The sequence below is a fragment of the Boleophthalmus pectinirostris genome, unplaced genomic scaffold (assembly GCF_026225935.1).
Source record: "Boleophthalmus pectinirostris isolate CB_2022bp ecotype Guang Dong unplaced genomic scaffold, ASM2622593v1 HiC_scaffold_9, whole genome shotgun sequence".
Classification (NCBI taxonomy): domain Eukaryota; kingdom Metazoa; phylum Chordata; class Actinopteri; order Gobiiformes; family Gobiidae; genus Boleophthalmus; species Boleophthalmus pectinirostris.
This window is the reverse complement of record NW_026571541.1, coordinates 16,209,556-16,270,503: the sequence shown is the minus strand read 5'-3', so window position 1 is coordinate 16,270,503 and position 60,948 is coordinate 16,209,556. Positions and strand designations below refer to the sequence as shown.

Sequence of the window (60,948 nt, the reverse complement as noted above, 5' to 3'; positions counted from 1 at the left end):
GAAAATGGGCATATCAGTGATATAAATGTTTTTGTTATTGTACCATTGGCAAATAACAGAAAACAGATTAGGAGCTGTAAGAAACATAAACCTTCAAATTATTGAAAATATAATAAAGCCCTTTTCCATCACAGCAAGACTATATCTTAATGAATATAACACCAAGTTGCATTGAACTTTTAGGGCTTCACAGGTTATACATGTATAACGAGCAGAACTCCTTAAACCTGCTCCTCTTGAAATTGTCAGTTATTTGTTTTAGTTAATTGCTTCCAATATGAAAACACAAAGATGAATCAGATGGAATGAACAGTGAATAATCAGATCGCTGTTGGAATAAGTTGACCAAAGAAAAACATACAGACCACTTGTTGAGGCACAAAAGCTTCATCCCAAATCCTGTACCCTGACACTGTACATGAGCCATAAAGAAAGAGGCCGAGGACTGATGGGTGTGAGAGCCACTGCCTAGAATGAAAGATCCATAAGCTCATCAAGGAAAAGACTCCAACAGAATGTCTAAGACAATGGAGAACAGAGGCTGAAGGTACCATCATGGGAGGATAAGCCCTTATGGAATGTACCATATCAGAAAATTCAATTGCTAGAAAGTGTGCTGAGGCACTCTTCATGGTTGCATAGGAGAAGCACCAGAAGCTCTAATCTGATATACTACACCAGACAAGACCCTAGGTGTAGGTGCACAGGTACATGTGAATAGTATATGGACTAGAAACCTGAAAGTTCAAGTGGGAAACACCTCCAAAGGTGGCAGAAAATAACTGAGTCAATATCATGTGGGACTTCCAGATGCAGAATGGTAACGACAGTGGACAAACAGATGACTGTGGTTGACCTGCACTACAAAGTGATAGCATCAGGAAAAAGGAACTTAAGAGACTAGAGAAATACCAGGGGCTCAGAGAAGAGCCCTTGGTAGGTCCCCATGATCATCAAATCCCAGGAAAAACATCAGACATCTCAATGCAGTACTAGCAAAGATACTGCACAGAACAACAAGCTCACAGGCCTCTGGTAGAGTAGTTACTTGTGCTTGGATTGATGAGACCACCCATAGAGGGTGAGTATATATTTTTGGAAGCATTGATAATGTATATAATTTTATATTAATTTTACACTTTATTTATCAAATAATAGAGCAGAGAGCTAGTTTACACTCAGTAATGACTTCATCATTACTTTTTGAAACATCCGGCTTTGAGACATCTGGCATAAAGTATATAAATAAGATTAAACTACAACTCACTAAAATCATTACACACTTTTTGATAATAGGGAATGAAAACTGTTGACAAACAAAGATATTTAAAAACAATATTTATCATGGCTGTTAAGTTGTGATCAGTTCAAAAGTACTAAATAATGTAGAACAATCTTTTCCAAAGTCTGTTGTGCACTCTTCCCCCTATCGATGCAAAGATCACAAAGGGCCTCTATATCGTTAATCATCATATAAATCTAACATATACATCTAAGGAGATTTATATGTTAAAACTATACAGTCCTATGGGTGTAATATTAATAAAACATTGTATGTTAAATTTCTATTTTCTTTCTTGCTTGTTTTGTAGCTAACCTTTGAGGGCCTTCCTGCAATGCTTCGGAGGCCCCCCAGGGGTCTCCGGACCCCACTTTGAGAACCACTGCTGTAGAAGTATAAAAGGTTGCTAATCTAAATGCAGCTACCTTGTCTCATCACTAGGGGATGATAAACAACATCTTTTATCGTGATAAAAAGGGGACACAATTGAATTTTCACTTTCACTCGGGATTAATAAAGTATCTGTCTGTCTGTCGTTCGTGGGACATTATAGGCCTAGTCGTGATAAAAAAAAAAAAAAAAATCGGTATTATATCACTAGAATATGCAGAAAAAAGCTGTAGCTGATGATGTTTTCTTCTAGATCATTCATATTTTTACTTATAACAAAGTACATAACAGTTGTTTGATATTAAAATGATAAGAATTCATATCTAAAACATTTTTTCATTGTCGGCAACTTTAATAATTATAAAATCGTCCCACGTCTATCTGTCACCCAAAAACTTGAGGTAGATTATGAAAATATAAATTGCCTTCAGAGAGCGGGGTATATTTTCTAGTGAAAACATCCGTGTATAAATGTCAGTTCTGTGGTAAGCTTTCATTATTGACTAGTTTACCTGTATCATGTCATGACGCTGAGCTTCAGTCATCAGTTTTTGTTCAGAAGAGTAAACTTGAGTGAAATGACTGTCAATAGTTTATTAGAACGTTTCACTGGAGATGTCATATTGAACCATAGCCACAAGATGGCAGTACAGGTTCACATTGATAAATTCAGTAGTGTTGCTGTTATTTTTGCGACACAAAACTGAATATTTGGAATAATTATCATAATAAAAATAATAAGAATAATACATAAAGAAAAATCTTTGTACATTAACTTAAAAAAACAACACTCTTGGGCAAAGCACATATCCTTAAAAGTGCTCTGTCTATTAAATAATTGAACATGACATTTCAAAATGTACACTTTTATTTTAAACAAAAGTACAAAAACAAACAGATATTTACAATACTTGCATGGCAATGTTCACTTTCTTTGGTCATATTTCCAATTATGATGGGGTTTTTTTTTTACACAAAATGGTCAACAAACAGCAGCTTGAGAGTCCAAAATTATCACATGCAGAATCTGCTCAATTATGCTGAAAGATTTACTGGCCAATCATAACTTTGGCAACCCTGCCTGTAGCTATTATGTTTCTAGATATGATTTAATGACAGTGGTGTTTGCCTACAAGCAAAAACAATCATGTACAATATAAATAGCTAAGAAAAGCAAATCACATTTTCACAATACATCCTGGTGTGATATATTTTCTAACTGCACTTGTTAACAACCAAATAATGAGTTTTACTGCTCAATGTATCTCATTGTGATTCTACACAAAGTGGACATGAAAGCATGAATCCTAGTGCACATACTCACAACAGGAAACTACTACAGGAAGATTTATTAACAGAGCTTTTCAGCAGTCCCTGGGACTTCAATTGAAAAAAGAAAAAAAAATTGTGTAAACTATGTATGTATATTGAAATCAAGGCATGTGTATGTTTTCTGTTTTCTCTATAGACTAAATGTTTGTAAACATAATGAAATGAAAAGCACATTCATAAAATGACAACAAATGCAACATAAGCATGGCAAATCCTCTACTTCTACCAGCTTCTCATTGTGTAAATCTGAAATCCACCTTTTCTCTTATGAGATTAAAAAGTATAAAGTTCTATCTTTTCTTAACTAACCAAGTTGAGTATAAGAATATACCCATAGCCCTTTCAAGAGTCTTCTTGTTAAGCTTAATGTAATGGTGCCTTAAAAGAAACAAATCTTCAAGTAAACATGTTTAGACAGCAGTTGGAGGCAGAGGAACATTTGACAAATGAATGCTGATGGAACCCCTACGCACTTGCTATGTGTAAAGAGTCCAACATAGGCCCAACATTCTTACAGCAAAGGCCCCTGTTTAACTATAATATCACTTGAATCGACTAAGGAAACCAAAACAGAACTGCATTTTCTCATTTTCCAAAAAAGTTCATTCTAACATAAATCCTAATAGTCAACAGCTTACACATTGATCAGTAGTGCAGACAAGTTAATGTATATCACATATCCACTCATTTTTTTAAGAATGGTTGGGTGGGGCTGTGGTACAAGAGTCAAGGGGAGTTTGGATATGTTTTAGTCAATGATCCCTGAAACCAAATCCAAACTGTCTTCATCCCAATGTACATTTTTTTTCTTCCAAAAAGAGGTGAAGAGAAATGTGCAAAGATCCACTGTAAAGAGAAAATACATCAAATGTTGATACAAACTGTGCATGCTTTTATAGTGTTGGAGTGTACAGTAGTTAGAAAAAAAGAAAGTGGCAAATCTATTCATTTTCTAATAATTAAACTAATAACACATCTATTCATATGCCAAATAAAATAGAGAATTTACGGCATGACTGTACAGAGAATATAGTGAAAGTGCACATTCATTACGTTATTAGAGAAGAGGATTCACACTCAGTGCCAACACTGGAAATAACCAGGTATTTTGCAGAAAAAAACATTTAAGGGTAATAACCTTTCACATCTCCACAGGTTGGATGCATTCTTTACACTTCAGCTTTTTGACTGTTCTCCTCTACTTTCTCCTCAAGTTTCTTCTCCTCCTCAGAAGAACCACTTTCCTTTTCACCGGTTTTCCAGCTGCCCTGCCTGTTGAGACATCAAACAATGCTTAGTTCATTTCCAATTTTAAAAGTCTGCATTTTAATTTATTCACATCAAAATGAACATACTTGGATTTTCTCATATAAACCCAATAAGCCAGTCCTATAACAAGAGCAGCAACTAGAAGACCCACAACGACACCAACCACCAGTTTGGTTTGATCACCGTCTTCTGATTGATCTGTCAAAAAACAAATAAAATTATTAGATGTCAAGTAATTTAAAGATCTTTTAAGTATACACATTGATGAATGGGCACATACATGCTGCATGTTATGAACTGCCATGTTATACACAATGTTAATATGACACAATTTAAGAATTCATGAACAATGCTGGCACTGTTAGGATGCTGGTAGCTCCATGCCTCCTGCACCTTTATTTAGTATGTTGTTGTTTCTGTCCAAATTGAAGTATCCAAAGCTTCAAAGAGGAGTTTTTAGTACTCTTGATCACACCATTGTCCTTGCTTAACCCTCCCACACTGTTCTAACAAATAAGAAGACCACTACAACTTACCTCGTTTATCCATTCTCACCTCCTCAAATACTGAAATCAGATATAAAATAAAAATTAACGTCCAACCAAAATAAAAATAAATAAATAAATAAAAGCAGCACAACAGAAAAACAGGCTAAGATCTGTTAAAAACTGCTACACTACAGCATGCACTTTAAAGAGGAGAGAACAGGTCACACCCAGCATCCCAACATATAAAGACACAACAAAGGCAAAGAAAGCTGAAGTGCAACTCCACATACTCGGGAATGGAAAAGCAGTGAGTGCTAAGTTCAATCCATGCACAAAATGAAAGCATAAAATTGTAATAAACAATATGTAGTGATGTAAAGTGAAGCTTTACATAGAATCATGTTGACTTGTAATTGTGATTTCCAGACTTTTTATTGTTTTGTGCACATTTTTTACCATCTTGACTATAATCCAGAGATATCATGCTCATGATGAAACATTTAAATACCAGAAACCAGTTAGTGACAAAGTTAACATCTACAAAGGCGGGAAAAAGTACTGTTTGGAAGATTTAAAAAAAAAAAAAAAAAAAAAGGCTTTAATTACTTACGGGATGATACATTGATAACTCTGGTGTCCATGCCATAGTCGTTAGAGACTGTACATGAGACAGTCAGATTGGCTGTAGGCACTACGGTGATCTTATGAGTGATTTTTCCATTGATGAAAGGACCTTCATTAGACTGAGTAACAGAAGAATTGTATTGTCAAAAGATATTCATATTTTACACTGACAACTTCTGAACACAAGGGGGCAATGTTAGATCAGTATGTGAGACTAGGACAATACTAAGTCTTTGGGGCATACAGTAGATGCTGGAGTCTCCGAGGGAAATCCCCAGACACAAAGACTAACTGCCAACACCTTTATATAAACATGGATATGCAGCACATTCATAAATATCTGTTACCCCCTCCATATCCAGTGTCGCACAGAGTCCAAAATGTACCGTACTTTGATATGTTTGCTTTATTTTGTCAGTGTTTCAAAATATCAGTTAAATACCGAGGTGCCATTGATGCTCCAGGAAACAGCCGGCTTTGGGGAGCCCTCAGCCTCACAGATAAGCACTTTGTTCCGCCCATCCTCGCTGCGCTGTTTAAGCAGCTGTTTGATAACAGGAGCACCTACCAGAAAGAAGTCTTTAGATGTTGAAAAACTCAGGAGAACCTCTTTCACCTGATACTTTCAAAGCCTTACCTTGTACAATCAGCTCAAATGAGACTTTTTCAGTTAGTGCCCCCATTGTCACCTCACACTCGTACAGTCCAGTGTCACTGTATGTAAGCTTGGTAAATGTAGGCTCTTGGTCCAGTTTAACTTTATCCTAGAAAAGAAAAAACAAAACTATTGCAAACTTTCATCAAGTGAATTTGAGTAGATTTATTTGGTCAGACCATATTTTACCTTTGTCCACAAGACCTTATATTCGCCAGAAGCATCAACCTTCAGATTTACAGGCAGGGCATCACCTGCATTCTTCTCCACACTCCCCGTGGGGCTCAAATTGATGTCTAGGTCTAAAGGAGGAGTGTTGAGAAGTATAGTTCAGAGGCCTTGAAAAGTTAGAGACATTGATGGTAACTACACAGTGCTGCAGATGCAGCTTATTAGAGGCTCCAAGGTTGACACTAAGCCTCTCTATACAGAATAGAGTGAGACAAGACAGGCAGGCTCTCCAAAAGAACACTTTCCAATGAACAACTCTTTTCACTTTCAGTCTTAACTAGGGTGCAGCTTTCTGCAGAGATATGCAGTGTAGGAATGTGTCAGTCTCTTACAGTTGACTGTGATGTCCTTGGAGGCCTCCATTGTTGGGTTGTCAATAAGGGAACATTTGTATTCACCGGATGTGTCACGAGACACATTTATGATGGTGAAGGTGTTGTCATTCTCTACCATCACTGTCTCTTTTCCCTTTAAAGATCAGATCGGTACAATTAATATGGTACAAGTCAAGTCTTTAGAGTTATGACTGAATCAGTGAAAGTAGTATACCTTCAGATTGAAGTTAAAGCTGGTGGGAGCGGGGTTACCATCTGCTTCACACTTCAGAGTCACATTGCCACCTTCAATGAGAGGCTCAGGAGCAATGACCTGCAGCATGATGTTCTCTGTCGAGTCTGCTCACAAAATACAAGACAAGAACACACTCAGTGTGAGAGAGGCATGTGATCCTAACAGCTTTTTGTAAGCGCGCCACCAGAGGTGTTATGTTCAAGACACAAAACTATAACCTTAATGTTACACATGACAAATTCCTGTATCAAAACTTTAAAGTCATATTTAGACCATTGAATCTAAACACTGACAAACAGGTCTCAGGTATGATCGCCTCATAGTTTGTGATTGGTTCATGAGCACACCAAAACCACAACATACATTGTAAAAAAAAAAGTACAAAGACTTACAGGTGATGGTGAACCTCTCAGAAGAGGAGCTCAACTTTTGCCCCAGGCTGTTCTCAGTGCTGCAACTGAACTGGGCGTCGGTGTCCTCCTTCTGTGCAGAGTACATGAGCACAGAGGTGGAAGTCGAGAGGCCTGTCACAGGGTCAACCTGTACTGAGTTCTGGATGTTGATGCCTAACAAACAGGAAAAATAAAATAATTAAGAAAAACTGACCTGTTTTCCATGACAATCACTAATACAATATAAAAAAAAGTCATTTCATAGCATTAAAGACACTGAGAAATAATACTTTGTCCATCTTGTAGCAGTGGTTTATTGTTCTTGAGCCATGTGATATTTACTGCCGGGTTAGAATCTTCTGCAATACATTTCCCAAGCTGCAAAACAAGATAAACACAACCTTTAAAATGGTCAATACGGGCAATGAGGTTTAGAGATTTAAAATAGCAACATATTTATTCGTATCTTCTCAAAAATATACAGAGTCAGCCTTTATGAGCTGGCTAGACCTTGAATTGCCTATAGCATTTTCAGGTCTTTTGGTTCCGGTGGGTATTTTAATTACTCTCAGGGAGGGTCTGCTCTTTACTAATTCATGAGAATCACTTCAAAGAACTCATTACAGTAGTGACACAAGCTTTGTTGTGCCTCAAGATACCTCCGCCCAGGCAAACGTTTTCACTCTTACCGCTCCAAATAATATAGGCACAAACAGAGATGTTTATCTGCGAACGACTCACCTTAGTTTGCTTGCCAATTTCTAGTTCCTCTGCCTTTTCAGTGAACTCCAGGCCAAGGGGTGTCTCTGCAATACAAAACCTAATGTAAATGATGGCCTGATTAGCCCTAAATTAATTACCTTAAAAATACCATATCTCATGAAAAAAAGAAAGACAATTAAAAATAAGAAGTCACCAGCAATACTAAAGATCCCTAAAATTATTAATTTATCTTTTATTGAGTGAATAAATATATGTAGTGAAAAAATATATGTGAATATACACTACCAGTCAAAAGTCATGCCATCTCATTCAATACTGTTTTTCTTTATGTTTACTACATTACATTATATACAGAAGATATAAATATTGTGTATATGTTATATTCAAATTCCTCAAGTAGCCACCCTTTGCATTTTTAACACAGCAAACCCTTAGCCCTCTATCCTAAAACAGTTTTCACTTTACAGGGGTTCTGTGATAAAATCTAAAGGGTCTATAATGTAAATAATCAGGAAAATAAAGAAGAAACATAAATGTTCAGACTGGTAGTGTAATTTGTTGTATCTTTCAATCTAAACTGTGATCTGGAACCACACTACTGCTTTGGCTCTTTGGTGCATTACAGAACCTTTTTCTTTTTCCCAAACCAAACAAAAAGAAGGTTTTTCACAGTGCACAACAGAACTATAGTTGTGCTTGTTGTTTACTTACTGTAGATGACCACATTGACTGTGTCTTCAATGATGTCTCCCCCAGACACCACCATGCAGGTGAAGGCCCTTTGGTCGCTCAGCCTGGCCTCAGACAGCAGCAGACTGGAGTTAGAAGCCAGGCTAACTCTGCCCTTGTACTCATCTTCAGCACTCACAGACACATTCTCGTTTTCCTTTTTGACCAACAGATTTCCGGAAAGCCCATCGCCTTTGTCCTGTGCAGCAAAGCAAAGTAGTATTGTTACAGTTATCGAAACCATTGGCTTTCCATTCAAATAAAAGCTGATGGGGATGTCATAAGGGTAGGGACAGATGCATGCTCTAATGCACAGTGCACTCAGACTGGGCGTGGCTCCTACATAATGAGTGGGTGTCAGACGCACTTCAACCATGAATCTATTGACCTCTGCGGCGACTTACATATTTCCATTTAGTTATGAGGATGTCTTCCTTTGTGGCTCCTTTACATGGGATCTCCAGTGTCTCTCCATAAAAACCAAAGACAGTATCCAAACTGCTCACTGCAAAAGACACATTGTTTCAATTACTTTTGGTAAAAACAACGTGACAATTTAGAGTAAAAATTGAAAACCGTTAGACCCTAGGCGAAATCCCTCTCTGCAAATATTTGACTGACACTCACTAATCAATACCACTTAGGGCTCAAAGAACAGCAGCCTTTATAGAGCTTGTCTAATTTTACAGGCCCTCTGGTAAAAGTAACCGCTCCCTTTCCAAAATTTTTTTCATGGTATCTCCATGGAGACAGTGTGCCTGAGAAGGCAAAGGAGAGGAGGGGGCAGTCCAAGGATCTCAAAGGGAAGAAGTGATGTCCTAGAGCCAGATGGTTTTAAAGGGAAATAAACAGTCACAGGTCAAATGTAAATTAGACACTGCTCAATTTTACTTTTTTACTTGTAAGACATATTTATAGAGCTCAAGGTGCTTTAAGCAAAGTAATTCTAATATCTTAGATGTTGTGTGAAGAAATTTGATAGAAACTATACTTCTAAATAGTGGCCAAATAGTGCAACAGAGTAATAATAAACTAATGCCTATTTAAGACTGTGGTACACTGTTTTATTTCATTTGGTAAACAGAATACAATTGACATTTTTATCCATAGTTACCATTGTTCACACAGGTTTCACTACTAGGCCCCACTAGGCATATTTGCACAGTTGCGGTTTGAGGATGAGAAAGCATAAAAGGTCTCCTTCCTATTCTTTGGTTGTTTTGTCTTTTTTTCCCGATTCTAATCCCACTTTGCAGAGAAACATGGTTTTGTTCTTGTTATAACTATCAAGCCTGTAGACACCAAGGTTTTTTTGGCCTTCTGGCACATAGAAAGGTATTTGTAATTCAACTTAAAGAAAATGCTGCACTTTTTTAACGGGCTTATAATAGCTACATAGATGTACCATATGTTTACTTGTTAGTATAAAAAAGTGAAACTTTAAAGTAACTCTAAAGTGAATATAATTTCAATGGACTATGTTGTCTGTCTTCTACTGAGTAAAATGCAAATCATGATTCTATCTGGCCAATATACTGCGAGTCATGCATGAGGTGTATCCACACACAGTGATGACTATAATCAGTTCTTACAGCACCATCCAGGAAGATGGAATAGCTTATAAACATCAAAGCCGTCTAACTCACCCACAACACGCCGCTATTTGAGAAAACACAGATAATGCAGCGTTGCACTCACTCCGATACAATCCCTGCATTTAAATAAGGTTCGGCGACATTTATTACTGACAGCACGGGACAAAACAAACTGTGCCATATATTTCAGCAAGTGACACTTTCACTGGGAATCCTTCAACACACAAAAGGATAAGCAAGGCACTATCCAACTTCAGCACAATTAAGTCCCATTTCCTACTCTGACTGGCGGCTTTGTCCGGGATTTGCCACACCTACAATCGTGTCTTTCAGTAATTCTAAATAAACGACAAGGATTAGCCACACATTCACAATCACTTAAACAAATAAGCCAAAAGCTGAAGGTAAGTCATTTTCATTTCTCATTCTTAACAATATGTTTCCAGACCCATTTGTAAAGTTTGTCTTCTATATAAAATAGAAAGGCATTCATCCTTTATCATACACAAAAGTTGAAGTTTAATGCAAAACTAGGAAAACTGGTGAAACTTCTATTGATAGAGATGCTCTTTTTTGCCATGGTCCATCAAAATTCACTAGGCTTGACAATATTTTTTTTTTATAAAACTGAGAAAAATACCACCATAACGCCAATGAAGATATCAAAATTGACTAAGCTACTAAAATTGACTAAGCTAAGCTAACTTCAAGTTATTTCTATAGTACCTTTGATTGCAAGCTGGACATACATTTTGTGGAGATATTAACTTATCTCAACAAATATTCATTTTTCTATTTAGGCTGTCAGACATGTTTTTAAGTTAGAGTGAATGACTTGAGTATTATTGTAAAGTTATTCATTGGTCAAGTAGCTTCTTCACATGAGCTGTTATAAACTTGAATAGTGAACTTTGATATATGATTTGACATACTATTTTAGCTACTTAATCTTTGCATCTTGGTTATTACACAATGTCATTACGTCATCCATAAGGATTGTTTATTGTTTGTTGATGTGGTTGTTTTCCACATGTTTTTCTAATGTGTTTTTCTCTAAATGGTAAATAAACTAACCTAACCCAACTTTCCATCTTGATATAAATACAAAACTGATAAGTAACAAAATACTAGGCCTACTTATACACTGGACTGTAGTCTTGAGTCTTGATTTCACAGTGACTAGTTCCCATAGCCATTTTGGTGACTTTTACCTCAACCTCATCCATCTTTCCGCAATGCAAGTAGTAGGTGAAAACAGTGTAGTAATCTCACACCAGGTAGTTTTTTATTTCATTTCATCCTGATGTAAATCTAATGAACTGACTTTTATGCTTTAGCGACCTTTATCTGGACATGCAGGTTTTGGTAGAAAGATTATGGAAATTCTAAACTTTCAGGGCAGGGAATTAATGAGTTCTCCTGGCACATGGACAAAGATACACACTTTGCAAGTCTGAATTGATTCATCTATTTAGTTGATTAATGATTTCCAGTGACATAAATGACCTACACTGACCACATTATGTTCATGAGGCACCCAAGCATGTCGCTGCCAAATAACTAGTAATTATAATTAAAGGTCCAATATTACACAAAATCAACTCTTGTGTGCTTTCAGCCATGTTATAATGCTGTTACCTCCTCAAAAACATACCTACAGTTGTGTTTGTTTCATTCACACATGTTCAAATAACCCTGTTAATTATTAGTCTATCTACATCTCCTAAGCTCAAAATGTTCTGTTCCACCTAGTGATGTTATGGAGCAGTAATTGTCATGGTAACAGCTACCCTTTACCATTTGTTCATTAGATATTGGCAATTCCAGGGCTGAAATTATCCAAATGATTCTAGTGAAAGGGGTATGGAGTTTAAAAACACAGTGGAGTACTTCCTGTATTACCACATGACATCACAAGGTGGAACAAAATGTTTTCTGAGAGAAGAACTCTACTATTCTACTTGTTTTTGTAGAATAGTATGTAGGCCTATAAGTAATTCAGGCAAGACATATAAGCAAAGCTTTACTGATATTCTGAACAAAAAAAAAGTCATTATCAGAGTTCCAGCTCTGCAGTGTCTGGGTTATCACTTTACATTTCAAATTCAAAAAGCCATTTTTAATATTCCAGTACAATTCTGTTCAGCTTGTAGGATAACCTTTATAACTTTGTATAAAGCAGTAAGCCTTATCAAAACCGATTACAGTGAAACACAATGGGGACTAATGACACACGCAAAAGACGAGACTGCTGCTGCTCAAATAGATAAGTTAATCCTGGACAACAGTGTGAGAATCTATGACCTTTTTAACTTTTGATGCACAAGTAAATGTAAGTAGCACAGTGGGTATTTATTAAGTTATATGGGGCCGCCAAACCAATCACTGAAGTATGTATACAGTACTTAAGTAAATTTTCTCATACTGAAAGTTACACATACTTCAGCTTGGTAACGAGAATGTAGTAATAATTTGTAACTAATAGAAATCAATGTAAGTTTCTAAATGTGATAATTAAGTGATAGTGCTTTTGTGTGTAGTACTAGAGCAAATAGTCAGCTGGTGCATAGTAAACTAGTAAACTTTTAAAAACAAGTAGTACAGTAGTATATACAAGCCAATCAACAAAATTTTATATATATATATATATATGATGAAACATCCAAGCTCCTTGAGTACATCAAGGACAAGGCCCCGGCAGATGAGGTGCTCAGAGAATGTCTCAGACAGTGGGGTCCAGAGGAAGAGGTGCTGGAGGGACCATCATGGCAGGACAAACCCCTACATGGGGCGTACCACCGGAACATAACTGAAGTGGCTGATATCAAGAAATCCTACCAATGGCTTGAGAGGGCTGGTCTGAAGGACAGCACAGAGGCACTGATCCTGGCTGCTCAGGAGCAGGCCCTGGGCACTCGAGCAATAGAGGCCCAGATCTACCACACCAGACAAGACTCACAGTGTAGACTGTGCAAAGAGGCTCCTGAGACAGTCCAGCACATAACTGCAGGGTGTAAGAGGCTGGCAGGGAAAGCATACATGGAGCGACATAACCAAGTGGTGGGCACAGTGTACAGAAACATCTGTGCAGAGTACGGGCTGGAAACCCCAGGATCAAGGTGGGAAACACCTCCAAAGGTTGTGGAGAATGACCGAGCCAAGATCCTGTGGGACTTCCAGATACAGACTGACAGAATGGTGATGGCGAACCAACCAGACATAGTGGTGGTGGACATCGCAATACCAAGCGATGGTAATATCAGGAAAAAGGAACACGAGAAGCTAGAGAAATACCAGGGACTCAAGGAAGAGCTGGAGAGAGCCTGGAAAGTAAAGGCATCAGTGGTGCCTGTGGTGATCGGACACTCGGGGCTGTAACCCCCAAACTGGGAGAGTGGCTTCAACAGATACCGGGAAAAAACAATGGACATCTCAGTCCAGAAAAGTGCAGTACTGGGAACAGCAAAGATACTGCGCAGAACTCTCAAGCTCCCAGGCCTCTGGTAAAGGACCCGAGCTGAATGAGGGTGAGAGAGACCTACCAACGTGGAAGGTGAGAAACACATTTATATATGTGTATATATATATATATATATATATATATATATATATATATATATATATATATATATATATATATATATATATATATATATATATATATATATATATATATACTTTATTTCAAGCTATGCCAATGAGCAGAACAAACAAAGTGGTACAGAGAGTACAGTTTGTACAGGTTGAGTCCAAGATAGACACATAAAAATTACAGTGATGCTCGAAATGGAGTGGGAAGAAGTAAGACTTATTTTTACCCACCCCAGTGTCAGAAAAGACATTTCTGTAAAAAATAATAAAGAAGTAGTATAAATCGAACAAAAAGCTAGTGTTGGTGAATTCCTTATTAATTCCATGAATACTCCTGTCTCTCAATAGCGATTGTGTAAAGCTATAGCAAACCACATAATTGACAGCAACACAGCACCTTTCATGTTCTCAAATGTCTCCGACCCAGTGACGAGGCAGGTGACGACAGCCCACATGGGAAATCATCTGCCTCCCCTTCGCCCCTGCCTCCTCATCCTCCACGTCTTATACCATCCCTAACTGTGTGTTGCTATAGTATCTATCTGTATCCAGGAAGAAAGGAGAGGCTCAAAGTTATTAAGTGCTGAAAATGAGGCAAGTGCAGCGAATAGAGTTCCCATGGTACGTGTCCACACAGACTTGAAGGCTTCAGAAGTGCTTTGGCGGTGAGGGGGCTGACACATACAGTTGAGCTAGATCAATAAGGCAAGAGACTAGATTCTTATAGTGAATAGTGTTGGTGGGCTAAGGACTAACCCAAGAAAGCCCATTGTAACTGTGACTGTAATGAGCACTTTGAGTGTATTTTGAAACAATATGTAGCTAATTTTAGCCAATAGACAACAACCTCCCCGACCACCATTAAGCACTTACTCACACACCATTCATACATAGGCAAGAGACTTTTCCAAAGAGGGTTTGAACCATTGACCTCTGGGTTGGGTGACAAGCGAATATCGGCTTGAGCATCCCTCTTGCTTGAAAGTCCCGTCTTGAGCGTCCCATTCTCTCAGCGGGAACATTCTCCCTCTGGGCGCCCCCTTCTCTTGGGCTGCACATGGGTAACTGCTGTGCCCGGGAGAGGGGGTACATTCTCGCAGGCCTTTAGTTGGCCGTGTCACGCACTGTGATGTATTGAGTTAGAAATCAGTATTCTATATCATAATAAAATTAAACATGACTGTAGCGAGACCAAATGTCGGGCTTTGTTTATGTCATTTTACTGATCTTCCCAAGCAGCACACATTTTTTCAGTATGTAATATCAATATAATCCTCAATGGCTCGCAGAAGTTTCCTTTGAAATTGTATTGTTCCTCATGACCTAGAGCATCTGTATCTATTGATTTGGGATATATGAATTATTCCCATACTTGCTTGCCATGAACATAATCAACTCATGTTAGGTGCCATGTAGGGATAAAGAGCAGAATTCAGGAGGACATTCTAGCCAGGGGGACTTTCCAGCTGATTTCTTCTTCTTCTACTCTTTCTACTTCTACTTCTTCTCTTTCTTCTATTAGCACTCTGACAGCTGAACCACTGCTGCCCCAAATTGTATGCTGAAGAAGAATTTTGGTTAGCCTTAGCTGCATTAGCATTTCATTTGCTTATTCAACATTGTTAGCAAATGATGTGGAATGTAGTTTATAACAGAATAAATTACTGTTACTCATACTGATTTGGAGGACAACAATCAAGGATGATGATAACAATACCTGGAGATCGAAAAGCTATACAGTATTCAGATCAGCTACTTCTTGAATCCAAGAATAGCCACTGAAATAGGAATTTGATCCTCTCATTATTGGCTGTCAAGGCTGTCATTTGTAAGGTGTGTGGTTTTGCTATAAACTATTGCAAAATTGCTCTGTCAGCCATGTCTATCCCCTCAGCATCCTTGTAGCAATTTGGTAGTAAATGAGCTGTATGGGCCAACTCCTTTCGATTTGTATTCACTGTAGGTCTGGCGTCTTCCTGACAATAACAAGCAAATTTGAATTCCACTACTGTATCTCTTCAAGGTGAGAAGGTAAGAGTGATATATATATATATATATATATATATATATATATATATATATATATATATATATATATATATACACATACATACACATATATTTTTTTTTACGAACAGGAAAATATCCGCTTTCTCGATTTGTCCATCTTAATGGAAAGGGTGTAATCACATCACTGATGGATGACTGGGATCAGACTTGCCTTATCTTGCACTTTGGGAAGTTTTACATTGAAACAATAAAGCATAAAATCACATTGTAATAACCAACAATGCTGCTATGTAATTTTGCTCTCGCCTGCCTACTGTAATTGCCTGACATTGATTTTATAGGATAATACTAAGGACATCTGCTTTTATTTTAACCCTGGTGAGAGCTAATGGGATTCATTTTGGACAGAGTGTACATTGCTGCATCTTTTCATCAATACAAATACAGGCTAGGATAACAAAATGACAGCTGCCTACGGGAGGCAGAAGGTGCAAGTTTGCTCTACTTCAGGGGTAGACAAAAGCACATAATGGCAAATGGACTGCATGATTTCAAGAGCCATTTTGCAAGTCTTGTTTTAAGCCACACCATCTGTTGTAAAGGGACAGAATGCTTCCAGACAGTCCTAAGATATTGCTCTACATCATTTTGACCTTCGAAATGTATCTAATGGTCTTTGAGGGGGGCACCCAGGGTGACATTGGACAAAGGAGTTCATTTTCTAAAAATGTTTCTCACAGTCGAGCAGAATACAGCCACCCGAGTTTGTCCATTTTTAATAAAGCATCCATTCTCTCATACTTTTATCAAGAAACTTCATCCAAAACATTAGTATTTTGCATAACAGTGCAATGGGATTTGTTGAGATGACTAAGACGCTCAACTGATGCATAACCATGACAATATTAGAAGTCACTGTTAGTAAAACATTGTTTCATAACTTGTACTATCACACAATTAACAAAGTTTAGGGTCAGTTTTTCAGTTTTTACTTTATTGACTTTCATCTACAAAACAACTTCTTATTACCAAATATAACAACTAACAAAAAACACTGTTAAAAAGGGTATGTAATAGGTGCATGTAGAGATGTCCTTTGATTTTTCAGTCAGCACAGCAGAGCTAGAAATCTGTATCCTCCATAATCTCCCATGTCATATTAAAAGTAAACACTAGAGTACATCAATAATAAAGAGTGGTCTTGTGGCCAAAATGAGATTTCAGGTATGCTTACTTCTACTTCCCAATCCAATCTACTCCTTTATTTCTATAGCACAATTTACAATCAAAAGTATGTCTTCATATTCCCATGTGACACCACAAAAGAAGAAAAACATTAATGTGCAAATGTTGAGGCTTGTACATAAAACTGGAGTAAAAAAAAATCTATGCAAGTATCATTCTATTGTCTTTGAAGGGAAACAACAAATGATAGGACTTATAATATTCTTTAGCTGGAAAACTTATAAAAACATTTTCACTCAAATGTAGTATTCAAAGGCCACAGTCCACAGTGTGCTGCCTCCTGTGTTAGATAAATCACACTATTTTCTATGGCATGGCCCGCCCCCTCCCTTGCCCCCTCAGGCAGGAAAACAATGTTGATGTGGCTCTTCGTGTGTGGTCACCAGACACCTGCAGACGACAGCGGCGGGTGGGACGGTCCTGCCACACTGGCGCGCTCCCACCTGTCGAGCCCACCATTGTTAGTGCAGTGAGTGAAACCCCTGTTGTCTGTGAGTGCACACACGTCCCAGGGAGGCAGAGGCAGACCTGTGCAGACCTGCTGCTGTGGGGGGATCAGCCTTGTGTTCCCACGTGGAGACAGGGCACAAAAGAAAATAACGAGGGGCTTTATATTGAGGAAATATGATTTTGGCAGTGGTGAAAAGACCAAATCCACCCCAAGTCCACCCAAAGCTTATACTGAGCTTATTCAATGTTTTCCTGGGGCAGGTTGTAAAGATTCAAACTATTTTTCAGAGTATTATTTCATATTATATTTATTATAACTATGTGTTAAGTACTTATTTAATTTTGTATGTGCTATATATCTCAGCAACTGATGCAACATTAACATAGTCTAAAGTAGGCCAGTCTTTCTGTTTGGAAATTAGATATAGTAATATAATATATGGTTGACTCATGAAATTATGTAGTGTACAGTCCCAGACAGGGTCATTTGCTGTTAGATTATTTATTCATTCTCCAGCCAATGTATTTTTCAGCTGTGGTTGATTTTTAAGCAGACAATATAAGATCAAAAATACCAACTGTCTGTCTGACTTCAAAGCATGTTAAATTTAGATCTTGGTAGGCAGGCTCACTTGTTTTTTCCACATGTTTACCTCGCTTTGTGATTTACAGAAAGCCCCTGAAGGCCCATTGGCAATTCCCAGAGAACATGGTCGAAACAGTGGTAGCTCTGCTGTGGGTTAATGGTGTAGGTGGAGTGAGAATAATGGCTAAGGCTCACAATAATAAGCTCAAAAGAAGGGCTCCAATTCAACTACACCTGTGCTTCTCATATGCACAAATAGCATTCATAAAAGAACTATATTCACCTGAAGAGATCGGATAGTGCCTACTTTTTGCCAACCAAGATAACCTGTAAAACATTTCTTCTTCAATCAAAAACAAATCAGAAATCCAACCATATTTCTGTGAAAAGCTGAAATTCCAAATACAAAGTTGCAAATGGATTTCCACTGCACTAAATCTTTTTGAAAAGCTCTTGTATTTTTCACTTTGATTCCACAATGGAGTTCAATAAGAGATCTTAAAAGGAAGCACTGTCAGGAGTTTGGGAATAAATGATCATCTTTTAAATGAATGTCTTCTTGCTCCAAAACTGTGGACACCCAATCAGAAGAAACCACTTTGATGCTGTTTAAATTGTTCAGTTATGCCCTGGAGAAGCTGGGTCAAAGATGATTGAAATGACACCATCCAGGGATTACATTATGTGGCTGAGAAATATACATTCATTTCATACATTCATGTCATTGCAATATTAACTAGAAGTATATGATATTGTGCACTTTCATCTGACCAATTTACATTGCAGATTTCGAAGTTCTCCTGGGTAATTGAGTTCTGACTTGTAATTTTGCCTTGAAATCACTTTTTAGAAAGTTTTGATTGAACCTCAGATTTTAATCTTCTATGTATCAAAATATTTAACTCTATTTGTGTTTGTTACATAGTACATAACAACACAATATGCATGTTTTACTAACCCTAGTACAGTGTAGTTTTGTGACGACCACTTTGTTTTGTCAGAACAAAGACAGATCGTAAAGATAAAAGCTTATTACAGGGGGGTAATTATCACTCTAAATGACTCGCCATAAGGTTTTCTAGAAATTGATCTTGTGGCATGATCATTAGTCTTGAAAATGTCCTCCCCGGCACACTCGACCACACAAGCATCCATTCAAAATACTCTTTAAAAAATCCCATAAATTGCATGAGCGGACGAGCATCTGTGAGGGACGAGGGGAGTGGACAGCTCTTAAGGCAGCATTGGGCCTTGAGTGATCGGGTGGTAAGTGCACTCAGAAATCACATCCATTATGTTCTGAATTATGTATTTGAGGGCTGTGGGCTGGAGGGGGGAGAGGCCTATGGGACAGGGACAACTCCTTACCCTTACCCTTACTAACGACGTGCCATTAAAGGCTACACAGGCCTATTAACAAAGCACCCACCACAGCACGTCCTCTTGGTCGTCCTCTATATTGACCCTGTTCAAAGTGAGTCACCGCAACGCCTTGTCAGTGACTTCATGGTGGTGCTTCCGGTAAAAGCTGACATCACCCCTCCCATTTATCTGAAATATGAATGAGTCGAATACCTGTCAAGTCCAACATGTCTTACTGTACAAGGGCGTGTACCAGTGATATCATAATTAAATTTGCTATTGTACAATAAATGCAATGTTGAGTATGATTTTGACAACTTTAATGAAATGCTTACTTGTGAAATTAAATTTCATAAAGTAATTTTACAACCACAAGTAACTGTTTGTTACAAATACTGCAATACTAGACAAATAGCTGTCCTAATTTCAACAACTAATTACAACATAGTACACAAAGACTTGGACACATACTATTGCCTACTGTAAAAATCACAATCATTTCTAAATTGTTACATGGCTCTTATGACCCAGGTTCTCAAATTAAACCATGTCCTTTCCATTCTAATTAAAAAACTGTGAACAAACTGGAAGCAAAGCGATGTGGGTAAATTGGATCAGCAAAACGTGTATTACAAATAACAAAACTGGCAAATCCATGTTAAATCCCCTCTGCTGCCGAGACAAAGTCTGTTTAATTAGACTGGTAACACATGGAAAATGTTGTTAAATTGCCTTTAAAACTGTGGATATTTTAACAGTTTGAAAATCATTGCAAATACTTTCTGCAAACGCGCACATATGCACTAAAAGCACAAGGTCGTACATACAGTAGTTCAGTAAGTCTCTGCAAGCACACTCTCACTTCTATTGTACAACGTCTAGCTCAGTTATCTGAGCATGGGATCACAAGGGTGAACTCAATTAACAATATTAATTCAGTCAGTGCAGATACATGGCAGCCTTTGAATGCTTGGTAATTATTTCCATTTTCTGATTTTGAAAAATAGCATTTGCAGCAGCCAATAAGAGATCCACTCGTCTATTGAGGTGCCTGTTATTGACTGTCTTCTGCTTCAAGGCCATGTCTCTGTATTAGTATCCAGAAAGAATTAAACAAGCAGAGCAAATGTTTGGTGGAAGCACTTGGTTAAAAGTTTTAACCAACCGTTAAGTTTATTTTACAAGGAGAAAAGGTTAAATACCCCACTTAAGCAAAATGGGGAAGCCACAAGACACAAGATTATGTCTTCATCATTGCCCTTGTGTGTGGGTGCGGGTTACTATTAGTGGCAGTAATAACAATGTGTCTTCAGATAAGTCAACTTTAAAAAGAACTGAAACAGGGGCAAACTATCAGTTAATATCTGGTTATTTTTATTTATTTATTTAATGCAGACCTTGTCAGTAGTCATTTGTATCCATCAAAAAAGTTGAAGTTATATGACCATTTAGTGCATTTTACGAGTGGCAACAACTGATTACATGGTTTGCAATTACAGGGTTTAGATAAATGCATTTCACTTGATGAGAGAGGTTCACTCACTCTTGCGTATGTAATTAAAATGATAATGATGTTTCCACTCGAAGTCTATTAGAACAATTAATGCTTTAAGAATGACTTGGTAAATACTGTGGATCAAGAGTGTAGTAGTAGTAGTCATTCTCTCAATACTGCACCATTTTAGGAGACTGAATTTTGTACCAAGTAGAAGATTCGTAAAGTAATCGCAAGGTTTTTTTCATTTCCTCCTCATACTGCCAGATCTGCTAATAGGCATCACTGAAATATTCCTAACACATTGAAAAAAGCCTTTGCCACATCAAAGTGCATTGACTAGGTTCTCTGGGAAAGCTATCACATCACAGACAGGAGGCACTGCTCTTTTGCATATGGGACATTAACCTGGCACTCTGCTTTGCCTGGAGCCGAGGAGGCAAGTGGAACAGTCACTTCTAGGTAGTCTCTTCGACATAGATCATATATTATTGACTATTTTATATCACCTTTGCTCAAACCAGATGTCAAAAGATACCAAAAGCAAGCACAATTATGGAGAAAAAAGTTATTATGGCTAGTAAGATGTAATTAATTTAGCACAGTGAAAATAAAAACCACCAGCAAATTGTTTTTCCCAAAATCATTGCTATTAATTAGTTTTTAATTTGATAGTTTGTCTGTATTTGTTTCTGTTAATAATGGCTTTACTTGATAGTTTTTTTAACTTATTTATTCTATTTACTCAATACTGACATGGCATATCAAACAAATTCTGTATTTGAATAACACTCAAAGTGACATAGCACATGGAAAGGTTAAACAGAGAATCAGACTAAAAGCTTTCATGTGTTGTAAAATAATCTAATAAATGAGACTGCAATATGCTTAAAAGAAACACGGCTACAAATCTGATTTTGGTACAGTACTGGTACCTGCCTGTTCACTTTCCCAGTACTTCCTGCTCTTTTGTTGTAAGAGTACACCACCACTAACCCTACCCCCCCCCAGCAATAGAGAAGGCTTTGAACACTGGATATGTCCCATGGCAGCTGTTGCGTTTAGTATACATGGGTATGACTGGGAGTACATTACAGTTTCTAGTGGTTGCCCGAGGATACCAATCAAAGCAACCGACCCACCCCACACTGACGCTAATGGACAGAGACCAACCCATCACTTTTATACAAGAATGCATCTACTTATTGATCCTAAAGTGCTTCGTTTGGGGCCGGAGTTAGGCTATATTCCTGCAAAACAAATTGGCTGTATTAAATAAAATCACAAAATCCACTCTCGTATTGTCTAAAATATGCATATTTTGAGTAAACACAAATATTAATAGGTACATATTTTCTATTTGTTTCAGCAGATGGCTTGTGTAGGCTTTCATCTCGGGTAATTGCCCCGGCCAGGCTGATACTTTCACATTAACCGAGAGAAGAGACACGGGCGCTGTTGTGCACTCATAATGACACAGCTGACCTTCTAACCCTCCCAAACAAAAGCAGGAGGCAGTGCTACCCATCCCAATAAGCCCAAACACAGTGCCTGGTATAAAGAGGGCTTCAAAAATGTCCTGGCCTGAAGCAATGCAATACATGGAATGTGGATACTACAGAGAAATCACACTCTCATTCTATGGGGCTTTGATTTTGATATCCGTGTGATGGACAATATTGTGCGATCAACAAGCTACAACTCTTTTTAGTTTTTCATAGATAGATTTTAGATATGATATGAAACAAACTATTCTTCTTTTGTTGTCATTCTTTGTTATGTAAATTTTAACTGACTGTTTCTCAAGAAAAACTTTTTGCTACCTCTGAAGTCACCAGATCTGGACTTGTGCTGTTCTCAATACCAAATAAGACCTAAAAAATTGTATATTTGAATTTACTGGTCTCATCTCTAATTGCCATAAGATGAATACTCCCTTCCAGTGTATAATTTCAAAATAGTGATCTTTCTAATTCTCTTACCCCATTGAGATACATCAGCTTAATGTAATTCTGCATAGGTTCCTGTCGCCTCCAATGCAGGCTCCTTTAAGACATGATCATTTCATTAGTACTGGCCATTACATTTTCATCATGACAAGAGGGTAGGCTATACATCAAGCCGAGTGCTTTTAGCCATCTGCCCCCAATGGAGATCCTATACTGCCACTGCCCTCTCCAGTTTCTATCTATTTTTATGGATAAAATGCCCTGCAGATCTGGTATCAGCAACAAAACAGCCCCATTTCACCAAAGGAGCTGTCAATAAGTCAAAAAGTGCAAGAAACCAAAGAGAAAATACAGAAAATATTTTCAAAAGATTGTGAGTCTCAAATCTCTCAGGAAATATTCTCCATGACAATTCCCCTTCAAGCAAAACTGGTCAGAGGGTTGCTAAAAAGAAAAAAAGAACCTTAATGTTACCTGCATGGCTATTTATATGTGGCACAGTCCAACCTTTTTTATTGTTACTTTTTTATTGTTATTGCTAATCTTTGTAAAGAAATTGGACATAATGGAGTAAGACAGGAGAGCCACAAACATTACCATAAACAGTTATAACACTAACACTAGCAAAAAAAAGTAGTTACCCTCAAGACATCAATAAAAGCCCCATGAAAGACATTAACTTGAATTCATCTAATGTGCCTGCACTTGCAAAGGCTATAGTGTTGCATGGGGGGAGGTTCAGTGTTATCATACATGACTTAATGAACATGCCAGGACTTGCTTGTGAGACATCAAAGGTTTGCCCAAATCACTACCTGCACTAGCTCCAGGTTCCAGCTCCATTTCTCATTGTTAAGTTTTGACTAAAGAGGAAATGGTGTGTGCATTTGAGTATAACTAGTTGTGACACATTCATTATTCAAAATTAAAGTCTGCAAAACCCATTTAACTGAATCCTCAAGAACTGGAGATGCTAGAAAGTGTGATAACGGCATACATAAGTGACCGGTGGTAGAAACAGCGCAGGTTTCCCATATCAGTTTCATTTTGGCACTAAAATGAATGCATATTTTAATGCAAAGAACAGAGAGGAAATGTCAGTGCAGAAGTGTTGTTCACTGTTATGAGATTCTCCCCAGAAACATGAGGCCACTTGACCCCTTTAAACCTTCCATTAGAAAATTAAGTATTGCATCCAATTAACAGACAAGGATCTCTTTGGCTTTATTGCCTGGTCTGGTGTTGCCTGGAACAGTGTAATACTTAGATGAACTGAGCGTCATAAAACACATCTCTAGGGCATAGGCGCACTGTCACTTTTCTCATGCAAACAAAAGGGATGTACTTGAATACAGTCTAACATTGAGCCGACATTGCTGCATTTCATCTAAAACCTTTTCTGAATATTATAAGATGTTGTAAAGATAATTCAGTGATTGAATTTCTTTAAACAAGATGTTGCACATTAAGCAAAAAGAGCTGTAGGCTAGAATGAAAATGTGTGTTTTAATGAATGGGATTCACGTATTAGTCGTAGTGCAGAGCATGCAGAATATTAAAGGTGAAGTTATATCACACTAAGTGGTTCCCATTTCACATTTTATAAAAGTAAACACATGGTGCGCAACAGAAACTGAGTCAAGGGAGTCATATCTTTATGTACTGAAGAAAAGAGGGATTTAGATCATTTCACCGTTAAACATTCCTGAGATGAAAGGATGTCACAGATGTACTATTCAAGGAAAGCCTCCTGTGTGACAAAATATTAAACTGTTATATTTTTCTGATTTACTGGAGCGATTATAACCTAATAAAAAGTCCAAAAACTTAAGCTGTTCACACTGACGGAAGAGTCTTCTCCTGTAAGTTCAAGTGAAGCAGCAGTAATCAAAGATGGCTGCAGGCGCCACAGACCGATGCTTCTGCAGACTGAAGGAAAGGGAGCTGGACAGGAAGCCGACACAAAGGAAAGAGCTTTTAAAATGGCAAAAAGTGTGAATGCGGAGGTCAAATTCAGGCACAAAATCCTCCCAAAGGAAACACTGAATGTAGCAGCAAAGAATGGAGATTTCCCTAACTGTGGTTAATGAACAGTGACTTCTATAAAGAAGCTGTAAAAAGAGATGAATGACAAGAAGACCAGCAAATGTTCTACAGTGCAAGTGCTAACTGTAATGGTTTTGCCATTAACATCAACATAAAGTTTCTCTGTACCCACTCTGGGTTCACAAAACCAGTCGAATCTGGTTTTACATGTTGTTTTAAGATAAATTAACAAGCATTTAATGGTATGGTTTATTCACACAATATTATGGAATGGGTAGAGCAACAAAGTGGGTCCCCAGGGGTCGGTAGGCAGGCACGCTTTGTCGGATGGTGTCACTTACAGATTCTCTATGGTCTAAAACTGTCCTCACACTTAATTGGGCCTCTGAGATAATTCATTAAAATGAGGCCTAATACAGCAGGCGAACAAAGATCCAGCGTCTTGGAGGAGATGGGTGTGGCCCCAGGCTTTTCATATGGAGGAGATACCCCCCGCTATCCCTCCTTAGTCAGGGTACACATGTGAGGAGCGGGACAAGCAGCAGCAGCAGCAGTAACTCTGAGGGGGGGTGTGCTGTTCCATATTAATGACAAAGAGCAAAAAGTCCCTATCATAGACACATTTGTTTAAGAAGAGCCCAAACACAATACAGTCGGCAGGAGTCCCCAGGAATCCAGCGAAAGCTTTCATGACAAAAGACAGAGGCAACTGCACTTTCTGTCCTAGAAACGGCAGGCTACCCAGTTCCAGAGGACATGCAAACCAAGGTGTTCACCATGCATTGTAATCAAATAGTACATGGGCTCTTCTCTCTCCTGTTGTTAATCCTGAAACAATAGCCTCCATCCTGCAACTACATGGAAAGTAAACCACTACTTCTCAATGTAGTAAGTTAAAAGAGAGATAGTAGAAATCTGTCATTCATTTTGGCAACAGACTTTCTCTTAATTTCCAACATTCAAATGCTACAGCAATGTGTTGAAAGTAATTACTGTGATAAATCCAAGCAGCTTTTATAAACCTGTCCAGAAATGAAAGAAAATGGACAGCTGAGAGGCTATTTCAGGCGAGATTATAAAACGATGAATACATCTCACCCTCTTCGCCTAAAGTGGGGCGAACCAATCAACAAAGTGTAATTAAGATTCACTCGCTGCTGTTTTACTGATAATTCTGTGTAAAACCGCCAGTGCAGAACAAAGAGCCTCTTCTGCACTGAGTCATTGGCTCAAAATGGGCACATGTTTTTTCAACTACAGACCGATTTTAGTTTTTGGCGTGAGAAGTTTGAAAAGAGAAAAAAACTTAATTCGTTACTGTTATACTTTTGGATAAGGTGAATGAATGTCTGCTGAAATTTGTACTTTAAAGCTTTTAAGTTGAAATAACAAACCATTAGAGGTATATTGAGTGATGAGACCACGCTGCTTTTCTTTCAACAACTGCACTCACAAACTGGCATCATAAAAGAGACACATTGGACCCCTCTGCAGCCCTAAAATCAACACGACTCCACCTGTTTCAATGCGGGGGAGGGGCTAGTACACAAGTGTTTTCAAAGTGCATTAGACTGCTGAACAAACAAAACAAAAATCTCCTTCATTCCTGTTACTCACATTCGCAAAATTGTCATGTTTTATAATGTACTGTCATTGAGCTCCTTTTTGCATGTGAATTTATGGATTTTTTTGAAGCTATTAATTAGGCCTCCTTGTGTAGCAGAGCACTATAGCATATGGTGGGGACGCATATGTTATTACCATCAATTCTCTGGGGACAAACTGATGCATCTGCCTACTGTTCCCTCTCTGCAGGTTGTAAGTTCACTTCAAGCTACTATTTTCATCCACAAGTCCCATTTTCCAAACGCATTTAGTAATATTTCAGCATTAATGACTACGCCAGAGTAACTAATTAAGAGACCAGTTTTCAGATGAAGTTTTTTTTCCGTACAACTAAAACTAAAGTAACCATGACAATAATTAACTGTGGACACTTGGGGGGCTTTGAATGGCACTGCTAGGGGCACATGGATGGAATTTGGCACCCTAAGGAGAGTTACACGGGCCTCTCTAGTCTAATGCGACTTTAATTTACAGTAGCAATGGGCCAAAAAAAAACTGGCGCTCCTTAAAATGCACCTCACATTTCCTATTTTGTTCCTGGATTCTCATCAGTGCCTAAGGAGCACATAATCAGCCAGCTCATCCGAGGTAAACTCCCCCCATATTGAACATCTGTTTCTTTCTTATTTCCTCACTTGTTTTGCGATTCTTTCTAGCGAATAATGGCATCTGTCTCACACTCAACTTTCCAAGGTGTAGTCAACTGGAATGCATTAAAAGTACAAACACACAGAAAATACATCACCTGCCTCGTATTTATACTTAGATTGATTTTGGCTGCATTTATACGGGCTTGGGACTGTTCGCTGGCTGGTAAACATGTTCAAAACATATGTGGGATTTTTTTTTTTTTACCTTTAGAATAGTGCCGACTGAAAAGAACCATTGACAATGACATCTGTTTGAGTTTCTAATTTGTTGGCTGAGTAATGTAATTATTTAAATCCATCAACAGCATTACTTTAATCACAACATAAGTAAAGCTTGCATGCAGCATTTCTATTCAAAAGCTTAATTCAGCTGGCCCACTTCTCGTGAATGCAAGTGAATTTTGCATGAATGGGTACAATACTTTGCAAGTTACAAAGAAATCATGCCTGAAAAGAAGAAACAACCACTACCAGACAGACAGGCTTCAAACATCAAGCAGAGAACAGAAGATGAGCTGTGTGCAAGCAAAGTCACAGTTCAACTAAAATCTCAAGTCAGCCAATAAGACAATTAAGGCAGTGGTTTCCTCAGTATAAACAACACAGCACTGGGGAGGCAAGCTTAGACATAACCTATTTAGAGATGTGAGTGGGCCAAGTGCATCCATCTCAGGTGAAATTGGGTGACCCCGCTAAGAGATTAGTCCATTAGCAAAAAAGGGAGAGCCCCCAGTCGCTTGACAAGTAATACCAGCTGTGACAGGGAGCAGTGGCTGTCTGCTGAGGAGGGGCCTGTGGGTGGGGGAAGGGAGGAGACAAGTGGGCGAAAAAAAAAAAAACACATGCATCTTTCCAGACTTTTTGTTCATAGAGATACTCCTTTGTTATTTGGTTGTGCAATGAATCATCAAAACCCCTGGTGTTTCCTCCGTCTCATTCCAAGAATAACCAAGTATAGAAATATTGATGGACTTTTATTGCAAATACCAAACTCAATAAATTACTTTGCACTGGAAAATAATTGTGTGCTATTATGGTGATATTGTGGAATCACTGTAGAACTTTACATTTAATTTCCAGTTTATCTTTAATGCAGTACTGGAAAACTTAACTAAAAAACTAACTTAGGTTACAAGGGACTGTGAGTCAGCTTAACTAACAATATATGGAGTTATGGCACAGTTTTGTCCCTGCAGTAATTAAGCTAATTGGCTATTTCTGCTAGTAAATATCTTCCATAACAAGGTTTTCAATGGTAAATGACCAAACAAACCAAAAAAGATTACAATACAAGTTTTGCTTCCTCATGCGTTCCAAACTTAGATAATAAGGAAGGGCATCTGGGGTAAAGGCAAATAAATATACAATCACTGCACACTGGAGGGCAGATGCTTTGCAACCCTTACAGAAAGATAAAAAGCTACTATTTGACCCAGGGGCATCACTTAGCATCTGTTGTCCCATTATTTAAGAAAGCCACTAGTCACACTGTTATAAGCAACCATAAAGTGTAGAACTATTACCTACTCTGTGCGCTATTGCCCCGGTCTCAAGCACACGGCACTGCAGCAGAACGGTGCCATAAAACCCAACCTAAAAGGCCCATTCGTTTCCTCTCAAACAAACCACCTGAGCCTGACGGATAGGTGCAGCATGGTGTTAATTTACTACTATGTCAGTGTGGTGTGACGACGTAGACCACTAAGCCCCTCTGCCCCCTTTCCCTGACATGTGAGAGAACAATCTGAGGTCTTGTATACACTGTAATGGCCTGGCTGAGAGATTTCTGCGACACTTCTACCTGTTGGCCCACTGAAGTATCCAAAAACAGGGTCGGAACGTGACTAAAATGTTTGAAACTAAAGAATACACAACATATCAAGGGCTTAGTGGCAGTTGAAACATAGCACTTGGATTTGCATGGACTTCAGACTGAACCACCACAACAGGCAAATTTCATGTTTGCTACTTACAAACCAAGCCTCCATAATGCTGAAATTGTCTAATATGTGATTATGAATGCCTTTCCACATACTCCCACCCCAGAAGCTGCACACAGTTACAATAAATCAAGCAGAATGTGAGGGCAGCATCAGCAGCCGGCAAAAAGAAAAATGAGGCTTCATATATGACATCATATCTCAGACGCACGTGAAGGCAGGAGGGGGTGTACGACTACCTCAGAGCCTCTCCCATCTCTGGGACAATACAGTGGCAGAAGTAGGCCTATTAGATGAATGAACAATACCGGTTCATTAGAGTGTGTGTGTGTGTGTGTGAAAAAACTCAGCACTGCAACACAAATATGAACATTTTAAATAGTTTAATAAAGTTTAACAGTACAACAATTATTTGGTAAACTTTTAGTCGGTCATTTAGACAGAGAATGCGTGAATTAAATCAGGTAGGCCTATTATAATTCCAAAAGTCGTGTATAGACGAGCCCAATGAATGGGAATGAATGCCCCATGTTGTAACCAACTGTATTTAGATCAGATAAGTTGAATAGCCAACTACCCTGAGTCTTTTTCACTATTAAAACAACTATACTTTCACATGTGCCTTTCATGCCTAATTTCCCAAATCCTGTTCACACATTTATAAACGTGTGATTAAGTTTAGCACCTGCGACTTTGCGCCACAGACAAAACCGCGCGGAAAAACGCGAGACAAAAGCTTACCTTGGCTCAGAAGCGCCGTGAACAGGAGGGCACCCAGGCACCCGGCAGACAAAAAGTGCATCTTGGTGAGTTTTTAAAAATCCTCGTTTTAACTCGAACCTTCGTCTGACACACTGAGCTGTGGTTTTGGTGAATGTACGATGGTTAGAGCGGTCCTCGTGAGTCCGGGGGCTGTTTTTAAAGGCAGCTCACTTGAGTTTCGGCTTCAGTCTGCAGCATGTGCTCGCCCAAGTCGCTCGCATCAGTTGTGGTGAACAGGTAATTGTGAGAGGCGCTCAGTCCAAAGGAAGGCGGGGGATAGTGTATGCGGCCCCGCCCATAGACACCCCTGTTCCTCTCTCTCCAACCCCCCTCTCCCTCCTTAAGACCCCCTCTAAACCTCTTTTCAATTCTCCCCTCAGTCTCTCTCAGACCCCCTCCTCCAGTGCCCGCTCTTTTACTCTCTTTATCCCACAAGCACGTACACATGCACGCTCTCCCGGTGCACATTCTGAAGTACACTTGATGCAGAACATCCAATAGTGGCAGAAGTGCGCCTTTTAGAGCGGCTATTACGAGCTCTTAGCTGGATAAGTGTAGCTTAACATACACAGATATTGTTCTCTTATTACATGTTTTACATAATTGACTGATTCCAGTGTCATCATTTAAAACTGCAAACAAGGCAAAAAATAGCAAAATAGCAAAATCACACTTACGTCTAATTTTTAGTGTTATCCATAGACACCATAACTGGAAGTGGTCTTCCAAAATGTTTTAACCCCATTACTATGCTGCCGCTTTTGCCACACACTGCACTCAGCAACACACACAAATGCACGCTGGTGCTTTCAATCAGGCTTCCCTTTTCCTGTGATCATGAAGTGTTATATTTTAGGATGGAGGTTCAGTAAGTAGCCTACTGTTCAATGTTACCTATTAATTATAATCAAGCCATTTTCATTTAGATAGTATATTAATTATTCAACCTCCACTCATTCAATGAATTCACTGATTATAATTATTAATTATGCAATGACTTAGTTATAATGAGATTTAATATATTATACATGGCAGACAGGTCAGCTACTAATTGTATTGTAATGACAAAAGGGGATAAACCTTGTTTTTCATTCAAAGGCCCATCTTTGACATTTGTGGCACCCCCATTTCCCAAGTTTGCAAAAATAACTCTCACGGTGTAAAACCCATTTGCTGCAAATGTAATAATTTACTGCTGTGCTGTAACCACATAATCATGCCTGTCTGATCACAAAATGTTTCTTTAGTTGCACATGCTGAGTGTCGGGCCAGGCCCCGGTGTGAAATTTATGTAGGTTGTCTGTGATGGCTTGTGCAAATGGAGTGAGGGCACAGACTGTGGAAACCTAATGCAATTTGATTAGAAGTTAACTGCAAAGCAATATTTTTCTTGCCTCAGTGCGCCAGGAGAAAAAAGGAACTATTTTCCTTTTTTTCAAGTGGGCGAAAGTGAATGCAACTGACTCATGTGCCTGGAGCATGATGTTCAATTACTAAACAATAACATCTTGGTCATAATTGTGAGGTTCAGTGGTCAAAGAGTGAATAATAATTTAAAAAAAACATAGCTACATGACCTTTCTTATATTTCCCACTATTCAAATGTCTGTGAAGTTAATCTTGTATTCTTGAGTGTGTTTCTACTCTCTCGTCACTCGCTATAACTGATGAATGCGATTGGAATAATGAATTACAATATATCATGTCATATCGAAGGAAGTGTAAGGGCTCCGGCTGTCTTTTATTTTGATAAAAGGACCCGCGTCTGTATTTTGACATGTAAGGCTTCTGTGACACCTCTCCCCCTATGAGCACAGGAACAAAACAACATTGTGTGTCTATGAACTAGGGCTATAAAAGTATACAGTGCATTTCTGACAGCTGTGGATGGTGCCGACACAAACCCTCACGGTAACCCCACCTGCCTCTGTCCCACATCCAGCCTAATTACGGTGGGTGCTTTTCAAGTTCAGAGAAAAAATGCTGTCAGTATTAGGTGCGACACTGTAACCAGCATGGATTACAGGCTTAACAAGATCTCTCTACTCCCAAGCAGTTCTCAAGTCATTTTTGTTTTTTTTCTTTCAAGTAACACTTCTACAATTGTACCATATAATGTTCGTCAGTCATGCAATTGCACTCACTGTCTCTCACTATTTAACTAGAGTTCATGAGTTAATGTTTTACAGCATCTATTCTTTGGTATAAATTAGAATTGATCTCTCTATATTCTACTCCCTTTATAGGGGCTTGGGGTGGGCGCAGATACACAAGATCTCTTCCCTCAGTCAATGGTGTTGTGTATTATTATTTAAAGGCCCTAAATTCCACAAAATTGAATCTTGCAGGCTTTAAGCAATGTTATACTGCTTTTCCTTACTTAAAAACACAGCCAGATTTGTGTTTTGTTTCCTTGTCCTTGAGAAATCCTGGTTTATTAGTCTGTCTACATCTCTAAAGGTCAAAATGCTCTGTTCCAACTTGTGATGTCATGTAGTGGCAGTTTTCAAGTTAACAGATACCTTTTACCTTGGGGTCAGTAGAGATTGGCGATTCCAGGAATGAAGTCATCCAAATGATTCTAATGAAGGTGTATGGAGTTTAAAAACACAGTGGAGCTCTTCCTGCATTACCTGATGACATTACAAGGTGGAACAGAGTGTTTTCTGTTTGGGAGAAGCCTAAATGTTTGTGTTAAACGTGTGAATGAAAAACACAACTCCAGGTATTTTTTAACGATTAAAGAACATCAGAAAATATCGTAATCTGAGCCCTTTAAAATATGCTTCTTTTGCATGGCCTATCCCTCCTGATAATACTCTCTTGGTTTGGGATTGATATCACTTGCAAACTACTCTGGCTGAAACCCATTGAGGCCAAATAAAAAATGCAAAACCCAAATTGAAATGGCAAAAAAACAAATTACGCTTCATGACATCACCTTATTGGATTCTGTTTTCGTGACCCAGATGATAGAAAATATTACATCCCATTGCTTTGATTTCTGAAACTGTGCACAGGGCCAATAAGGACAGGTTAATTTGGCTGCAGTCCAGGATTGAGAAGCGGTCTCTTCACAAGCTGCTCCTCAGAGATACACGTGATTAGTCTCCTCCGCACCAACCATCAGTAAACTGTGTCAAGTCGCAAACAGTGACCGTGGCATTTTGAGCATGACCAAGGGATAGGAAGAACCACTTAATGGCCAATGCTGTGCCGGCCAAGCGCCCCATTTTGGATCAATAATAGCTTCATTAGTTAATCTGATTGAGTGTGCGAGCTGCCTGGAGTCGATGCACTGTTACCTCTCTTTCTGTGAAGAGTCACTGCCACATCGATTACATTGTTCTCTTCAGAGCTTAACTTTTTTTCCCAAAACTAATCTTCACATTTACAGGCTCTTTCTCTATCCATATTGTGATTATATTACAACCGATCGATAAAAGCTGCTTTGCAATCACATCAGTGCGGCTAATTGAAGATCAAGTTTAATAGCTTTGTGTTGGGAAGCTATCAAAAAACAGAAATCTAATTGGATTCATTGTTGGCATACTAAACAATGAGTTGTTTCATCACAGCGAGTGAGAAAGGGATGTGTTTGTGGTCAATTGATGGTGTAATCCAAGTTGCAAAAACAATTGAGACCATATTTAAAAAATGGATTATGTTAATTACAAAGTTGATGGAGCGATATACCAATTCCAACATTTTAAGATCGCTGGTTTTCTCTTTAGATAAAGAAGGTCTGTCACCTGCTTATTGAATAGAAAACCATGCATTTTGTCTCTGACTGGAGTTGCATCTCCATAGATCTTACCTGTAATCTGCTTGTCTCCTCCTTGACTCTACTTTATTTTCATCAATTTAATCTTTTTTCCACAGTTTCCTAATTGCAAAATCCCGTAGTTCTGTTTTCATTTGTTTCTGCATCAAACTTTTTCAAATATAATTGGGTTGGTTGTTACTATTTTTACAGCTATGACAGCCTGTTAAATGTACATCAAATATTGGCTTGTGTTTTAGCTCTGTTTCGCTCAGGGCCAATTCAGTTGAGAGAAGTTAGGTTGGGGGTTCGTGTCATACTATACTGGTGCTGTCAAGTGCAATATGCAGCGTCTATCAGAGCTGAAAATAGCTTTATGCTGCTGGCTCTTGACCTGGGGTTGATAAGAGCTGTGGGAATGAATTCATTTGTGAGCTGTAAGTCCACCAAGTCTGCCCTTAATGCTGAAATCCTGGCTAGAATTTATACTGAAGTATTTTTTCAGTGGTTGTGGTGGCTTTGCTTCACACATGGCTCAAGTAATTGCCGAGTTATTTTCTAATTGGTAAACAAGCACAAAATTGAGTCGAATTGCGGTCAGTTTCCATGGCAGTCGAATGTTTTTACTCTGAAAAGGACTGGCTTTGACTATATAATGCACACACCAAATGGCCTTCAACAAATTTCTGCAGAATATCTACAAGAACATTGCTTCCTTTGTAGACATTGCTGCTTCTAACATATACTTTTTACATATTTTTTTATCTGTTCCACATTTGACAGCTGTGCAAGACAAGCTTTTATTGTCACTTTCCTAGCCCCACATGGAAGAGAGAGATGGTTCATTTAGAGGCTATTATGTGTTATAGTGTTTTGTATCAAATATGCAGCGTGACTACGTGTGTCTGGTCTATTCTCCTCTGTTAATCCTATATTCTGTGACTTGCAGCGCGTCAAGGCAAATTTACCGAGACAAATGGTCTTAGAAATGTCGGTTTACCATCTTATTGTTGGATTCAAATGCTGTTGAAAGAAGTTATTTTGTGGAGAGCATGAACCTCCAGTGAACATTTTCTGAAATACACTTTAGAAGATTGTAATGAGAAGTACTAGTTGAATCATATGAAGAAATCAGTGATTGTAGCAGCAGTGGTAGCAGTGGTAGCAGTAATTTTACTTCAACTAAATATCTTTTTCAGTGGATTATATTATATAATATAGTATTATGTAGTGGAATAATTTCAGATGTAAAGAGAACAGTGCACATAATTAACATAAATATATACATCACTGACTTTATGCTTGGATTATCTGAAGATTTGCTTGTAACAGACACACATTCTTCAGGTGTGAAAGTAAATATTTGATTTGCATGTAAAATAAAACAGATCTGGACATTGTGTTCTTGTCAGTACAGAATGTACAATGTGTCACAGATATGTCATAGGATGCAATATGGGACAGGCTTTCAGATGAAAAGAGAGGGAACTAATTGCTGTGAATAATACCTATTGTATTTTGCAAGTAATTACTCTCTAGATCAAGAATTCTGAAAACACTCACTGAGCTCACTCCAGATCCAAGCCCTGGCTTTGTGGTTTTCAGTTACACCGCGGTCTAAGGAGGAGGAGGCTACAGGTGAAATGTGACGCCCACTGTCAAACATGAACAGCTAATGTGAGATTGAACGCTTGTGTGATGTAAAAAGTAATGTTCTTATTCATGAAGACATCGAGGCAGCTCAAAGATGCCAGGCATCTGTCAGCTGTCACATTGTTTATTTCTCTCGTATGACAGGGAAGTCGCTTTGTCACTCTGCGAAAATTGATGGTATTTAAGCTCATGCAACTTCCTGCAAGGCGAGAACAGAACCAGGGCTGTGTAAATAAGAAGAAACCTTGTTTTCAATTTGTAATATGCAAATTTATAAGTCACAACATATTTAACCATGTTTTGCTGACTCAAAATGCTGTAGGAGGTGTTATAAACCAGAGGTTGACTGAGTGGCATTATGCTGACAATCTTTGATATTATATTGATATTACATTTACTTATACTTTGCCAAACTCTGAAATAAGTTATTGGAGGCACAGAGGAAACTGAAATGGTGCTGTTATTTTCTTTGTTATAATATATGCAGACTTAAATGCTAAGGATAAGTGCCTGAAAAATGTTGAAGCCTTATCTTTGGCCTGAATATGACATTGTGTTGTTTTTAAAGACAAAATACAAAGACATATTATAGTTTTTTGGGGGAAATAAGTTGGCATTCTGTCCACTTACTATCTTTAAAACACTAGAGGCGGCCAAAGAGATGCTATCTGTTGATGGATGGGAGTAAAAAGGTCAAGTCAAGAGTATGAAATGAAATATCCACAAATACGCAAATAAGAGAGCTGGAGTCTTGTTTGGGGAGTTGGGCAGTGAATAATGACATTCGTTCTTGTGGAAAACGGTCTCAAGTAGGCTGCATTTTACCCCAAAGATTTACATATATTACAATAATCCTGCTCTTGTTCAGCAGTTACAAATGAGACTTTAGGGATGTCATAGCATTTAGTTTTACAAAAAGATCATTACCTTTGAACCAGATAAGTGATCGGTCTATGCCACAATCATGTATTTATATACTCCAATCAGATATATGCAAGCTTTGGTTTATGTGTAGCTTATAGCAGTGTATTCATGCATAGACTGGATATTATTGATTGACATTGTTTTTATTATTTAGGATTGCATGGTTACGAAAAAGGTTTGGACAAGGACAGTGTAATATGTAAAATGCGAAATGCGTATGACATATTGCTGAAGAAAATGTAGACAATAAACGCTAATATTGAATGCCATTATGCCACTGTCAATCAAACCACTACAGCTCAAATCTTATCTGAGAACAGAAAAATAACAAAAAGTTCCCCACGATAAATATCAACCCTCATAACTAACCACCGTTCCATCGATCATGAACAACTAATCAAATAAGTAAATCAAATACACTGATCTGATAAATGTAGCCTAAATGCAAATGGGACTCTCCTCACCTTTACTCACCTATTCACATACATGCAACAGATGGTATTACGTAAAATTCACTACCAAGTTAAGTTTCATTTGCAAAAGAACCACACTGAGTGATATAAAAGTCCCCTGTGCCCTTCCTGAGTTGTCTTTTTCAAACATACAACCATTTTACATTTACAAAGAGAAATAGGAGATATGAGCGTTTGAATAACAGGGATGTAAATGCGCTGCCTTAGCTCAGATGCTAATGTGATGAGTGAACGATGACCCCTGCTTTTTCCTGGCAGAGCTTTTACGAGGCCTGCCCACCAGTGTCCCAAAGTCTTTTCTCCTTCTCTACTTTTATTAGCTCAAATGTGCACCACACAGCTGGGCACCACACCTCTTTAACTACTCTTTGTGTCCATTGATGGAGCTCACTTTGCTCCCAAATAAATGAGGTGCCTGTCAAGAAAAACACATTAATCAGTGATATGTGTTCAATGTATTGTGTTCAAAACTACAATTCCTTGATCCTTTAGGTACTATGATAACAAAAAGTAGGTTTGTAGATAGGTCTGTCACTTATTCTACTGTAGTGATATATCATGCTTCAAAATTTGTTATGACAGTCATAAATGAAACAATGATTATCTTACATTTTAATCATTGCTTTATAGGTATGCATTAAAATTCACTGCTGCTACTGCCTTGCGGTTACAGTTTCTATTAAAACCACAAGAACAACTCATAAAAGTGGGACTGCACTGTATACCATTGCTATACTGTTCTAGTCATATTTTAAATGGTTTTTACATGCAGTTTTCCTTAAAGAGCCCATATTACACTATTGATGCTGACATATGTTATAATCTTCTTTCCTCACAAAAACATACCTGGAGTTTTGTTTTGTTTCATTAACACAAAACCTGCATATTTAGGCTGAAAACACTCTTCCACTTTCTAATGTGCACCTTCAGTAGAGTCATGTGGATCATTTCAGCCCTAGAATTGCCAGTCTCTACTGAACAAAAAGTAAAAAGTAGCTGTTAACTTCATAACCATTGCATCATGACATCACAAGGTGGAAAAGAGCATTTTGAGCTTTGGGGATGTAGACAGACAATATACAAGATAATGCATCATTATGTAAACATGTATGAACAAAACAAAACACAAGTCTGGGTATGTTTTTGAGGAGCTAGCAGTATTATAACCTCACTCAAAGCTCAAGTGTCAATTGTGCGTAATATAGGACCTTTACATTAAAAGTTCACATGAAAGGATTGTGTTGTTACGTAATACAGTACTACCTACACCTAGTTTCAAATTGGCTGCTGGTCTCTATAGGAGAGACTTGTCTTGTATTCTGATGATGTGTCAGGTTTGTGAATGCACTGGTGCTCTCAGCCCCACAGCACACCGCAGTCAGTGACAGTCACAAACAAACAAAACATACTTGGTACGCACATCCAGTTTCCTCCTCATTGTAGCCTCTGTCCTGATTTTACTCTTTCAACAAAACTGCAAAATAATAACTATTTTCAGTTACATTGCTTCAGAAAGGATGTAACAGGTAATGTGTGATCAGAAAGCTAAACATTCAAATCACAACCAGTGGCACAAATGTTGAGATCCCTGGTGTTGTGTGACAGTGGAGTTTAATGGTGAGAGCTGGACCTCCCGTTAAAAAAGTGCCACACCTATAGTTTTGCGTACTTACAGGCTTATGCTGTTTACAACATGTAAAGAGCTCAAGAGTGTCACCAGGCACCACTGTGAAGCCAGCCATTGTCCAACACAATACAGTCTAGATCCTTGGACCAACAGTCAGACCTGGATCTCATTAGGCCTGTCTAAACAGTAGGCCGTTCACTACAAACTCTCCCCATGCCTCATTTAAAAACTACAATTATTCACAGCAGCTGAAATCTTTGTTTGAATTTAAAATGATTAACAAACCCCCAACACCAAACAGCTTTAGCAAAACTGTTTTAATGAGACAGAAACACTGAAGCACAAAATTAAGATATATTTTATCACTTTACTCTGTTTTATCTGATGATGAATTTATGGATCTTTTTATTCTCCTGCCTGTTGCGTCTGAGTTGTTGCTTTGTTGTAATATGAAAGCTTGATAACATTTACAAAACCAGATAACAACTGTTTATTTATAAAGTTTCCTATTATTCTCCTAAAGTGTAACTTTGCAAAAACTATGACAGGAATTTGAATAAATGGGATTAGGTAGAATTTATTATGTTTATCTCAACTTAGACCTGGGTAATTAATAGAATTTTAATCCAGATCGAGGTTTAGTCATCTCTGTCAGTAAAGGGATGTGGTGTGTAGCAGAGTTTAGAGAGTCTGTTTTGTTGTGTCAAATTATTAACAGTCTGTATTTTTTCTAGTCAGAATTCACATGCCATATCACCCAGCACAGTTTTTTATTTGGTTGTTATACATTTCAGTGAAACTGTTTAAAAAGCGTATCAGGCAAATATGGGGCCCATAATAAGTTTTTTATTTTTATTTTTTTTTCTAATCCAAACGACACCTGTCAGGACTTTGCAGTCATTGTTTTAACTACTCCAGTGTGGTTCCCTGGCCCTACAGTCCAGCCGTAGGCCTCATTATTCCTGTTTAAACACTTTGCAGTGGGGCTTCCTTTAGGGCTTTCTGAATGAGGAATTTGGAGGGATTTTTCAGACTCCATTAGCCGGGCCAGTGGGCAGCAGTGTGGTGGGCAGCGGTTCAGTTGTTGACATTATCTCTTTTGCCTTAAGGCGAAATCCTAAGCATTTATGATCAGCAGCAATGACCCCAGAGAACTTGGGCTAGCCACACCTACCTTCAGCCCAAACACAGGCGTTACCATAAGAATAGGGTCTACTCCCGGTCGCTGCCTCATGCGGTGTCCATGACAATGTGCGAGAGAGAGGAAGAGCTGGGGAGAGTCACTGCTGCCGTTGTGAGATAGAGAGAAAGCCCGGTGTCTGCTATTGTTACGTTTGTGAACAGTCTGAATGGATGCAAATGACCCCGAAACCTGCCCCAGGCGCTACTGCAGGATTACAGCCACATATCTTCAATCTAGCCTTGTATACTCAGCCCATGTTTAGCAGCAACATGTTTTTACCTCTGTTTACATAATAAACACCATCGCCCGGGGGTAGTGTCAGTTTATAGGACTATTTCAGTGGTATTTCTGGAGGATTCAGCGTCATGCAATATCCAGGGGTCAATCCATTCCAACATGGCAAATCGATTTGAAGGTGTAAGTGGTTTAATTTGGCTTTGTGATGGCTTTCTCCTAACTTTTATTCCGATCTCATTTAGGAAATCAACAAAGCATTAGTGGTGCACTGAAGGCCTAAATGTGCATCCTATTTGTTTGATTTTGGTGGGAAATAGCGGTTGTGAACCTGGGGGACGTTTGAAACTGTTTTGTGATTGGCTGCCTTCACATCCTCATACAGGCTTTCCCCATGTCTAATTCAAAACAATCACCCATTGCAGCTAATTTTCTCATTTGTTGTAAGCATTTCATATGGAGATTAACCGGCTTTGGCATTCATTTCAAACTAGCATTAGCAAAACTGATTTTGACTTTTTTAATGAAAGAAGCATAAAACTCAAACCATGCTGGATCAGGTGAAATTAATGCGTTGAATGTTAAACAATGGGTGGATTGACTGGTATGGGAGTTTGACATTCTATATGTGCCATATTAGCATTTTTGATAAAGCTGGTTTCTCATCTAAGAAATTTGCCATTTTCTAAACAGTTAAAGGACCCATGATAACTTTCTACATCTTCTTTTATCATTTAAAGAGGGGCTATTTTACTTCAATGGGGTATTAACTGCTAACACATAACATTTAGCTCCTCCTGTTACCTTTTATTGTCTTGAAAATCTGTATTTGCCAAAACAACATATTAACATGTTTTTCAAGTTTCACTGTAGTTTTTGATGCTCTGAGTCTCCCCTCTGTTTTCTCTCCATGCTAAGCTATGCCCCTTTCAGAGCACTTCCAGCATGCATCCCGCCAATGAAACTTCTGCACATTGCATCAGGTTTGTCAAGTTATTGCGTACAGTTTTGTATCATCCTTTTGTATATTTATGGAGAATTGTGTGGGAGCATGGGTGACGTAGGCTTGTGGGCTGAGCATTGAACAGAATCTTACAGCTAACCATAAGGAGGGTTTGAGTAGGGCTTGGGAGAGATCACTTAATAACATGCATGGGTGAGATCTAAAACGTCTTCATACATGTTTTTGATGTTATAACATGGTAGAAAGCTAAACAAGATTTTGCATTATACCCCCTCTTTTACAAGATTAAGAATATTGCATTTACTAACTGAATGAAACATCTCTTTCAGACGAGGTCCTGCTGATGGATCCAAAAATTTGTAAAGACTGTTGTATTATAATATGGTATGAGATGTGTTTGTATTGTATATGTTTATATTTGGCTGTGTAATAGATGCATCTGTTTTCCTTAAACATTTGAGATCATCCAGTTTTTATCTGGGCACTATTGCGAGATAGGACCAATGCCTTAGGTGCTGCTTCTAGTTTTGAATTAAGCCTGGTTTGAAAGTCCTTTTCCCTTTTAACATCCAAGCTCTCATTAAATAAACATGGCAGTCAAGCTGATGCATGCTCTGGTGCATTTTGGAGAGCAGCTCTTTTATAACCAGAATGGAAAAACATTTTGTGGTGAGCTAAGTATCTGCACAAGCCATTATTAGCTTGTCGGGCTGCTGTCAGGGCGAATCCAGATCCTCACCTTATCATCCGTGCCACAGAAACTTTTCAGAGCGTCTGACTGGAGTGTCCAAATATCTGTGCCATCATGTCTTCAGCTAAAACCATCCAACTGACTTTATTTAAAGGTCCTTTTGTGATGGCTCACTTTTGCTGTACTTAAATTCAGTCTTACTGCATATAGGGGAACATTAATAAAGGTTATATGGATCATTGCATTATCTGGTTATAACTTAAAGATTACACTATGTAACCATTTTGGAGGGGGATCATCTTGTCTCCATGGAGATGTTTTTGCTTTTTCTCTATTTTAGAATGTTCCACAGTCACAATCACAGACTGTATATATAAATGGACATAGCTAACGTGCTAGCCTCCTCATTCCAAATAGGAAGTTTGCATGTGGACTGTTTCGGCCCCTACTGACCCTGGCTCCCATTGATTTACATTGAAATATTGTCGTCCCTCTCTCTTTGACTGCTGCCGTGAGCCGTGTCCTTTTGGTCTTAAAATGTTTTATTATTAACCCACACTACATGATCCTGGTGGGGTTTTTTTTTTTACTATTTTGTAATCCTGTAATTCTCCTGTCATTTGAGCAGCACCAAGCGCTGTGGGTAACGTCACACTCATTTAGTCCACTTTTTTATGCAGTCTGTGGCCCTAATAGATCTTCTTCAAGTGATTATGTTTAGATATGTCCAAATTTGATACTGGCTAATCACCAAATAATATTATTGGTGTTTTGTACAAGACCAATAATATCTGTTTTATTGCTTCATTAGATATTTTTTTCTCACTAACTACCACTAACAATAATCATGGGATTATTGTTAGAGTTAGTTAGTGAGTGTATTTTTTTTTTTCCTGCAGCTTATTTCCTTTTGCTTAGGGGAATAATAACATTTCAGATAGTTTGATTCATTTTGTTGTAATTCCACAAGATTGACCCCAAAATTTGAAACTAAATTCAGGTTTGTATTTTGATACTAGGCATGTGACCACTCTCTGCCTCAATTAAGTGCAGCCAAATGTGTTTACAAAGCAAAATAAGATTAGTTGTCTCTGGTGATTCTACCACGCCTTAAGGCATTGCAAACTGCTTCCTCCATTTTCAGACACCATACTTATCTTACAGCACACTGCATTATCGTATAGGCCACTGAAATATTGCATTAGTTTGATAGTCTTCATACCATTAGTGGAGTGCTGTCCATTTCGAATCACAGTTACACATTGTAGATTGATTTCCTGTTTAAAAGTCAGCCATTATTTTCCACTTATTTTAGGGCACATTAAAATGGCCTCACAGAGATTAGAAGCTTCCCCTGACAAGTCATTTATCACAACCTCGCATTTTAATCTACACATTGAAACCTTGGCATTGCTGTAATGTTATTACGTGTAAGGGGCCCAGTTGACAGCTGACGTGTTTGTTGTTTATTGCCACATCATTTGAATGAGGCTCACTAACAGTCTTGCAAACATAAGCTGTAATAGAATTGTAGATGCCAGTTTCAGATGACAAACTTATTACTTCGTTCAGTCCTGAGCTTTTGACAAATAGATTTCAGATTCACTCTGCAATCTCCATTTAGCAATTTCCTCTGCATCTGCATCCTTGCTCATCCCAACTTCATGTCAGACTTAAAACATTCACTTCAGTTCATCTCCAGGCCCGGCTATGTAGCGTCAGCTACAGTGGTGAGTGCTCTCATGGTACACAACACGAGGATCCTTCTGTACTGGCATGGGAGAAAAGGTACTGTACATGGTCGTTGCCACAGCCACTGGTTATACCTCTCAATACCCCTTTAAATTCGGGCCATTCATTCAAAAAGGTGGGCATGTTCAAACCCCAGGACTTGAGATCTCCTCATTGCCCTATACCCCTCCTCCTGTGGTAGTAATAGTATACAATTATACAGATAACTGCTCCGGCATAATAATAATAGGACCAGATTCAGTTGAAGTTATGGTATACTTTATTGTTCCTGTATAGACAAGATTACATATGGATTATATATAAGAGCTGGCACGCCATCCTGAGAGAGTGTGGGATCGGCCAAGCGCAAAGTGCTTTAATTATTATTATCACTAAGATGGAGGCTTAGCCTACTATAGATATACATATATGTCCAAAACAGCATTTGAATGCTTCTGTGTAAAATGGAGGAATGTTCTGGTATATCAGTGACAGGTGAATACACTAATAGACAGGTAATAATAATGGGGGGGGCTGTAACCCCAAAAAAATCAATATGCTTTGTATGCAAACCCCATTATGCTGTTGTTGTGTGGTCTCAGTTAACATGGGAGCATTTGCAATCCCAGTGTCCATAGTTTGTGCACGCAGCAGATAGAGGTGAGGCTAATGCAATTACTCAGCGCTGTCAGGCCTGTCTGTGTCTGTATGGATTGATAATGAGTGTAACTGCCTATCTCTCTCTCTCTAATTAGACATCCTCCTTAAATCTTCTTCCTGGTGTGGCCCTGATGTCCCCCACTACACAAACCAGTCACATTTCATTCATCTCTGCACAGCTGTGGCAACAAACCATTCATCAGGTGTGGTATGTGGACTGCACAATAGAGTCGGCCTGGTGGCATATATATACTCAAACACCTGTATGTGGAGGAAGGATGCATATAAATTCTGATACTACCTGGATACCTACCTGGATGCTTGCAGTGTAGGGATGTTAAAGGAGGCTGCTCTTTTGAGTTGGTGTTGTCCCTATTCAAATAAACAATAAGTAAATAACACAGAGTAGTGATGTAGGGATTATTCTGAAGAATTCACAGAAGGCAAATGTGCCATGTTGTTTTGTGACAAGGTTATTCATGATGTAAAGGGTAGAACCTGGCACTTTATCAATCTTTTCACTTGTATTATATGCCAGAAGTGTATGCTGCAAGATAATAGACACCATGAACAATTGATTTTGTGATGGAAGAAAAAAAATCTCATCTTATACTGGGTACTGAACCACGCCTGCTCTAGCTGCACAGAAATTTAACAGTGTCCTAAAAACCTACACGAATCTGAGCTGTAAATGTTTGCTAGCAAAGACATTAACTCATGTTTTTGGGGTTTTAAAAATGCCACCTTTCAGTTCTTCCGCCTTGTTTGTCAATCATACTGGTAATTACCCGTGTACCATTCTATTAATTTTTTTTTTTTTTGAAAGCTGCAACCAATATGAAAATTCTGCATGCGCAAAGACATACATACACTTTTACAAAACAGTCTCTGATCATTCTAGCGAGAAGACCAAAATGCAAAATGTAAAGTCTGTTCTAGAAGGAAGGGAATGGAGATATGGGAACATTTTGCATTATCGTAGTTGTTTTTATGGCATTGTTTTTACAGACTATTTTTGCAAGCAACATTATTATGTTCAGTTTGATGACTAAAGAGTTCTAGACTTTTGCCAGCAATTAACACTTGGCTTTGGCAGCACAGCAGAGCAAATTTACAGCATTATTATCTAAATGAATTCATGATAACGAATTAAAAACAATTTGTACCAAAAGTATCAAAATTTGTGAAAAAAAACAAAAAACTGACACACCCAAGAGAAACAGAGTTATGTGTTTTTCAGTCTAGTCTTTGGGAAATAACTAACAAGTGTACAGACATTCAGACGCATCCACTACAGCATGATATCTGAGTCAAAACCGGAGCGGCCCCCGAGGCTTTTTGGCACTAGGTCGTCCACAGACAAGACGTCCTTGCAAACAGTGGTCACATTCCATCTCAGGGGTCAAAGTTCAGCAACCCGTCCCCCCTCCTAACCCTGACAACGGGTACCATTTCGAATTCAGCCAGAGAGACCTCTATTTCCACTCAGACTCAGAGAAACAATGCCGGGCTTGTGAACAACTGCGTCAACTTTTCAGAGTAATGAATCACTTTCTTTGCTTTCACATCCATCTCCGCTCTGTGAGTCAACCGCACGCTGCAAATCAGAGCCAAATACTGAGGTGGACGATTTTTACTGAAAATGTGTAGACAATTTTGTTGAATATATTGTTTACCGTTTCACATAAAGAAAGAAGGCTTATTTTCTATCAACATAATGCATTGTCTCAGCTAGTGTAATCTATAGTCTGAGTAACAACTGCAAAGGCACCCTGTAATAGTATTATTGTAGTCACAAGTAATTAAAGAGGAGGTATTTGTTTTTTGTTTTTTTAGCTTTCTGCCATGTCATAACATTGTTCCATCATCAAAAACATGAAGAGGATTTAGATGTTTCTAAACATAGTAATTATGCAATCTCTCCTTGGCCCTCCTTACAGTTATTTGTAAGATTAAACCCACAAGTCTACGTCATCCATGCTCCCACATGTCTGTACACAACAACTTGACAAACCTAATGCAATGTGCAGTAGTTTCATTAGTGTTCATTAGTGGGATGCATGCGGATGTAATAGCGCTCTGAAGGGGGAGTGACTTAACCCGCAGAACAATAGTTGGGGAGACTCGGAGCTTCAAAAATGAAAGTGAAACTTAAATATAGCTTTTTCAAAACAATAAAATACCCTCTTTTTAACAACTGTGGGATCTTACATCCAGTATACACATCATGTAAGTAGCAGAATAGATAACAAAGAATATGATTTTATATTCTGTTATATACTATAGTAGACCCAAAATGTGTTAGCAAAGATACACAGCAGAGGTGGGACCAAGTTTTTGTTTTACAAGTCTCAAGTCTTTGACCTCAAGTCTGAGTCAAATCAAAAGTCAAAGACAGGCAAGTCCAAGTCAAGTCCAAGTCATCTGCTTTGAGCTTTAAGTCATTTCAAGTCTTTAAACCAAAGTACCAACTAGAGCTTAGATTTTTGCAATTTATATGATTTTTAAGCTCAATTGTACTTAAAAGATCATAGTATATTTATATATGAGTATTTATGTAAGAGTTGTAGAAATTATTATAGTTAATTTTTCCTTTTAAAATGTCTTGACAAGATCTTAGAGTGAATCATCGGAATAGAAAGATTTCAGATTTAAAAGTGCTTCTCAAGTCTTTGTCAAGGCCTCAAGTCCAAGCCAATTCCCAAGTTATTGACCTTCAAGTCCAAGTCGAGTCCCAAATCATTGTCCATTTTATCAAGTCAAGCCTCAAGTCCTAAAAAAATGACTCAAGTCTGACTTGAATCCAGGTCACAACTTGCAAGTCCCCACCTCTGATACACAGGAAAGACAGGCAAACTCCTTGTTTAGTCTGGGAATCAAACCCAGAACCTTCTGAACCTTGTAAGGCGAGATACTTCACCACTGCACCATCATGTCATCAGTGAGATAATACAGTAGTGAATCCATTTTCTTCTTGCTGAATGCAGATTTGAATTGATTAATTATTCCAGCCAATCAAACCACTGCAGTCTACTTTTCACATTGGCAAGATATCAGCATTAATTAGCAAAAGATGTTTAATTAGTGAGTAAGACATACAAGCGTGGCCAATATGGAAATGGAGGCAGCGATGTGTCTCTCATTTACATCTGATGACTTGATTTAAAAAAGTGTTACTTCTCAGACCTTTAGTCCAGCAGCGTGCCGTGAGATTTAAAGGGCTGAGAGCAGGTTGTGAATTTTGATTTGGCGAAGGCGAGACCAATTAGAAGTCACTGGTGTGGTTCAAGGCTGCAGGGCTCAAACAACCTCACATCCTTCACCAACAAACAGGTAGACCCAAGCAAACACCTTCAAGTATAATTACAACATGCACTTAGGACACTCAGAGGGTTTTTAGAACTGCAAAACTGCCAAATGACTCACGCTTTGGCTCTGTTATATTTATAATGTCAAACCAGCACATCATTGGCAACTCTGGGATCACTATGGACATTTTAGTATTGGCCATTTTAAGAACTTATGCCCAGTGATATTTGAATAAAACTATAGGTTTTTCAGTGTGATACTAGATTCTTTTTTCAGTCAGTTTGAAATGTTACTAGCAGCCTTGGAAAATGAGTAATGATTTCAGAAAAAAGTAAACAAATAAATATATTCCCAACTTTTTCTACAGAAATTATTTAATATTTAAGAAGTAATTTTTTACTGACCTTGCATTAGCTGGCTGAGATTGTGAAAAAACTTATTAAAAACAAACACACAAAATAAAAAAATCTATAAATTAACATGTAACAAAAAAAACAAAATAGTTGCACATCATTTTAACAAACCTTATGTGGAAGCTAATTTCCTGTAGACTCAGTTTCACCTTTATGCTCTTTGTTTTGTTCGTCTTTAATTATGTTCCATCAAACCCAGTGTATTTCACCTGACTCACGCTGCATTGTGGGAAAATACAACTTGTTTTTCTTGTGTAGTGAAGATGAAAGTCTATGCAGCTCATTCAGAGCACAGCATGTGGACACCAAGGATCCAGTATCACAAATTACACAGTGATTACTTGCTGTATTTCATGTGGCGCACAAACAGCGTGCTCAAGTCTAATACATTTAAGAAAAGAATTTAGCCCAGGGACATATTTTTAATAATTACTTTTCAAAAACATTTTTGGCGTAACAGCAAAGAACCAGAGAGAAAACACTAGTACCATTCATACAATATTTTCAAAATCTTCATAAAAATGTTATTGTGTCCTTAGGCAAGGCACCTCACCCACATTGGCTTTATGGAAGTGATGTGTGCGTGACTGTTGGTGGTGGTCGGAGGGGCAGATGGCACAGACAGGCAGCCTCCCGTCCGTCAGTTGTGCTGTAGCTACAGTAGTGGCTTACCTCCACTAAGTGTGGAATGAATGAAAAATGCACTGTAAAATGGATTAGAGTGTCCAAAAAGCTCAATGTAATTCCAGTAATAATTAATACATGATAATTTCTTGAACCATTTTTGCTGATATTGACCCACTGCAGTCTTTGACTTGAAAACCTTTTAGCTCTCATATATTTGTTTAGCCATCACTTTTTTGTCCTTGTCAAACCATGCTTTCTCCAACACTTCAAACTGCACAAAATGTTTATTTATTAGTATTAGTATTCAGCTAACTAGCCGAAGAGGAATATCTGTTTTTCACTACTTTCCAGTGGCAATTATCTTGCCACTGAATCAGTCGTATCCATTGTTGAGGAAAACAGCCCTTTCCTCTTGTCTTTTTTAGTTTCTGCTAAAACAAAGAAAAACCTTGAAGCAAAGATACAATTCAGAGAAGAATTTACTTAATCAAACAGTAAAGAGCAATACTTGTACAAGAACTCTGTGCAGCTGATATTTCCAGGCAGAGACTGAATGTTTACAATGTCCTACAATGTGTTTTATACACAAACTATAGTGGGAGACTACCGTGGTTTAAACTTACCTCCTCTTCACTGGTGCACGGACCAGCCAGGTGTCTTGGCACGGTGCACAGTCCAATCAGACTGAGGCGAGCATCCTTCTGGGTGTTGTCTCTTACTCCCATTGCTCCTCCACTGATATGAACAGGGTGACAAGTCATGAGTCAGTGCATCTCTATCAATAAGTCCTTACCTTTTTAGTTTTTTGGTTAGATTTATAGATCAATACAGAATCTCTTGTATGTGTCCTGGATATACTGTGTCACCCAGCTGTAATGTAGTCCCCATCTTCACATGAACACTGTACAACAATGAACTTTAGTAGTACAAGAATAAACATAGTAGTGGTCATACAAAATAGCTAAGCATGGTTATTTATACTAACACAATTTTTTTTAACATTTTTTTAACATACGATTGGTGGGTGTATTCTGTGCATAGCCTTCCAAGCATAGAAGAAAGGATACTGGTGTCAAGAGTTCAGTGTTGGCATTTTAGACTCAAATGCAGCAGTATATTAGGCAAATAAATGCGTCCAATTCTTACTTTTCTTTATTGTGCCATAAAAGATAAATAGCGTGACTTCTGCTCCTTTAAGCCACATTTCTAAATGCAGCATCAAGGTGAGGTTGCTTGTAATAGAAAGAAAGAGGTCTGTAGAAAAAGCCAGAAATGCTCGGCACATTCTGTAATGGGGAATGTCTTAGATTTTGATCTTGGGAGAGCAGTGTGTTCACCTTTTGTAAATTGTTTTTAAATGGCTATGCTCTGTCATAATACAATCTTGTGTTTCAGGCTTTTCCGCACATAAAAAGGCCTTGATTAAAACTGGGATTTGTTGAGTGGCGTCCAAAGAAAAAAGCCCATATCCCAGAGCCACAACAGTGAATAACAGACAGGGCTGTACCATCCCCGATTCAGATGCAAATGCAGCTGAAAGAAGCTCTTTAACATTTGTTTGGAGAGGGGAGTGAAGGGAGTTCATATCCAGTCCACTCATGCAGTTAGTGCACATGATAGGACACTGTGTAAACCGCTCACTGAAAACATATCCATTTGCCGCCCTGACTCAGCCATGCTCAATATTCACTATCGAAAGACACAGTACAGAGCAGTATGAAAAACATGAATATATATGCAAGATGTACAAGAAAAATGTAAAGAAAAAAACATGACTATATTACACTGACAACCAAAGTTTTGAGATTCACATTTAATAACAAATGTTTTCATAATCCTTAGTGCCATATACATACAGACAACTCAGCATGTCCATCATTGGTGTAGTTATGTTTTGTAAATAATGACTATTATGCTTTTTACATTGGAGAGAGTTATTCCTAAATATTCAGATTTGTTTCATGAACATTTGTACTGAATACTGAAGCAAAACAATTTAGGCAGGAAACACTCCCTTACCTTAAATAGCTTTGAACAAATGGAGGAGATAAGGTTTGCTAAAAAATGAGAGAAAACATGTCTGAAAGCGCATAAATCTTTAATCAAACAGGGCTGATGTGCCTTGCCTCCAGCGCTCAGTTTGCTGAGCTGGAGTGCAGATGCTGAGATCTTAGATCTTGCTTCCCGCAAACAGGATAAATCCCCTTCTCAGTACAAAAGTGTCAGGGGAGCACTGATGCTGCCGCGCTACGGGTACCCTCCTCTCCAACTCCCACGAGGCCCCTTCTATTTCAGCTACACTTTTAAAAGGGGTACAGAGCAGAGAAGTGGTGCACATACTTGATCATTTAGCTTTGAGTTACACCTCTTCAACAACTCATACTTAAACGCAAGTAATAGTAGAAGAAATAACTGCTTAGTTTATGACTAAACCGTTATTATACAAGTCGGCCAGTGTGTTGATTTATTGCTTCCTGGGAGCTAAGCACTTAAGTGCAATTGATGTTGCATTCATGTTTGTTGTAAACATGTAAACTTGTGATAATTGCAGTGTATAGACATGTGCATTACTGTAGTAGAGGAAGTGATTATTTATGAATGAGCATGATTAACGGGAGGCAGAGGTGGCCGCTCCAGCCTAGTGCGCACATTAGCTTTGGCTTGTGTTTCATACCAGCTGCTGTGTGCTGCAGATGGGACACATTTTTCACTTGGAATATGTAGAAATGTATACAAAAAACACTTAAATTTTGGCATAATTTTCACTAATCCAGCTCAGGGTGATATGCATTTTAGCTTCTCAGGCCATTCAGACTGAAAATGACTTTGGGTGGCTGTCAAAACATTTCAATATCGTCCAGTCTGGATGACGTTTTCTACCATGGACCACACCTGGATGTATGAGAGATTACAGCAAGACACCAGGGTGATAGTGCTAACCACTCTGCCGTGTCTACTTATTTTGTCTTATCATAATCCACGGTAGCCAGGCTGTACAAGTCACAACGTCTATTAAAATACTTCAAAGAGTTTGTTCAATGTTTATTTTAGCAAAATCTCAAGCCTATTCAGTAGCATAGGGCATGTACATATAACAATGAGATGAAAGGAAACAGCAAACAAAGCCAGCTAGCATCCCATAATTATACTAAACTGCTTATAAATATATGTACATGTGCCAAAATAAATGGAGCAGACTTCAGACATAAACCAATGGTGGAAGACTACAAAGGGACACTACGTCTGACTAGGACTGCAATTAGCAACACTGAATTGAAAATATTATGTGTACAACTAAACTGTAGCAAAAGTGGAGTTTGCAACTTGAAGTCAGAGCACTCCCCGTTCTCTCCAGCAGATTGAAAAATGACTGAATATGCTAAAGAAATGCTGATGAAACAAATGGCAAGCTCAAAAGGCAATTCATCATTTGGCTCAGCTCTACAAAGGTGATGTCAGATATCTCAATCTACTTATTGATGCATTAACAGTTCATTGCAGACTCAGGGAGCGCTTGTGACCTTGTATCTCTGTGAGATTCAATATAAAGTAAAAGTATGCTTAAAAGACTTTATTAACTTAGCAAATTATATAGCCCATTAGACACTAATTAAAATTTTATAATCATTAATCAACACCAAATGTCCTCTCAAAACTGTTATTTCTCAAAATCTATATTCCATCTGTTTAATCTGACAATGTGCTCTTAGGCAAGACAATTCACTGACCTTGTATTAAAGTACGTGAATGAGAGTGGAGAGTTCTGCAGATAGGCAGCCCTTGGGCAGCAGTGGGCCTGTGGTAACTGTTGCACCAGCAAGTGTACAAGTGAATAAAAATTCTTGTCATTTTTCAGTGTCAAAAAAGTAAATATAACTCCAATGTATTATATTTAGTTTGAGAACGAAGCTTCATTTGCAGATTAAAACAACATAAAGCAAATACCAGCAAAGTATAGGCAGAAATATTCAGCTGTTTGCTAACAGTTCTTTTGTAGAGCAGCAAACTTGTAAAGTACCCTACATTCTGGCCAACTTCTTAACTGAACATTACAAAAGTTGTCTTTTGGTTGTACTGTGCTCCCGAAATGAATAGTCCATTTCCTTTTAACAATGCATGCAATTAGTTGAGAAAACATTTCTCAGGTTACGTAACATGAGCCACATCTCTGAAGACAATGGCTACAAGTGCCTTAATGTGCTTTATGCAGCGTCCATTAAAACACACAGAGCCAGATAGAGCAGGTAAACAACAGCGAAGCACCTGCACAGAGGAGATAAAAATGTCTGCTTCAATTTAAAATACTATGGAGAGAAATATATCAAGTAATAGCAGTATTTATTGGCAACTCCATTTCAGCCATGCTTCACTCACTATTCACCCTTACCTTAACACTCAGATGAAATTTCTACTGTTCTTTAAACAAAAAAATAGAAGTAAATGTATTTAACCAAACATAACACTGTAAGAAGAATAAAATGGTCAGATCCACTGTATAAAAACTAGTTTATTCTTCAACCAGGTTTAACTTGTTTTTTGTTTTTGTTTTTTTGTCAAATAGCATTCAAAAATCAGAAATATTAATTAAATAACAACAAGCCAGAGATACTGTAGGTTAAAATACATGGCAATCTGTAGTCTGCTTTTACATTTTTTCTTTATTTCTCTAAACCTGCCTGCACATAATACTTAACAGATTTGTCAGACCCATTCATTTGATCCGTTCTTTTATTTCTAACTTTGCTGACTCATCCAGCTTTATCACTGACCCATAAAAGAAACTGAGATTTTGTTCAATGTCGTCTGCCTGGGAGGGACAAGCCTAACCACAGTCAGTACCACACACATTCAGGCACAACATAGCACTACTGTAACTTCTGTGAGCTTTTAGCCCCGTCTGGCCCGCCTGTCCCACTGCGCCGTATGCCCGAGGATGTCTGGCTCCTTCTATGAATTATGAACCATGAACCAGTGCCTCCCTAGTGGTCTCAGATGGGGAGGGGCAGGAGGGGCAGAGCTGGAGAGCTCAGACATGGGCGTGTGTCAAAGGGCATTATATTGTGTGAGTGCATGCAGTACTTTGGAGGTGCTATGGCTTCTGTGCACAACTGTGGCATCGGGTTAAAAGAAGGGGCACGCTGGTATGTGGACAGGTGGGTCAGAAACAGGAGGCGGTGTCATGTGTCAGTGCTTTTGAAACAAGTTTATGACTGTTTTGAAATTATGAGCATTTTATAGTCTATTTTAAATTGTTGGACTACATTAATACAATACTCAAAACAACTGTACAACAAATCATCCTTATGTAATAGACAATCCCATGTCCTCTCAATCATTATTTCATCTTTGCAGTATTTTTCCTTACGACTTCTAGCTGAAACATATTTGTATTATTATATTTCCATATTTAATTTTTACTTGTATATATACATTTATATAATTATGCCTTCTTTAACACCAGTCTCTTGCTATTTTGAATTTATTATTATATTGTGATGTGTAAGCTATTGTGTCCAAATAATTTCCCTTGTGAATCAATAAAGTTTTCTAAATCTAAGTTTACTATAACAATATATTAATAATGAAGTAGTTTCTTTTATAATCTCATTTTCCCCATTGCAGCAGTAAACTGTTAATACCCAAGCACTGTATAATTGAGTGGCTATATATATATATATATATATATATATATATATATATATATATATATATATATATATATATATATATATATATATATATATATATATATATATATATATATATATATATATATATTATATATATTTTTTTTTTTTTTTGAGTTTTTTGAGTTTTTTGAGTTTTAGAACAATTTGAACTAATTAATTTTTACTTGTATCTAAGGCAGTACAAAAATGGGCAAATACATAATGAACTCTGAAAACTGGAGAGGTGTTTTGTGACATTGACTTAATTGTCAAAATCCTACTAAAATTGTACGAACACTAAATGGAATTTTTACGGTCTCTGTCAATATCCTCTATTGGCACTCCACTGAAGACATTCATATGCTATCTGCAATTAAACTACTGCATTCACGATAAAGTATCCAAAGGTCATGGCAATATTAAATACAGCTAAAAAGAAATCTTATTATACTAACACAGAGAGCAGCCATAGAGACTATCTTCTACACACTTAGACTTGATAGGTTCTTGTCAAATTGTTTTATTCTCTTATTTCAAGTAAAGACTGTCCTTCATTGCACCGGGACCATGATACGAGTTCTTAAGACAAAGATAAACACCTCCATGACAACCCCAAGGGCGTGCTGCTTGTTTGTGTGAAAGTGGTTTAGAGTTATGATTGTCAACACCAATGAATAAGCCATGCTGTCAATCGCACTGGAAAAGAGCCTTTCATGATTTATCGTCTAAAACTTAGTTATGTAACTTTTGTAGTGGAGAGTGTGACACCTTTTTGTCTCCATGGAGATGTTATTGCTTTGCCTAGAGCAGGGGTCTCCAACTTTTTTCCTCCGGTGAGCTCCCTTTACAAAACGAAAGAGAGCTACTAGTTTTAGCAGTTACAAGAAAAGGAGTATATTTAAGTGCCAAGGTGAGCCTGAAATGAGGTACAGTTAGGTATAAATAAATAAATAAATAAACCATTCTCCATTTATTAGTTCTCAAAGTTAGACAGACATCAAAATAACAAATCAGAAGATATCAAAATGATACATGTACAGTGGTAAAAGGCATTTAATTCATCAAATTTTACTTGTTCAGGACAAGACGTGAAATTCAGAAATCCCTTGGTGAGCTACTTGGAAGGGGGTGGAGAGCTACTGGTAGCTCCCAAGCTACAGGTTGGAGACCCCTGGCATAGAATGTTCCACAATATGGCTTTAAACTTATCTATCTTCATGGAGACAAGCAAATGGTACCACCAGGCATACTTGCCGGTTAGATCTGGGTAGAGGCAACCTTGCCCACAGTAAGAATGGGAGTTTTCCATGTAATTGAATAAGTGAAAGAAGACATTGCCATACTGTGAAATATTCCAGGAAAAGCAATAGAGACAAGCATGTCTCTATTGCCCACCTCCAGAAAAGTTGCATAGTGCACTTTTAAAGGCTCAATAAGAACAACATGGTTTGATAAAGGCCTATCTATAGCATCTGTATTCATAGTTTTCCAGGTCAGTCAAACTTAGACCGATTTGAAACTGCTGATGCTACTGCGGTGAGGGGGAGACGGGAGGAGGCTGCTCTAGTTCTGGTCCTTGAAAAGTTAATTGCTAATCAGCTGATTGCATTCAGTAGCAGAATTGTCTTTCAGAAATGTTCCAGCTTTTCTGTCAGGGCTGGCTCACTGAACAACCTTCCTCTATAAAATGCATTCAGTTTCATCCTCCTAGACTTTGTGCTTTTGACACCATTGATCCTGTGAAGCTCCATCAAAACAGCCCTTGGTTACTTTCTATTCTAACCACAGACAACCCACCTTAAAAGACACATGTTAGCACTAAGTCATGGCTCGATCGCAAAACCTTATACATCTCCTCTCTCCTGTCACTCCACAGTAAATGTCACGTAGTTAATATAGATAAATGAGGACTTTCATTTTATTTTCTAATAATAGGATTGGTATAAATGTCTCTCTGTCTGTCTATGCTTCAGTAATGTCTTTTTTTTTACAGCATATTTGACATTTGGAACAACGGACCACTTCCAAGTAAAAGCCAAAGGTTTTGCTCTTTACAATTGAAACTTTTTATACATGACCAACAGGGACTGTTTCAGACTCATAAGGTCATGTTGCCTGTATTGAAGAAGTCAGCTGAGGTACATCAATATGAAGACTGAAACCACTTTGGTGTTGATAGTAAGTTAAGGTAAGTTAAAGGTGCATTGTGCAACTTTTCTGGTGGAGGGTGCATCAAATGCTTTTCTTCATGGAGATGTGATGATGAAATTGAAATGTTTTTTGGGCGGGGGCAGCTTATTCAGATTTGTTAAGATTTTTGCATATTTTAGTTTTGGTATCATAGAACAGTGACTATTTGAGCATTACACCAAAAACAAAAACTAAAAATTTCAAAATACTGTCAACTTGACTGTTCAGTCATACAATTGCCCTGCCCTTGACTATCAGCTGGTTAGAAGCCGCATAGTCCCCCTAGTGGCTGTGGTAGTAAATGCAGGCATTTTCAAAGTTTCTTACAATAGTGGAGCTAATTAATTAACTGAATTACTCTGTACACAATTTAACAATGACTGGTTTAGCCTTACCATACCAGTTACTTTTCAGGTTTGTTTTTTAGGTCTCCCCTCATGCATCAATCTTTTAGGCTTATGTTTTTTACAACACTTGCTCCAAATTCACTCCTTGCCCATCTCTGTTAGGCCAGCATGTATTTTTAAAAGTGGGGCCTGTTCAAATATATAATGATAACTCAAGCACAATACATCTTCCTTTCTCCTTTTGTTATGACAGATTTTAGTGCAGCGCTCATTGGAGATACAAAGCTGTCTGAAGAGGTTCTTTTACAAGTGTGGTGTCATAGAACCATAAATAATAAGGCAATACTTAAATCTATTGAGATAACACACCAGTCTGAATGCTGGGGCTGGCCTCTTTTCTACAATGGGGGCTCCGTCTGTGTACATTATTGATAGGGTCTAAATTGAATGCGTCTTTGTTCCTCTATGGATGGACATGGGGTGTGTGTCTGCCGTAGCACATAGGAGGCAATGGAGGGGGGAGGGGGCAGGTTTCCCATCATGCATCAGGCCAAATCATCCATCACATTAAGAGGTGCTGCATCAATCATTAACAAGTAGACTCCTGTTGAAAGCATGACTGACAGCCTGACAAATAAGTTAAGATGAAGTGGAACCAAGGTGCGACTGGACCTTATGCTCCAATTGGGCAAATTATTCAAAATACAACAATGTGATTTCAAGAGTTATAATGCTATACAGACCGAAATAATGGGCAAGAGGTATTTCACTTTACAGAGATTCACACTCGGCTACACAAGAGCTCACACAGATTTTAGGGGAAAGAAGAGCTAGAGGACAGGATATTATTACTACACTGTTAGATGGCCCCTGTTTTTCCTTTAAGAATCTACTGTATATTACACAAAATTGACTCTTGTGAGCTTCAAGACATGTTAGAATGCTGTTACCACATTAAAAACTAGTAGCAGTAGTGTTTTGTTTCATTCACATATGTTTGAGTAACCCTTTATTATTAGTCTGTTTTCTAGGGGTCTAACAATATCCAAGTCTCACGATACAATATCGTCACTGTATGAGCCTCATGGTACGATAGTTATTGCAATATCATAGGACAGCTCACGATATGATGGGGAGGCTCACGATTAAGGATGTAACAATATCCAAATCTCCCTTACAATATTTTCATGATATACATCTCGTGGTACGATATTTATTGCAGTATTTTGTGGAGGCAAACAAAATTGTTAACATGATACTTTTACACTTAAAATGCCTTGACAAGACTTGACTAGAACTGTTATTTCTTCTTGTAATCTACACTGTAATGGAGCAAAGGATCATGGCCTATGTAGTTCCCTCTGTCTATTTTTAGCTATTGCTGCATCATAACTCTTAATTTAAGCAAAGGGACTTGTAATTCGATATATTGTGAGGGTCCACGATATTATTGTGAGAACTTTGAGGATACGATATCACGATATTTCGGTTATTGTTATATCTCTACTGTTTACATCTCCAATGTTCAGAATGCTCTGTTCCACCTTGTGATGTCATGTAGTGGTAGTTTTCAAGTTAACAGCTCCTGTTAGTGTAGCAGAGATTGGCAGTTCCATTGCTTGAAATCATCCAAATGATTCTAGTGAAGGTGTATGGAGTTTAAAAACACAGTGGAGCACTTCTTGTGTTGGCACATGACATCACAAGGTGGAACAGAGTGTTTGAGAGAAGAACTCAGGTGAAATATGCAGGGTTTGTGTATTAAACATGTGTGAATGAAATAATAACATTCCCAGGTATGTTTTTGATGAGGAAAGAATAATACATTAGATTAGATAATTAATACATAGATCAGAAAATAGTGTAATATGCTAACTTGAAAACTACCACTACATGACATCACAAGGTAGAACAAAGCATTTTGAGCTTCAGAGACAGACTTATAATGCAGCATTACCCAAACATGTGTGAATAAAACAAAACACAACCAGGTATGTTTTTGATTCAGCAACAACATTATAACTAAAAGCTCACGAGACTCAATTTGGCGTAATATAGGACCTTTGATGACTGCTTGTGGACAAGATTTACTTACTTTCCCTTTTTTCAGCGAGTGGGTTATTTATCCATCGACAACTTGTTGCACTAAAAGTCAATGCTCGTATTGATGTTTCCATGAATCTGGGTGACATGAGTAACAGGTAAAATCAATGACTAAGATTATCTCTTCATCATGGCCCATGTTACTACTGGGAATTGTGTTTGGCAGCAAGTGAACAATTTATCCATAGTTTATGAGGAAAATGCAGAAATATGGGTAAACATGTTGGTTTTGAGTTATAGGTATCAAAGACAGAAAAAGAAAGGGAAATTAATTACATATGAGGTATGTATCAGACAGGTGGATATTGTGTTATTCCTGATTGGGGTATAAAGCTGCGCATAAACAAAGCTAATTAGAATTTTGTTTTTGTATCATCTTTAAACATTCATAAAACATTTTTTGTTATGAACATATTTATTTTAGTTTGTTTTTTCAATTTTCAAACAAGTCCAAAGCTAATATTGCTCAAAGAAAAATATGACTTTATATATATATATTTTTATCCGATTTTTCAAATGTAGTTTTTACTCTCTTTTCCAAAATTATTGTCCATATTGTATGTATATGTCACTGTTGTCCTAATCCCAAATTCTCATGTGCCAGTTTGCATTGTTATGCATTTCTAAGTCTGAAACATTTGTTCTCTAGTTGTCAAAGAAAGGAACAAAGCAAAGTCAAATGACACTTTTGTACTTCCTTATGCAAGCAGAAAACAAAACAAACAATTTTTTTGCACATCCATGCTAGAAAAATGCTGCTCTTGTGCTCCCAAATTACACCAAGTGCATCATTTAAACTAAAACAAAACAACTAACTTTTATCTTTGCTCAAACTGAAAGATTAGTATTCAGAAATGAATCATATTTGGAAAAGGTCTTAGCATTTTACTTCTGGTGTGGAACGTGGCTCACTGTTCTAGCCATAACCCAGCGTCTTTTGTTTAATTACTTTGTGACATTTAAGAAGTATAAGAACTTTTAGGTGTAATAGTGTCTAGTGTTTAATTGGAAGTAATAATGATAATAGATGTTTAGCGGTATGCTTTTAGGTAGCTATAGTTTTTCATATTTCTGCTGTATCATCCCCTTCAGACCTATTAGCAGCGTGTCCTAGATTCTCCTCTGTTCTCCGACACACATCACTTCATGGCGCAGACAGTCTGAGTGAGCTGCACTGTACCAACTGGCCAAGTCTTGTATTAATATTGTATAAACACAACATCTGCTGTCCAAAACCTGTCAAGACTGCTTGTTGTTCACATCTCACATGGAAAGCATTCTCTCTGTGCACAATCCAAGCATTTTAATGGCTTTCTTCAACAATATCATATGTTTAATATAATTTGCAGTACCACAAATACAACACTTTAAAGGGTCCCTATTACCCTATTTCCTGATCTGTTATAATGTTGTTTCCTTACTAAAAACATAACAGGAGTTGTGGTTTGTTTCATTCTCATACACAAACCCTGCATATTTAGGCTGAGTTTTTCTCTCAAGCAGAATACACTGTTCCGCTTTGTGATGTTATGTCGTAATAGAGGAAGTGCTCCACTGTGTTTTTAAACCCTATACACCTTCCCTACTAAACAAGAGGTAAAAGACAGCTGTTAACAAGGTGGAACAGAGCATTTTGAGCTTTGGAGCTGTATGTAGACAGACTTACAATAAAGGTTTACTCAAACATGTGTGAATCAAACAAAATACAACTCCAGGTATGTTTTTGAAGATGTCACAGCATTATAACCTGACTTAAAGCTCACAAGAATCAATTTTGTGTAATATAGGACCTTTAATCAAGTGTACTTATCTGCCTCTATTTCATGGTTAGAAGCAAAACCCTGGGATTGCGTACTGCACAAAGCCTTTTTTTCCCCCTTTTTAAGCTGAATGGCTTCGCACGTAATGGTTTGTTTATTTACTGACCTTCAGTGGCTGGAATCATATGTCACAGCTGATAACTCAATCTTGCAAGACTACATATTGATTTAAACCTCTGCATGTTGGGGATTGCACTGTCTTCCAGGTTCTAGATTCTAAACATTGTGAAATCAATTCTTGGCTCTGATAATTTTCTAAATGTCTCTCTCTGCTCTCCACCCTCATTTATTACTACTTACTTACTACCAAATAAAGCCCGCAGGCCAAAAAAGGTTAAAACTTCTGCATCAACTTTGGAATACTCATGAGAATGTATTCATCACTTGTAGAACACTAATGTTCAGTGCTTGCAGTATTTTACCATTGCAGGATAGGGTCGATCTTTGAATTTAACCAGAACAGTATCAGAACAGTAGTCAGGCTGGCGCCACTTAGTGATCTGCTCAATTTAATTTCTCTCCAGCGACTAGGTCAGGAATTGGACTACACAATATGGTTTGCAAGAACCACGGAA

General features: G+C 38.0%; 1 protein-coding gene across 1 annotated transcript; it reads right to left on the bottom strand.

Annotated features, from left to right (window-relative positions):
• Positions 1 to 2,596: 2,596 nt before the first annotated feature.
• LOC110163725 (CD166 antigen homolog A-like) lies at positions 2,597 to 30,197 on the bottom strand. Its single transcript, XM_020928737.2, has 16 exons — positions 29,972 to 30,197; positions 9,090 to 9,190; positions 8,668 to 8,884; positions 7,975 to 8,039; positions 7,524 to 7,611; positions 7,234 to 7,407; positions 6,821 to 6,945; positions 6,604 to 6,739; positions 6,230 to 6,342; positions 6,023 to 6,149; positions 5,828 to 5,949; positions 5,372 to 5,504; positions 4,810 to 4,839; positions 4,360 to 4,471; positions 4,143 to 4,276; positions 2,597 to 3,850 (listed from the first exon to the last, which is right to left on the bottom strand). Exons 1-15 carry the CDS (start codon positions 30,030 to 30,032, stop codon positions 4,174 to 4,176), a joined length of 1,707 nt encoding a protein of 568 aa, XP_020784396.1. The 5' UTR covers positions 30,033 to 30,197; the 3' UTR covers positions 2,597 to 3,850; positions 4,143 to 4,173.
• Positions 30,198 to 60,948: the final 30,751 nt, after the last annotated feature.

What these genes read in the sequence shown, in the direction of transcription:
- LOC110163725 (XM_020928737.2), bottom strand. Translation starts at nt 30,032, where the DNA reads ATGCACTTTTTGTCTGCCGGGTGCCTGGGTGCCCTCCTGTTCACGGCG. An exon ending in CACGGCGCTTCTGAGCCAAG is followed by an intron (nt 9,191 to 29,971) that starts GTAAGCTTTTGT and finishes TGTCTTTTGCAG; the next exon opens with TGAGCAGTTTGGATACTGTC. An exon ending in TCATAACTAAATGGAAATAT is followed by an intron (nt 8,885 to 9,089) that starts GTAAGTCGCCGC and finishes TTTGCTGCACAG; the next exon opens with GACAAAGGCGATGGGCTTTC.